The sequence below is a fragment of the Myotis lucifugus genome, unplaced genomic scaffold (assembly GCF_000147115.1).
Source record: "Myotis lucifugus unplaced genomic scaffold, Myoluc2.0 scaffold_80, whole genome shotgun sequence".
NCBI classification, from domain to species: Eukaryota; Metazoa; Chordata; class Mammalia; order Chiroptera; family Vespertilionidae; genus Myotis; species Myotis lucifugus.
Window position 1 is genome coordinate 2,982,043 of NW_005871128.1, and position 64,014 is coordinate 3,046,056.

The window sequence follows — 64,014 nt, forward strand, 5'->3', positions numbered from 1 at the left end:
GATAAGGACACAGATGTTATATCTTAATCAATAAAAAATATATTAAAAAAAAGAATAGCCTGATGATGTATAGAACAAGGGGAAAGGGCTCTGACTTTCTATGCCCATTCAGAGCAGTAATACTGGAGAGACCCAAGTGGGAGTGAGGCTCTTATGATATCTTCAGAAAATTAATTTTCTAAATCTTGCACAGGAGGATGCAATGTGGAAGAAGGCTTTATTGGCATGGAATTACATTTCTCGGGTTCCAAAGTCCCTTGACTCTTAAGCCAGTCCTGGAAAAGGGGCAGCTGGGAGTTTAGTAAAATCAGATTAGTGTACAGATTTTTCGTTCCATGTTGCAGCTGGGTGAAGTTCAGCGTTCAGGCCAGATTGAAGTCCATTAGTCCATGTGTGGAGCCCAACATGGCCTCGCACCATGTGGGCACTGGGGAGAGCATCCCCCTGCAGCAGGATTCCCAACAGGGCCCGTGTGTGTGTGTGTGTGTGTGTGTGTGTGTGTGTGTGTGTGAGAGAGAGAGAGAGAGAGAGAGAGAGACTTTGTTTGACGTTCATATATTTAGATTTTGAGAGGTTTCAGTGGCCACGCCCATCCTAGCCACTAACTTTCTCCCAGGTTTGATTGATGGGCAAGTACCTTCCCTACCATCACTCAGACCTGACTGGGCATGTGTCCATACTGCCTTTGTCCAGTCCCTTCCCCCATCGTTGAGCGGGACAGATTTGGACAGTGTTAAATGCAGCTTTTTGGCAAAGCTATATAAATGGCATGCCTATATCTAGTTTTCCCTTTTACACTTTTCCTGTTAGATAATAACCAGAATATTACAATGGTATCACCAGCACCTCCATGTGTTCACCAACCCAGAAGCTCTCCAGGCCAGTCCTTTGGAGTTTTTTGTTGTTGTTTTTTAAATATATTTTATTGATTTTTTTACAGAGAGGAAGGGAGAGGGATAGAGAGTTAGAAACATTGATGAGAGAGAAGCATTGATCAGCTGCCTCCCGCACACCTCCTACTGGGGATGTGCAACTAAGGTACATGCCCTTGACCCGCATCAAACCTGGGACCCCTCAGTCCGCAGGCCGACACTCTATCCACTGAGCCAAACTGGTCAGGGCGGTACTTTGGAGTTTTATGGGCCTTCATTAGGTGGGCATGCTAGATTAAGTCATTGGTGATTGAACTCAATTTCTAGCCCCCCCCCCCCCTTTGAGGTCAGGGGATGGGACTGAAAGTTCCAACCCTGTAATCACATGATTGATTCCATTGGCAACCAGCCCTCACCCTTAGGTGATTTAGGGGCTTTCCAAAAGTCATCTCATTCACATAACAAAAGACATCTTTATGGCTTTCACCATTTAGATAATACCAAAGGTTTTAGGAGCTCTGTTTAATGTAGAAACAAGGGACAAAGACCAAATTTATATTTATTAATATAAATCACAATATCATACTACTTTGCTGATAGGGTCCCAATGGAGCTAGTTATACGTCCTAGCCAGAGTGAGTCAGGAAATAGTCAGTTAATTCTAGATTCCTTTTGGCGTTGTCACTGATCTTGTCTCACATGGGCTAGTCCAGGGGTCCTCAAACTTTTTAAACAGGGGGCCAGTTCACTGTCCCTCAGACCGTTGGAGGGCCGGACTAGAGTTTAAAAAAAAACTATGAACAAATTCCTATGCACACTGCACATATCTTATTTTGAAGTAAAAAAACAAAACAGGAACAAATACAATCTTGTATTTGCATGTGGCCCGCGGGCCGTAGTTTGAGGACCCCTGGGCTAGTCTGTACCATCATAGACACATCTGGATTTAGGGAACTTATCAATAAAGGAATTCTTAGAACATAACAATCTTTCTGTTTTTTTCCTTCACTGCCCAAGTCTTTCTTACCAGAGGCCCAGGGCCCAAAATTCATCCCCGGGGGGGGGGGGGGGGGGAGGGTTGGTCCTCAGCCTGGCCTGCTCCCTCACGCAGTCTGGGAGCCCTCAGGGGATGTCCAACTGACGGCTTAGGCCAGGGGTGGGCAACCCCTGTCACACGTGCCAAACATGGCACACCAGTAACTTGCTGGCACACGAAACCCTCTCTTATAATCTTCCATTTACAGTTTTTTTCTTAACATCGACTTTTTTATTTTTCAGATAAATTCAGTGTAGGTGCATCTTAGATAAATAAATAATTTTACGTAACATGTATACATTAAAAAATAAATGTATTTTTCATCATCATATACTGTGTTTTTGTTGCTCAAATGAATATTATTTCTTCAAGTTTCTTCACATACATACACCTTAAGGGATATCAAGTAGGCGTAACATGTTCTCAAAAATTAGGGTTGGCACGCAGAAGAATTTTGAGTCAGAGATTTTGCTGGTTTTGGCACGCACTCACAAAAAGGTTGCCCATCCCTGGCTTAGGGCCTTAGTGCTGCCATGGAGGCAGGAGAGGCTCCTGTCACTGCCGCTGCGCTCATCAGCCATGAGCCTGGCTTCTGACTGAGTGGCTCTCCCACTGTGGGAGCACACTGACCACCAGGGGACAGCTCCTGCATTGAGCATCTGCCCCCTGGTGGTCAGTGCACGTCATAGCGACTGGTTGTTCTGCCGTTTGGTCGATTTGCATATTAACCTTTTATTGTGTAGGATTTGCTCTTTATGGAATAGTTTTGGTGTGCTGAGAGATCTCTCTGAAAGGTCTGGCCTGTTTGTGCAACTGTGATTTTTAAGGACTTCTCTGATGGCACATAAGAGTGCATCTGTGGCCTGGCCAGAGTGGCTCAGTTGGTTGAGCATTGCCCGGTGCACTGAAAGGTTGCTGTCTGGGGCATATACAGAAGGCAACTGATTGATGTTTCTCGCTCACATCAATGTTTCTCTCCCCTCCCCTCCCCTCCCCTCCCCTCCCCTCCCCTCCCCTCCCCTCCCCTCCCCTCCCCTCCCCTCTCCTCTCCTCTCCTCTCCTCTCCTCTCCTCTCCTCTCCTCCCCCCCTTCCTCTCTCTAAGCATGTCCTCGGGTGAGGATTAAAAAAAGAGAAGAGTGCATCTGTGTGACATTTTTTCTTTTACATCTATTGAACATTGGTTTATGTATCACTCCAAAGATCTAGCATTTAATGCTTTTTCAAAAGCATATTCACAATCACCGTTTTGTCAGCCACACCTTAATTTAAATTCCTCTCAGTGCTCTCATAAAATAAGTAGAAGAATATATGATTAACCCTATTTTTAGATGCAAATGAAGTAAAAGGTCACATGCAGGTAAATTAGATACAAGAATCCAATTCTCTTGATGGCCAGGTATAAATCTAAATTCATTCGGTTATCCATTACCTGCACTTGTAATTATATATTGCCAGCATACAGTGATGGGAAAATATTTTACTTATGCTAGCAATCTAATACTTGATGCCCACAACAGAATTTTTTTTCTCACACACAGTCCTTTGCACATTAATCAGTGAGGTTTCATTCCTGAAGCATTTATTTATTTAAGCAAACATTTAAAATTAAATTATTTGATACTTATTGCTTGAGAGAAATTAAAGAAGACTTAAGTAAATGGAGATATATATTATCTACATGATCATAACACTCAATATTATTTGTTATCAGTTTTCTCCAAAGGATCTATAGATTCATGTAATTTCAATAAAAATCCCAGCAGGCTTTTTTTGTAAAAATTTCAAGCTGATCTAAAAGTTATGCAAAAGCCCAAGATAGCCAAAACAATTTTGAAAAACAACAAAGTTGAAGAAACAAAACTCTCTGATTATAAACTTTTAATAAAGGTACAATAAACAAGACACATAGATCATTGAAACAGAATTCAGAAACAGACCCACATAAATATGGTCAATTGATTTTTCAACAAAGACTCCAAAACAATTCAATGCAGAAAGGGAAAAAATATGATGGAATAACTGGATATCTAAATTAAAAGTATATGTATCAGGTCTAACTTTCATGATATGAATTATAATTTAATTAACAATTATTTGGGACTACTTCTCAGAAGGGTTATGGCTTAAACTATGACATTTGGACATCTTTTATGGAAACTGATCAAAATGACCAATGGAATAAAAAATCAAGGAACAACCCAAGTAGTAAATAATCTCCAAAGATGGTCCCCAAATAATTCTGCCCCTCCCTGTACATGCATGCAGCTCCTTCCCTCAGGACAGAGATCTATGTTTTCTCTTCTTGAACCTGATCTGGGCCTGTCACTGCTTTGTCCAGTTGACTGCAGAGAGGTGACATTCTGGGTTTCTGAGCACAGGCATTCCTCCTTCTGAATCCCAGTAGCCATGCTCTGAGGAAACTGATGCAGTCAAATGGAAAGGCCCATTAAAGGCCTCCAGCAAACAGGCCCCACTGAGCTCCCATGTGACTGCCAGCACCAAGCTGGAGCCATCTTGGAAGTGGATCTCCCACCCCCAGCCCCAGCCTCAGTCAAACCAACCTGGCTAGTGTCATGGGGAGCAGAGATGAACTGCCCCATTGAACCCTGTGCAAATGCAAAATCACAAGCAAACAAATGATTACTGTTTTAAGTTAGTAAGTATTGGAGTTGTGTATTATATAGCAATGGATAATTAAAACAACTTGCATTAGTACTGGGATATGAAGAAAACTGCCATCTACATGCCACAGATTTCAAGGAGTTTCTCTCAGATAGTATATATAGGACCAGATCAAAGGCAGACATGTAGGCCTTGCTCATATTTACCTGAGGAAAAAGTACTGGGCTTTGGAGAATGAGTAGAGGAAATTCTGGTGAAATTCTCCATACCATCCCTTCAGGATTTTGGTTGGGATTGCATAAACATTAGAGATTAATTTGGGGCAAATTGTCATCTTTGTCATATTGAGTCTTTCTATTCAGAAACATAACCTCACTTTATTTACTCAAGTCTTTGCAGTGTATGTGTGTATGTGTGTGTGTGTAAACTTTCTGAAAATTGTTTTTCTGTTTGTTCATTTTAACAGAGTATCTGCATGGGTCCAGTATTGGAATTTGAGATGAGTTGTGTTGGAGATTAGGCCCTTGGGCAATTCTTTTGGTCCCAAAGAAAAAGAGGTAAGAGTTTATATTTTCTGTGGCAATTTTACAAGATTTAGAATGTTGATAGCTTGTTTGAGGTAGGGAGGAAGCTATCTCAGAGAAATTCACTGATGTGTCAATTTGGTTGTTTCTCAAGGTTTGTTCCTTGACAATGCCCCTGTCCCACCTTCCTACACTCACCCTGGCAACAGGCAGCAATCCTAGTTTTATAAGTCACCTTCCAGCCATAGTTCCTTTCAGCCCCACTTCACAGGGGTAGTCTTGATGAGGTTGTTCTGGTGGCATCTCCTGTTGACAGCCCTGCAGCACTGCTACTTCCATTCACAGCGTGGGGCTCTGGTTCTGTATGAGATACCATGTACTGATCTCTTAAGCAGGTTTTTCCTCTTTTCATTTATTGAATTGCAGGCTGCTCGATTTTCCCCCAATCTGGTCCTTTTTGCACTTTGTCTTATAGCAGTTTCTTGGTCCTATACTTTCTTTTTCTGTCCCTGAAACAGAATTATTCCTATGTTTATATTACACTAGAGGCCCGGTGCATGGATTTGTGCACCAGTGGGGTCCCTTGGCCTGGCCTGCGCGCTCTTGCAATCCGGGACCCCTTGGGGGATGTTGGATAGCTGGTTTGGCCCAATCCAGACAGGGAGCCTGATCCTGTGTGCTGAGCGTCAGTCCCCTGGTGGTCAGTGGGCATCATAGCGACCAGCCAACCGGTTGTTTGGTTGCTTAGGCTTTTATATATGTAGACTAGAGGCCCAGTGCACAAAACTCGTGCACGGGTAGGGTCCCTAGGCCTGGCCGGCGATCAGGGCAGATCAGGGCCTTCCGGCCAGGGGCTCCCTTCCCCGGCTGCCGGCTGGGGCCTTCCTTCGTTCTGTACCACCCCTCTGTGGTCAGTGCATGTTATACCAAGCAATAGAACTCCCGGTCTCCTGGTGGTCTCCTGGTCAAACTCCCGTGGGGACACTTTGCATATTAGCCTTTTATATATATAGATTAAGTATATAGATTGGTCATTTCAATGGTATTTGAAAGGATGAAAATACTTTCCCCCTGAAATGGGAAGTTACAGAACTATCTTTCTTAGGCAGATATCTGATCATAAACAAATCTTAATGGCTCTCTGTAAAAGCCAAATTTCTCAGCTTAGCAGTCAGAATTCCCAAAAGTTTCACTCCAGCTCACCTTCTCACTATGTGCTTTTTATGTATCTGATATTTAGACTATTGCTATTTTTAGAACATATGCATAGTTTGCCATGTTGGGCATTTTGTTTTGATTTCCTGACCTGAAAAGTTCATTTATCATATAGTTATTGAATGCCTTCTATATACCAAACACTGTAAATAGTAACATTGTTGTTTTTTTAAAAAAATTTATTTCAGAGAGGAAGAAAGAGTGAGATTGAGATAGAAACATCAATTATGAGAGAGAATCATTGATTGGCTGCCTCCTGCATGCCCCCCCCCTCCCCGGTGATTTGAGCTGTAAACCCGGGCATGTGCCCTGACCGGGAATTGATCCATGACCTCCTGGTTGATAGGTCAATGCTCAACCACTGAGCCATATTGGCCAGGCAACATTGTTTTTTAAGCCAATCATGCTTAAAATTTTGGAGGAGAATTTTTTCTTTCATCAAAATTATATTTTAAGCCCTGGCTGGGTAGCTTAGTTGGTTAGAGAGTCATGCCGATACACCAAGGTTGAGGGTTCAATCCCCAGTCAGGGCACATACAAGAAGCAACTAGTAAATGTAAAAATAAGTGGAACAACAAATCAATGTTTTTTTCTTTCTCTCCCCCTAAATACAATTTAAAACACACACACATACAAACTATATTTTATTTATCTAGATGTTTAAAGTATGGAATTTTACACTGTGACAAAGTAATATGCAGAGTCTATGTATTGACACATGAGCTGAGTTAATGTCATTGGTTCACCCTGAACCAGATCATAATGCACTAGGGGAGATGAAGACACAAGCGGTGTTAGCTGATGGTAGGTTAGAGTCAGAGCATTAACACTGGTGGTGTCTGTAGGTTTATAATGAAGAATAATTCCATAAATAACTGGAAACAGCATGGCAAGAAATATGGTAGGTTCTATCACTGAGCAATTATAGATGCAAGGTGCTATAGACTGTGTTTCCCCCCTCACCCCTAAATTCATACGTTGAAATTCTAACCTCCAATATGATGGTATTAGGAGGTGGGGCCTTTTGCAGGGCCCTCATGGATGAGATTAGTGCCTTATAAAGGAGACCTCAGAGAGCTTACTTGCCCTTTCTGCCATGTGAGGACACTGTGAGAAGATGACCATCCATGAATCAGGGAGTGGGCTCTTGCCAGACACTAAATCTACCAGTACCTTGATCTTGGACTTTCCAGCCCCCAGAACTGTGAGAAAATAAATTATGTTTTTTATAAGCCACCTGGTCTTGGTACTTTGTAATAGCAGCTCAAATGGTCTATGAGAGAAAATTAGTACTAAGAAGTGGGGTCCTGCTGTAACAAATGAGGGAACAACTTTGGCATTGAATACGGGGTAGAGGCTGGAAAAGTTTTGAGGTACATGCTGGAAGAAGCCTACATTGCCGTAAATAGGCCATTCAGGGTGTTAGTGGCGAGAGCTCAGAAAGAAAAGATGAGGGCTGTAGAGCAAGCCTGCATCTTTTTATAGAACACAAGTAATTCTGCAGAGAATGGTGGAAACATTGACAGTAGAGACCAGTCTGGTGGGTCTCAGAGAGAAATGAGGAACTTGTTACTGGACACTGAAGGAAAAGCAATCCTTGCTATAAAGTGGCAAAGAAGTTGGCTGAATGGTGTTCATGTCTAGTGTTTTGTTCTGCCATTCACATTTTCTTTTTCTTTTTAAATATATTTTATTGTTTTTTTACAGAGAGGAAGGGAGAGGGATAGAGAGCTAGAAACATCCATGAGAGAGAAACATCGATCAGTTGCCTCCTGCACACCCCCTACTGGGGATGTGCCCGCAACCAAGGTACAAGCCCTTGACTGGAATTGAACCTGGGACTCTTCAGTCCACAGGCCGATGCTCTAGCCACTGAGCCAAACTGGTCAGGGCTGCCATTCACATTTTCAACTGGTCTCCTTGCCTCTGGCCTCCCCACCTCTCATCCATCCTACACACTGCTGCCAGAATGAGCTTTCCTTTTTTTAAAACATTTTTTAAAAATATTTTTTATTGATTTCAGAGAGGAAGGGAGAGGAGAGAGAGATAGAAACATCAATGATGAGAGAGAATCATTGATTGGCTGCCTCCTGCACGCCCCCGACTGGGGACCGAGCCCGCAACCCAGGCATGTGCCCTTGACTGGAATCAAACCTGGGACCCTTCAACCGCAGGCTGATGCTCTATCCCCCCGAGCCACACCCACTAGGGCCAGAATGAGCTTTCTTAATTAAATTGGAAGACCTTCTGCGTAAGAGTCTGGAAGAACTCTTCATTGCCACATTATTGTCAAACTTTGTAGTATGACCATGTCCTTCTCTTGCTCTCTAGTCTTCTCTCTTTCCATATTTCTCAATATGTGCCCTGTAATCCTGCCATATTAAATAAGTTGCCAGATTGCATCATGTTATTTAATGTCTTTATGACTTTGATCATGCTGTTTCCTCTCTTAGGATTCTCTTCCCTTCCTTCCTTGCCTTACTAACTCCTTCATGTTCTTTAAGAATTATACAAAATAATATTGAATGTAAACTGTAATTGAAAAATTTTAAAAAATAAAGAATTTTTGTATATGCCACCACCCTGAGAAAGTCCTCGTTATCATTCCAGGCTGAATTCCATGTTTTCACTTAATTCTGTTTCTTTTAGACTTCTTTTCTAGTGCCATGATTACATAGTATATTTACATCATGCTATTTCTGAATCTGCTATGTAAATTTTGGTTTGCTTAAGAGCACCTATAATGTATCAGGCACCACTGCTGAATCTAAGTGGTAAAGTGGTGATCAATAAAGATACAGTTCTTGCCCTTATGGAGCTCAGAGACTAAAGAGAAGACAGACATCGAGCAAGTAATTGTAAGTGCTCTGAAAAAGAAATATAAATGCTATGGGTAGTATAACAGGCAGACCTAGGGGATCAGAAATCTTTAGGCTCAGATTTCTGTCTTCTCCAGCGATTTTCAACCTTTTTCATCTCATGGCACACATAAACTAATTACTAAAATTCTGTGGCATGCCAAAAATATATATTTTTTGCCGATCTGACAAAAAAATGAGTATAATTTTGATTCATTCATAGCGGGCAGCTATTGTTGTATTGACTGTTTCATTTTTGTAATTTGAAAATCTAAGGGAAAAGAGGTCAGTCAGGCATTGCATGTTTTAAAAATTCTCGCAGAAACCAGTATACCTCTTGCAGCACACCGGTTGAAAATCGCCGATCTACTCCATTAGCTCCTGAGCAGCTTTGGATCAGGAAGGAAACTATTTTAGTTCTACTGGCCACTTGGTAAGGGTTTGTGAATGAATACATGCATTTCATGATGGAAAGCTTTTTCTTTCATGAGGCAACGAATTAAGATTTTAAACTGCTATAATATTTTTTGCTTTATTAAGTCCAAAGAAACTTTTTTCTAAAATTTCTACTCATTATTCCTAGCTTTGGTCCCTGGAAGAGTTCAGGATAAGTTTGTTCTTTCTTTCATAAAGTAGCCCTTCAGATATTTTAAGATAGGTTATGTGGCCCTGTGTATACCCTGTTTCTAGTAGAAGTGGAGTGGGGTGGTTAAGTATTTCCATTCCTTCAAAGTCAGAAGAAAAAGTACTTGTACTTACTTTGTGACTACCTGTGGAAGATGGTGGATTGAACACAAGCATTCACCTTGGCTATTTCTCCAAACCCCACTAAAATGACTTAAAGGATTTTTAAAAAGGCATAAATGTCTCATATTCAAAGAAAATAAATGGGAGTGAGGACATTAGCAAAAGATTTTGGAAGCTGGAGAGTAGATGGATGGGTGATAAGTTTTCACTTGTCATAATCATATTATATCCAACCCCAGAAGTGAGGCACCTTGCACCATAGACCTCCCAGAGGCTAAGAAATGTCAATGCCAAGTGTATTAAGCATACCTTTTTATTCTGACGATTTGACATCTGAGGCCTTACTGATAGTGGGGAGACTGCACCTTCCAGGGCTAGCCAATTCCCCCTGATTATAATGAGTCCCTTCCTTGCATCTTCTATATGCAAGCCAACCAATCCAGAACTCACACCACCTCCCACCTCTTCTGTCAGGCTCTTACATTCTGGGCCAATGTTGTGCTGTCCTAATCATCCCAGAGCCAGGTATAAGGTCCCTGGGGACAGTTCCCAGGCCCCAGTGCCTGCTGAAATCATTGGAACTAGCCAGTCCTAAGTCTGCTTACCCCACCTCTCCCATTCCTCTCATGAAAACGACAATAAAGGCTCTTGCGCATATTTCTCCCTCACTCCCTCTGCCTTCTGACCACCCTGGTGCTTCTCTCTGTGCTCTGTGTGGCATGGCAGGCCTCCATCTCTTGGCAACTGTGAATAACAAACCCATCTTTTCAATGGGAAGTTGCTTCCTGATCTGAATAATAATCAAATTAATAATGAAATAATAAATTCTAAAACACCAGGAATCTCTGAAAAAGAAGGGTAAAACAGGAGGGTTGCTTGAAAGTTTGTATAAGAAGCAGTTAGATTCTCCAGATCTCCCTTGCTATCCACCGCCCACCCCCTTGCCTATCACCATGCATAGCTGCCCAACTGCCCTTCTCCCACTACAGCAGTGACTTTATTTACTTTCTGAATAAAAGTGAGCCAGAGGGAGTGAGGGTACCACACTGAAAACAGAAGTGGCAAGTGCAAGTCCACATACTGAAGGGAGAAACTCTAGATCTGTTCAGCTCCAAGATCAGTAGCAATCTGGCTTAGAGCCTCATGTAGAACATTGGACATGTTTTTGTTGTTTCCTGGAAATCTAAGAAGCCCCAAAGAAAAGCCTAAAGATACAGATGATTGGGGCTTTCCTCAAGAATAACCTCAGCCAGATCACTCTATAGTAAAGTTCACCAGTTTACAATCCCTGCCTTGGTCCACACAGTTTCGAGTTCAGGTTTGAATGCCCGCTCTTAAATTATGAGTGAATAGATAGTCCATGATCCCCATGCATTTTAGCAGGGCCTCCAACATCAACAACAGAGGCAAAATTCAAGTGTAAGCTAGAACTTATAGAAAACAATTAAAACTAAGAGGGAAAAGAAAAAGTTAAAGAAAAAAACCTAGCTCATTAAAATCTGCAGAGAGATAAGAAAAAGTAACATATCGATAAAACAAATATGAGTAAAAAAACAAGAAAAATTATGAGAACAAAAAACCCCACTCTTGGAAATTTAGAATATGATAATAGAAAATAAAAATATCAATAGATGGGTTGAAGTCTCCCAGAAAGTAGAATAAAAGTGGATAGAGATATAAAATGATGGAAATCATCCAAGAAATAAGAAAAATTTCCAGCATGGAGGGACTGACATTATAGATTGAAAGGTCCCACCACTTTCCCAGCACAATAGATGAGAAATCACCTAACTCAAAGTACATTATCATGTAATTACAGTACACTTAGGACAAAAAGATCTTCTAGGGCTAGGCATTCAGAGAGAAAAACTGTCACACACAAAGGGTCAGGGATGAGAATGGCCGCAGGCTTCACAATGGAGTAGGATCTTCAAATTTCTGAAGGTAAATGATTCCTGACCCAACTACACTGGGTCCAGGAAATGAGGGAACCAGCACAGGTGAGAGGGAGAAAGCCCCAGACCAGTAGCTGTGTGGGGCAGAGGGAACAGCAGGTCCTGATTGGCAGAAGAGGGAGAGACTCCAGAATGGCTATGTCCAAGGAGAGAGACGTGATAGGACACCTAATGAAAGGTTAACATGTGGTATACAGGCAGGCTAAGGAGCCATCTCAGAAGGTAGATAAAGAAAAATTGAATTTATTTAAGGAAAGGGGAAGGGGGACGGGATACCCAAAGGGAAGGGCTGTACAGCACCGAGCCAAGGTCAGTGTTAATAGCACCCAGGAGCTGGAGTTTCATCCTTATATGCAGTCACTGGGGGGAAACTTGTCAGGGGGTTTGGGGGGCTGAGCTAGTGAGCTTGGAAAGCGGATGGAATGCAGGTGTGCGATCAGGTGTCTTCAGGACAGTTTCCATTCCTTGTATGGTCTGACTCGGGTGTCCAGCAAGTTTTTCCTGGTCTTTTGTTCTCCTGTGGTGGGAAGCTTACAAATGGCTAAGTATCATATTGCCCTATAGTCCTAACACCTAATATCTTTGAAAAACATGTTGAGAGAAGATTTACATTTCTAGAAAAGAGTTTAGGGTAAATTAATATAAGATACATAGAGAACTAAACAAGTGACAAAACAAATTCCAGGAAAACAAAAAGTTGTACAAAAGAGGAAATACAATCATCCTATACTACATGGCTCAGCAATGAAAAATATCTCATGGTCGTAACAACATAAATGATATGTAAATACTGACTGTTGATCTAATCAAAGGCTGAGACAATAATGCATTATGGGAAGGAGGAGATATGTGAGAGTATGTGTGGGTGTGGTATAGATGTGGGGGGGGGCAGTAAGTGTGTAACAGAACCATATTTTTATCTTCCATAAAAGGAAGTTGATAGATATATAAAACTGAAAAAATTTTAGAAAAGCAGTATTAAGAATAGAAATATGGCTCTAAATACTAAAAGAGACAGAAAAAAAGGATTGGAAACTAGTCCCTTGGACATAAGATTTGGGAGGGAAGCACATGAAACTCTTGGATTTTGTTTTTCATCAACTTGGTGGAACTATTTAATTTTGTAAACTATGAATATATAAACCGATTAAAAATAAAATTACGTTAAAATTTACTTGTAAATTATAAAATAATGGATAAAGACCATCTTATTGATAGTATTGACAATAAACTATTTTTTTAGTTGCTCTGGTTCAATGTTTATGCTAGACAAATGAGAGCTTACAAATTAGTGTCCAGAACATTGGCATATAGCAAATTCTCAACAAATAATAATTTCCTTCTAAATGAAAGTACCTAATGAAACTTTCTTCATGTCAAAACAAATAGAAAAAAGTGAGATGTTTTGATTTTTTTTGTCTAGCAACAAATATTATTCTATTATAAACTAGGCTACTTTTAAAAATCATAATTTAATATTAGAAAAAGTTATAGTTCTGTAGCTACAATGTGGAAATCAAATAGCTTACAATTGATTTAAATTGTTTCATGTTTCCCCAAACCAATATGATGGTTAACAAATCAAAAGGAAAAATATGCTAGTTAATCATAGCATAAGCTTTTTTCCTAATATGGTATAAGCAATTTCACATTCTTACTGTATGACATCTTAGGGTGTGTATTTTCTTAACTCTCAGAGGAAGATTAGTAACGTATCATGTGCTTTTTTTAAAAACCACATTGCTACCCGACTTTAGAGCTCTGAAAAGCCCATGCTCCTTACATTATAATTAAGCAGTGATGTAATCTGATCTGGATTTGTGTCTGAAATAATCACAGGCAATTTCACAGTGACGTTTGCCTTGAATTTTTGTTTTATGAATGAATTCTCCTGGAAAATAAAAACTTTCTAGAAATTCTGTTTTAAAGGTCTTCTGTGAACTTCACAGATATTCTCAAACAGTATAGTATTATTTGTTCCAAAACCCATGTTCCCCAATTTGGTATCAACTATCAGTACCATTTACCAAGGCTATCTCTCATATATGAGATTTCAGAAGGTTCCTTATGTTCAGTCTGCTCTCATCTGCAGTCTACAGTTCTGCAATTCATCATTTTACATTTTTTACACTTTCCACATGTCAATTACACATCCTTTTAAAATGCAAATGGTGAAATAAAAATCCAAATGGTGATGGCCATTCACTACCTAATATTTTCCCCCTTAATAACCGGGATCAAAAAAAGGAAGCTGTAAAGAGAGAGAGAGAGAGAGAGAGAGAGAGAGAGAGAGAGAGAGAGAGAATGAATTGTATTCCTTAGAATAGGGTCACCGCCTCATTAGAACAGAGTTATCCAACCAGCAGCAAAAGCTAGGGCTCCAATGGTCCCTGCTGTATCTGTACTGCAGATGCCCACAGCCTACACAGCTCACACCTGCAGAATGCCTGGAAACGCTTTGATGGATGGGAGCAATTTTCAGTAACATAGGGAATGATGCTGCTTTGTGCAAAACTGTTCCCTTTTTCTTTCAACACAAAGTCAAGTTCTATTTGCCCAATGACACAGCATTTCATTAACAGTGTGCTTTTCTAGCCAGGAGGGTGGTACTAAGGCATGATCTTTGAACAGCATGGCAGGCTTCTGAGGAAAAATGACATACTATATAGATGGACATTTATCTTGTTTAATTAGAAAAGGTCATGAGGCTTTTTGTCTTGTTTTATTTTGTAGACAACAATCACTGATATACGGGTCAAAGGAGCCACATTTATAATAAGAAGAGAATGAGGAAAAAGAAAAAGAATTAATTCAATTAATACTGATTAAAAGTAATATAATTAATAAACCACTAAAATCTATATTTTTGGCTTTTTCCCCCCACTATGAATGGCCCACCCATTGAGTAAACATTTAGCTGACAAGGAGGGTTTCTCAAAGTTTTTGTGTTGGTTAATGGTTCAAAATTTATATATCTCCTTTTATAGGATAGAAGCAGTTTTATTGAAGTTATTTGAAATACCAGACACATTTGAAATAACATCCTGCAGAGGCTGGAGGTAGTACAGACACTCTGATGATAATAATAATAATAAAAAAAAGACTGGAAAATTAATATGTAGCACATGTAAATTGAAAAGTAAATTTGCATAAGGACTCCTTTTCAAGTTTTATAATTTACATGATTTATTCTTTTATTTGGTCATTTCCTTACTTGTCTCACAAAGAATTAGAAGTAGTCCTGAAATAAATATGAAAATATAAATAATTTTAAAATCTGTATTAGCTAAAATGTAAATAGGAGTAAGCCAAGATCTTGAAAAAATGTACAGAATTCAGAAATGAAGACAAAAAGGATAAAAGAAGTTGTATTAGCTAAGCTAAATAAATGTTTGGAAATCGAATTCATTTTTGTTGACTATTACATTTTCTCTAAGCTATTGAAAACCATAGCCATTGCCCTGACTGGTTTGGCTCAGTGGATAGAGCATCGGCCTGCGGACTGAAAGGTCCCAGGTTCGATTCCGGTCAAGGGCATGTACCATGGTTGCAGGCACATTCCCAGTGGGGGCTGTGCAGGAGGCAGCTGATCAATGTTTCTCTCTCATTGATGTTTCTAACTCTCTATCCCTCTCCCTTCCTCTCTGTGGAAAATCAATAAAATATATTTTAAAAAAAGAAAAGAAAACCATAGCCATAAAGTTTGGAGAGTGTGAGGCAAGTCCCTCAGCAGACTTATTTAAGTGCTTTGCACTTTGTAGACATTTAATAAATTCCTGTTGAACTGAGAAAATTTTTCAAGCTTTACACCTTTAGTAGTTAGAACATGAGACCAATCAATTATTAAGTCTTGATGCTATTATTATAACAGATTTTTTTGTTGTATTTGTTTTTATTTTTCTAATTTTAAATGTAGTGTATGTTCATTGTATATAATTATGTACTTAGATATTAAAAATTTAAATCTCACATACCATCAGATCTCTGTGAGGGAGGAGGAAGAAGATGATGACATACCATAAAGATACTGAAGTAGGGATCAGAAAACCTGCATCCAGTCAGGGCACTGCTACTAGCTGGGCTAGTCCATGGGAGGTAAATAGATTTCATCTTTAAGCCAGATCTCTGACTGATAGAAGCTGCCTAGAGTGCTCCTTGGCCTTTGGTCACATCTGGATTCAGCAGGAAAACATGCCATCATGTGAACATAATTTTGCCAGTGGCCACCCTGGAGTCTATTATTAAATTTATCAGTGATATGGCTTGAACTGTGGTAGGCAATTAGACACACATGAGCTGAGCAAGGACGATGGACCAGGTACAGAAGGTCAGCAGGGCAGAAAGCCCTGGGTGGCTAGCGATGTGCAACTGGACAAACAAGGACTTTGACCCCAGGGTGACCTTTCCTCCCCTAATATATGGTTGGTCATGCGGTTCAGACCCTCACCTGACCTTTCCTCCCTTGGCATGTTGCTAGTCATGCAGGTTAGACCCCCTTAGAGGAGGAACAGAAAAGGGGGCCAGAAAATAGCCCTTAAATATTAAGTAACCAGGACAACGAGGTTCTGACAGAATCAAATATATCTAGGCCTGTTATGTTTCAGCTCTAGGCCCAGGAAAGCATCAAAACCAGACAAGCGACACTGGCTGACATCAGGACCAGCTGTGTTGATTAATGACCCCCTGCCCTGGCACCGACCAGTCAGTGGAGACCATGACCCTGAGAGAACACACCTGGAAAGCTGATGAATAATCTATTGGGATAATCCCCTGAGACCTACAGATAAATTACCCTTAAGACAGAGAACCCAGTACCAAGCTCTCCCTGGTGCACACCGGCGCCTTTCCTCACCCTCTTCCGCTGGAAGCATTGTCCTTGCCTCTCTTGCTTCTAAGTTTGCCTCTGTAACTTGTTCTCTAAGCCCATGCCGCTCAGCTGGCTCACTTCTTCCATCACTCAGCTCTTCCACCTCTGTGACTTCCTAAATAAACTTTTGCTTGTATTTGAGTCTTAGCTCTGAATTCTTCCTTAGCCAGAACTCTGGGGACTGAGGTTGCTGAACAGAGGTCCATTTGCTGGTAACATTTTGGTGCCATTTTCACCACCAACAGAATTACATTATTTATATAGTGTCTTTCAACTCTAATATATCATTATTAGGTAAAGAAAAATCACAGTTGAAGTTTTCAGGAATATTTAAACATACAGTTTTCATTGTTATTTAGGTATGGCAAGGCCAATAAATCAGGAGATGACTGCCATGAAAACGGAAATTTATTATACTCACAGATCCCGAGAGGAAAGGGCACACCCCATCATGAGGATCACACAAGGAAGCATGGGGTAAGTCAGAGGCAGAGGGAATAGAGGGAAATGTTGGCAAGAGCCTTGACTGTGGTTTCTACAAAAAGAAACCGGTGAGGAAGGGTAAACAGGTTTAGGATTCTCTAATTCAAATAATTCCAGTGGGGTCTGGAGCACAGGGGCTGTCAGGGAGGAGGTGGTTGGGGGTGTGGGCTCTGGATTGGTTGGTTTCCAGTCCCTCTGGAGTCATCAAGGCCCCAATTTCAAAGCATTAAGATACAGAAAATAAAAAGACATGGTTAACACAAGGCACTTCTTAGAATATCAGGGTTTTTTTTTTGCATTTCATTTAATTCAATACAGTGTCTCTTACTGCTATGAATTCCTTTGATTATGGGGAGAAAATGTAAGCAACAAGTAATAATCTGTTCTTTTCCAAATGGGAGAGTGCTCAGACATCTGAAAGAGATATCCCCTAAACACTCCTATATTGTTTTGGTTGTACTAACAGCAGTTTGGGTCTAGTTGTCCACTGTTAACAACAAGTTCATGATCTGTTATTGAATATTTTCAGAATATTACTCACAGTTTATTGTTGAGACTGCCAAATCCAACCAATCAGTTTATGACTGCCCATCTGGTGGCTAGACATCACGATAATCTTACCTAAAGAGAAAGACAGTCAATATCATAGATTATTATATCTTACTAGAGGCCCGGTGCACAAATTCATGCACAGGTGGGGTCCCTCGGCCTGGACAGCGATCGAGGCCTATCAGGGGGCCGGCCGGCTGGGGGGAGGGACCCCAGGAGGTTGGCTGGCCAGGGGAAGGGGCTGTGGGAGGTTGACTGGCACAGGGGTTGGGGCCATGGGAGGTTGGCCAGCTGGCCCCCAGATCAGGGCCTATTAGGGGGCTGGCCAGGGGGAAGAGCCATGGGAGGTTGGCTGTGGAAGCTCACTGACCACCAGGGGGCAGCTCCTGAATTGAGTGTCTGCCCCCTGATGGTCAGTGCGCATCATAACGACTGGTCGACCGGTCATTCTGGTCGTTCTGCTATTCGGTTGCTGGGCTTTTATATATATAGACTAGAGGCCTGGAGCAAAAATTTGGGCACTTGGTGGCGGGGTGGGGGGGGGGTCCCTCCACCCAGCCTGCACCCTCTCGCAGTCCTGGAGCCCTTGGGGGATGTCCGACTGATGGGCCTCCACCACCGCCACTGCGCTTGCCAGCTGTGATCCCAGCTTCTGGCTGAGCGGCACTCTCCCTGTGGGAGCACACTGACCACCAGGGGGCAGCTCCTGTGTTGAGTGGGATCAGGCCAAAACTGGCTCTCCAACATCCCCCGAGGGGTCCTGGATTGTGAGAGGGTGCAGGCCAGGCCGAGGGACCCCACTGGTGCACGATTGGGGCCAGGGAGGGACGCGGGAGGTTGGCCAGCTGGGGAGAGACTATGGGAAGGCTCCAGGGCATGTCTGGCCCATCTCGCTAAGTCCCAATCGGCCGGACCCCAGCAGCAAGCTAACCTACCAGTCACCTGTCTGCCCCTGGAGGTCAGTGCACGTCATAGCGAGCAGTTGAGCATCCTTAGCATATCATTAGCATATTATGCTTTGATTGGTTGAACGGACGACCAGACACTTAACATATTAGGCTTTTATTGTATGGGATTGCTAGCTCTTTTATGACTTTAAAAAAAAAGAGATTCTTTGCAGAGAAAACGCCATCGTTGTTTAACATGGCACTTCCCTCCTTGTTTTTTCTTTTTTTAATCCTCACCTGAGGATTTTTTTAATTGATTTTAGAGAGAGAGGAAAGGAGAGAGGGAGAGAAACATTGATGTGAGAGAGAAACTTGATCAGTTGCATCACATACGTGCCCTGGAGAGCAGCAAGTGTCAGACTAATATGGTTACTTTAATTAAGCACTGAGATTTTTAGGATCTAACAAAAGAAAGGAAAAAGAACAATTTAAAAAGATTGGGGGGGGGTCAAAAGAAAATTATTGACCTTTTTTTAATGTTATGGTAGATAATTAGTTTTAAATTTGTAGTAGCAAAAAGTAATTGACACTGAATAATTGTTCCTCAGGGTGTTCTATTACAGTACTTGATTATAAATGGTAGGGCATGAATATTCCCGAAATACAGAACACAATGGAACAGAACATTGAATATTTTATTGAAAATTACAATTTTTAAATTATTGAGAAAGATGAAATGATTGTTTATAGTGTCACCTTAGTCATAAAAAACACGAATCTAATCCTGGTTTTGTGTCAGAGTACTATTATTTTAGTGGTTGCTCACCTATTGTATCACAGCTATATCTATTTATCTATGTTTTATATATCTCAACACTGTTAAAAAAATCTAATTTTCAGCCCTGACCAGTTTGGCTCAATGGATAGAGCATCGGCCTGTGGACTGAAAGGTCTCAGGTTCGATTCCGGTCAAGAGCATATATCTTGGTTGCGGGCACATCCCCAGTAGGAGGTGTGCAAGAGGCAGCTGATCGATGTTTCTAACTCTCTATCCCTCTCCCTTCCTCTCTGTAAAAAATCAATAAAATATATTTTTAAAAAATCTAATTTTCATACAAATAAATTATTTTTTATTTTCTCTTAGTCTAAGATGTCTTTTAATAACTAATTAAAGTGTTAAATTGTGTGACAAAAAGCTGTTATTTGTTCTATAGGCTATTTATGAGTGAAAGGATATTACAGGCTTTCTTGGTATGTGTTTTAAAAGCATCACATCTTTTGGTTCCTGTATAACTTCTTACATTTTCAAGTGGAAGACAATAGAAAGTTACTTGATTTCCTTTCTCCCAGAGGCCAATAGAAAATGGCTGTAAAACTAGAAATAATGCTATTCTACCTAAGCTGGTTTCTGGGTTTCCTAAGATGTTCATGAGCTATAGCTGAAGAGATGCTTCACTTGAAAAGAAAAAGGAACTGGCTCAGTCCTCTTCTGGTCCAACTCCTATCAACAACTTCCCCCCTCCAATCTCTGCTCATCCATCTGACCCTTTGTTTTGGTGGTGGGAGAGGAGCAGGAATTAAAGGTAAGATCGTGCTGTACCACCACCTCAGAAATGGGGAGCACAGTTACCCCTAATGTATTGGTACTATGATTTACTCAGCCTGTTTAATAAACCCATACCTGTGCCCAGGTAGATGGGAAATGGTGAGAGGAGAGGCAGCCCTTGCCAAAACCACCAGGCTGGAACAGGGAGCTCACTATTGCCAGGAGAGTGAGGCAGATGCATTCTGAGGTAACCATTCCTGCTGATTCTCTCACCTGCTAGCTTCTGCATCTGTCCTTATATGGTCCTCATGTGCTCCTTCCTATCCAGTTGATATCCCTGGACATGATTTCTTGATTGCCTACCAGTGGTTCTCAACCTTCCTAATGCCACAACCCTTTAATACAGTTCCTCATGTTGTGGTGATCCCCAACCATAAAATTATTTTCGTTGCTACTTCATAACTGTAATTTTGCTACTGTTATGAATCATAAGGTAAATATCTGATATGCAGGATGTATTTTCATTGTTCGCGACCCACAGGTTGAGAACCGCTGGAGGGTATCAATCTTCTCTCCCATTTTGTTGGAGAACTAGCCTTATCCCTTTCAGGCTAGACTTCCTTCATTGCCATTACATCCTGGGGTGACATTGATTGAGTTGTATAAAATAATTCAACACTCCTCCGGCCTGGATAGATTGTAATGAGTTTTAGGGGTTGTCAAATTTCAAGGCTCTGTTTCATACCACACATATTGCAAAGTGCTTAATAATTATCCATGAATGAGTAAGCTTTGAAAGAAGATAGAAACCATTATGAAATAAATGACAGTTATAAGTGAGGCTTATTCAGAGAAACATTATTTTTAGTATATTTTGAACACCAGATAAATGTCAAAGAAACCAATAAAAAAATAGTAAGACCTGCTGAAATAGCATAAATTCACATTGATAGCTGCTGCAGACAAAATGGAAATGTTCTTTACATGGTTGTGTGAGAAAATGTTTCACAAGGCTACCAAAATTCTATCTTAGGATGTCATTTTGGATACTAACAATTTTCAAGGTTTTTTGGTGGATTCTTTAGGGTTTTCTATATATAGTATGTTATCTGTAAATAATGACAGTTTTACTTCTTTCTTTCCAATTTGGACGCCTTTTATTTGTATTGTTTTATTGCTGTGTCTAGGACTTCCAATACTATACGAATAATAGTGGTAAGAGTGAGCATCCTTGTCTTGTTCCTGATCTTAGAAGAAAAGCTTTCAGCTTTTTACCATTGTGTATGTTAGCCATGGTCTTGTCATATACAGCCATTGTCAAGTTCAAGTAAGTTCCTTCTATACCCACTTTGTTGAGAGGTTTTTTGTTTTTTGGTTTTTTTTTTTTTTTTACTATAAATGGATATTGAATTTTGTCAAAGTGTCTGCATCTATTGAGATGGTCATATGATTTTTATCCTTGGTATTGTTGACGTGTTGAATCATATCAATTGTTTTGTGGATATTGAACCACCCTTACATCCCTGGTATAAATCCCACTTGATCATGGTGTATATCCTTTTTAAAACAATATTTCTTTAAAATTGATTTCAGAGAGGAAGGGAGAGGAAGAGAGATAGAAACATCAATGAGAGAGAATCATTGATCAGCTGCCTCCTGCATGCTCCCTACTGGGGATCAAGTGCACAACCCAGGCATGTGCCCTGACCGGGAATTGAACCGTGACCTCCTGGTTCATAGGTCTACACTCAACCACTGAGCCACTCCTGCTGGGTGGGATGGGCTATCCTTTTAATGTATTGTTGAACTCAGTCTGCTAGTATTTTGCTGAGAATTTTTACATCTATGTTCATTAGGGATATTGATCTGTAATTCTCTTTTGTTTATGTTGTCATTGTCTGATTTTGGTATCAGGGTAATGCTGGTCTTGTAGAATGAGTTTGGAAGCATTCTTTCCTTTGCAATTTTTTGGAATAGTTTGAGAAGGATAGGTATTAATTTTTCTTTAAATGTTGGGTAGAATTGACCTGTGAAGCCATCTGGGCCTGGGCTTTTGTTTGTTGGGAGTTTTTTTTTATTACTGCTTTAGTTTCATTGCTAGTAGTCAGTCTGTTCAAATTCTCATTTTCTTCCTGGTCTAGCTTTGGAAGGTTATATGTTTCTAGAAATTTATCCATTTGTTGGCATATAATTGTCCATAGCATTCTTTTTTTAAATTTTTTAAAAATATATATTTTATTGATTTTTTACAGAGAGGAAAAGAGAGGGACAGAGAGTTAGAAACATCGATGAGAGAGAAGCATCGATCAGCTGCCTCCTGCACACTCCCCACTGGGGATGTGCCTGAAACCAAGGTACATGCCCTTGACCAGAATAGAACCTGGGACCCTTCAGTCCCCAGGTCGACGCTCTATCCAGTGAGCCAAACTGGCCAGGGCCATAGCATTCTTTAATGATCCTTTGTACTTGTATGGTATTGGTTGTGATTATTTCTTTCATTTCTGATTTCATTTATTGGGCTCTCTATCTTATTTCTCTTGATGAGCCTTGCCACTGGTTTGTCAATTTAATTTATCCTTTCACAGAATCAGCTCCTAGCTTCATTGATAATTTCTATTGTTTTTCAAGTCTTTATTTTGTTTATTTCCACTATGATTTTTATTATTTCTTTCCTTCTACTTACTTTGGGTTTTGTTTGTTCTTCCTTTTCTGTTGCCTTTGTGTGTAAAGTTAGATTGTTTATTTGGAATTTTTCCTACTTCTTGAGGTAGGCCTATATAGCTATGAACTTACCTCTTATAACTGCTTTTACTGCGTGCCATAAATGTTTTTAAAGCTGTGTTTTCATTTGTCTCAAGGTAGTTTTTTTATTTCTTCATTGATCCATTAAGTGTTTATTAGCATGTTGTTTAATCTCTGTTTAATTGTGTTTTTTTTCCAGTTTCTTCCTGTATTTTCTAGTTTCATGTCATTTTGGTAAAAAAAAATATGCTTAATATATCTACTTGAATTTATTGAGGCTTGTTTTTGGCCTATCCTGGAAATCTTCCATGTGCACTTGAGAAAAATGTGTAACCTGTAGTGTTTGGATGAAATGTTCTAAAAATATCTATTAAGACAGTTTGGTCTAACATGGCATTTAAGGCCAGTATGAGATTATTTTGAAATACTTACAGAATAGTGAGGTTAAAGAAAAAGCAAGACACTAGTTAAAATAGTATCTAATTCAATCTATCCTTGGGAATTTTGAGTTTAACCAAAAAAAAGAATTGGACCTATTACAGGGGCCAATGGTCAGAATGAGACCAGGTAGGGAATTAAGGAATATACATAAAATGCATTACATAAATCATGCATATCATGTGGCATATAAAAATCATACGTTATAAATGTCATATGGCTTAAGAAATTATCCAAGTGTATTTACATGCGGCTTTGAATTGTAACCGCAGAGAATTGGTCAGGAAAGAGTAGTCCCCAGACAGTCAACGAATTAACACTGGAAACAGATGGTAGGAGCAGTTTGAAGCTGAGCCAAGCTCTTTAGATTACAAAGCAATCTTTAAACTCATTTTGCTATCCATGGAGTGAGATACGTACATCATACCTATTAACTTACCTAATTGTCCTTAGCTAGCAATATGAGGTTCAGCCTTGTACTCTTTTAACTTTCATTTGATAGGCCTTTGAAATGGGATATAATATTTAAAAGATGTCTTACAGTGGGTTAATGCTTTCTGTTCAATATCTTTAAATTATTAACTTCAAAATAGCAGAATTCATTGAATAGCACATATCAATTTGCTCAGCATCTTGGTCTCTGTAGGACTGATGGCTTCCACTCTCTCCTCTCTTTTCTGAAGCCACATTAATATGCTGGGTAACAGACTCAGCTTTGAACAATGATGAAAGGATATTATAAAACCTGTGAATCTAAAAGGCTAGAATATGACGCCACTGATTTAAAAAAATTGTCCTCCAAAAATGCCTGCAGCTTGGGTATAACATGCCCATTTCAGTGAACATTTTGTAAGGAGTGAAATGTAGGAAAATCTAAACTAGCATTTCCTCCCCTCCCTACAGATTTGCTGAGCAATTCTTTTTCTTTTGTTTAATAAATGTTAATTGCTGTTTAAATTATTCTATTTATAAACAATATGGGGTTTCTTGGCCTCATGATACAAAGCAATATTAAACTGTAGTCTAGTAGTGTAGGCAAGATCATGGGAACCAGAAAAAGGCCAGGCCTTTACACTAGCCAACACTTTTTAGTTGAAAATATTATTTTACACACATAGAACACTTATAAAATGTACTTGCTTGTAAACACAGTAAAATCTTGCCATTTAAAAATTCTATAAAGCTCTAAGTAGATAAAAAATAGAAAAAAATTCTAATTGATATTAATAAGGCATTTTAAAACTGCAAACAGCTTTCTTTATTCAATGTCAAAGCTAATTCTCTGCAAATACAGTACAATACAATATGACACTTTATATATATTTCTGCTTTATATATTTTTTAAAAAGAAGCCACCTATAAATACTACTTTCTTTTGCAAAATAACAAACAGAACAAAAAAATTTTAATTACAGTAAAACATAAAGTAGTTCTCAAGTGGAAAAGTTATCATCTCTAATGTGCTGAACAATTTTTCTTTATTATAAAAAACTAGTGACCCAGTGCATGGATTCATGCACATTGAAAGGAAATTAATTAGAAGGTGGCCGGTGGGGTGGGACTGGGTGAGATGGGCCAGACACGCCCTGGAGCCAACCTCCCGCAGCCCCTCCCCAGCCAGCCGCACCTGGGGTGACACGGGGGCTCAAAGAGGGTATGCGGAATGAGTGGGGTCCTTCTGGCAGGTGAGGTCCCTCGGCCTGGTCTGCAGGGTTCGGGCTGAAACCGGTTCTCCAACATCCCCCGAGGGGTCCTGAGTGTGAGAGGGCACTCTGCAAAGTTGCTGTTGTACAAGGTGTGGAACACAAACGCAAGTGTGCAGTAAACCAGATTCGGGGGCGACAGTGCCCCAGCAACAACATAACCCACGGCCAAAGGTAGAATCTCATGGCTCCACGAGGAAACGGGCTTCCTCTCTGGTTTTGGCGTGTGTCACCCAAGAACCATCGCTGCCAAGTCACTGCAGCTTGGCAGCTCCTGCATTGAGCATCTGCACCCTGGTGGTCAGTGTGCATCATAGCTACCAGTTGGATGAACATGTAGCATATTAGCCATATATATATATACTAGTGGCCTGGTGCACAAAAATTTGTGCACTCGGGGGGCATCCCTCAGCCCAGCCTGCCCCCTCTAACAGTCTGGGAGCCCTCACAGGATGTCCTACTGACGTCCCTGTGGGGAGTGGGCCTAAGCCACAGTCTGGCCTCCCTCTGTGGAAGGCAACTGGCCGATCAGGTATATAGATACTTTCTGAAGGCAGCACAGACTCCTTCCTTATTTCTTTCCTCTGTGGTTGGAGAATAGGGGACTAAAAGGTGGAGACAGAACTGTGGCCGGGCCTGGGGATCTTGTAGGCAGCAGAAAGAAGGAGAGGGCTGGGGAAAGTCTAGACATGGTTTTCTTCAATTGTCCTCCCTTCCTCCAGGCCCCTCACTCTGTTCTTTCCTTGTCATGGTGGACGCTTGGGCCTCGGACTGACAGGAGCCCAGCGATGGTGGAGTTCAGCCCTCTCACTTCTCAGCTGAACATATAACCGCCTCACATTCCAAGTGGAGCTGTTTTCAAGTGACTAAAGTGCTGGCAATTCATGCCTCCTGGCCTTTTCCCTCTGGGGCTTCCACCATGGGTCAGTTGCAAACTTCACCAAGACACCGAAGCAACTCTGCCCTGGTACTTCTGCACCGGCCCCTGCACTCTTCCTTGAGGTCTCTGGGTCCACAGTCTGAGCTCAGGGAGGTCACCGAGAGCCCGTTGCCCCGGACAGGTGGGGCAGGGGGGCTAGCTTGAAGAGCTGGAGGAAGATGGCAGAGTAAGAATTGGTATGAACCAGCGCCTGCTTAGCCAGACTTCCTAAGCTCCCCACTGGGCCCAGGCCGGGCCCCTTCCCCACACCAGGAGGATCCCAGTTGAGGTCCCCTCCCTGCACCCAGTGCTCTCCTCCCTGTTCTACCACTGGGGGAAGGGAGCAGCTCACCTGCTCTGGACCCTGCCAACCTGGCAGGCTGAGGCACAGGAGGTGCAGCCTAGGGTGCTGGTGGCTGCGAGCCTTCTCCCCTACCCTGAAGCGTGGGGCGGGATTGCAGCAGCTCACAGCCACCCCTGGGCACCATGCATGGAGAAACCGCTCTCCACTCAGCCACCATCCACCTGAGACCTGTGGGGGTTGGGGTGGCCTCAATGGGCTCCCACTGGCCCCACTGAAGCCAGTCTTGGCTTGGCCGGCCACCCCCTGCACATGCCCCACGGGCCTCATCGCCCTCATGAATCGCCGTGATCCGGCCGTCCCATCCCAGGAAGTGGCCATCCTGATCACCATGGCTCACTCCCCGGTGCAGTTGGGCCTGCCCAGCAAGCATGTAGGCAGGAGCTGGACCTCTGAGGGGAAGGAGGAGGCATGCCCGGCCAGGGTAGAAGTGGGGAACTTGGTGGTGTAAACACAGCTCACCCCCACGTTGTGCCAGCCCCTCGTGCTCCATTCCCAAACCCCTGGGTGCCCCTGCCCAGCACTGCTCTCGGGTCTGGGGTGGGGGTGAGGGACGTGGAGCACCATCCTGAAGGCAGCCCTTACTGGCTTGGAATCACAGTGGTCAATCAGGGAGGGATGCGGGATGCAAAATTCCGCCTCTCTCTCCTCTCTCTCTCTCTCTCTCTCTCTCTCTCTCTGGGCCCCGTGTCTCTGGTGGGCGGGCAAGGGCTCTGGCGAGGCAATGGGCACCACTTGCCTTGCCCCAGCCCCCGCCCGCCCCCAGATCGCATTCGGATGTGTTTCCGGTGGGTGGGCAAGGGCTCTGGTGAGGCAATGGGCACCGCTTGCCTTGCCCCAGCCCCCGCCCGCCCCCCGGATCGCATTGGGACATGTCTGCAGTGGGCAGGCAGGGCTCCGGTGAGGGGATCAGCACCGCTTGCCTTCGCCCCAGCCCCCGCCGGCCCCGTGTTGTGTCTTGTCTCTGGTAGGCGGGCTAAGCGATTGGTACCACTTGTCTTGGCCCCAGCCCCCGCCCTCGGATGGCACACGGGAGTGGGCCCCTGTCTCTGGTAGGTGGGCGAAGCGATCGGCACCCGCTTGCCTTGGCCCCAGCCCCCACCCGATCCAGATCGCAACACGGGGGTGGGCCCTGGTGGGCCCCTGTCTCTGGTAGGTGGGCGAAGCGATCAGCAACCCACTTGCCTTGGCCCCAGCCCCCGGCAGCCCCCATGGCAAACGGGGGGCCTGGATGGGTGGCGTTACGCTGTCCTACCCTGCCTTCAATATGCAAATTAGCCACCATCTTTGTTGGCGGTTAACTGCCATGTTGGCTGGCAGTTAATTTGCATATCGCCCTGATTAGCAAATGGGAAGGGTAGCGGTCGTACGCTAATTACCATGTTTCTCTTTTATTAGATAGGATATATATATATGTAGAACTAGAGGCCTGGCACACGAAATTTGTGCACGGGTATGGTCCCTAGGCCTGGCCTGAGATCGGGGCCATCTTCAGCTGGCCCTGCTCCCCACTGCCACCCACCCCCGGTTCCCCGTTTGCCATCAGGCAATCGGAGCCTGCCGTCTGGGGGGAAAGGACCGAGAGGTTGGCTGACAGGCCCTGATCAGGCGATCAGGGGCTGCGGGCTGGGGGCAGCTCCTGCATTGAGCGTCTGCCCCCTGGTGGTCAGTGCGTGTCATAGTGACTGGTCGTTCTGCCGTTCGGTCCATTTGCATATTACCCTTTTATTATATAGGATATGCATAGCCCATGTACATGGGCAATAGAGTAGTGAAGACCTGAGGGTGGGTAGGGGCTAGGGGAAGGGAAGTAAGGGGGGAAATGGGAGATATCTGTAATACTATCAACAATAAAAATATATTTTTAAAAAAGATACTCATCACATTTCTAATCCCATGTTTAATGTCTCTTTCCCATTATTTAAGCTTCAAGAAGGTAGAAACACAATCTTGTTTCTTTATGTGTTCCTAGCACCAAGGACAGTGCCTCACACATAATAATTATTTGTTGAAAGAGAATGAATGAATAAGGACAACTTTCTTTTTCGGGGTAACTCTTATTCACCTATCAAGGACCAAGGCCAGATGTTATATCCTCCAGGTTGGGTTACTGTCAAATCTGATACATCTTTGGATCCCTAGGGCCTAGTTTGGAACTTGGTACATGATTCATATATCATAGATATTTGTCAAATAATAATAAACTCTTGGCCAGGAGTTGATAATTGTTGAAACTGAGTGATGGGTATATGAGTAGGGTCCATTACACTGCTCTTTCTCCTTTCATCTATATTTAAAAATTTTCCATAATAAAAATTTTATTTGGTTCCCTTTTGACTTCACCACATTCTGACTGCAAGTCACTTGACCTTTTTGAATCTCTAATGCTGCCTCTGAAAAATAAGGATAACAATCGTGGCGACTTCACGAGGATGAACGCACGCGAAGGGTTCAACACAGAGCCTGGCACAGTGTGAGCGGTTGATAAACAGGAGCTATTATTATCATCGCTAGTGCCACGTCCTCCTTGGCTCTCCACCTGGACATTGGGAGAGCTGCCGCAGGAGCGGAGCAGGCTACCCTCCGCCACGGCCGCTGGCTCCCACCCGGTGGGTGCATGGCCCCACAGGGGTGTGGGGAGGGTCCTGAGGGCGCACAGGAATGACTCCTGTCCAGTGGTGTAGGGTGGCGCCTGGCCAGGCAGGGTCAGCAGAGGTGGGGGCTGCTAGCTCGGGGGTGGGGCCGTGGGCTCACCAAGGCCAGAGGGTCCCACTTGCAGCCCTAGCTGTCTCGGCCCCTGCCACTGCGGTCGCTGGCCCTGCCTCGGGCCCCTGCCGCCCCGGCTTTATCTGGAAGGATGTCCAGAAGGACGTCCAGGAGGTCGTTTGGCTGTATGGTCTAATTACCATATTACCCTTTTATTATTATAGATAGGTCAGCTGTGAAAGAAAGAAGCTCTTTTCCAGCTGGCTAACTTGTTGAAAAGCTAGGCTCTCTTAATGATTGGGAGTCAGAATAGCACAAGTCTGCTTGGTCGGAGTAGGATCAGGTTTGCCAAGATGAGATATATGTTACTAATGAGAGATAAGGAACGCTCAGGTTAATGTGCTGGCTGAAGGCTCGGCACAGCCAAAAGGTTGGGCAGACTAGAGCTGGCACAATGAGTGTGAGAACTGAGATGAATGGGAAGGCTTTAAATGGAATATTGGTTATTGACAAGGTGGAGTGTGCCTCTTTTATGGGTTTGATGCTCCTGAAACTATTACATCCTGCCTGGAGTATTTATTGGCCTTTCTGGTATTAGGAAGACCAGTAGCTAAAGTCTATCTTTTTTGTTTCAGTGCAAGTTCCACTGTGGCAGATGGTTCATCTGGTGGTTTGGGGTGTGAGTTCTAAGAGATAATGGAATGGAACTAATATTTGTTGATTGACCTGATGTGCTGGACACTGTGCCAGACAGTTGATATTCCCTGACTGATTTGTTTTTATTCCCTAAGTCTTTAATTATTTGAGATTCTACAAATATTGCTGTTCTTCAGTATGTAAGGACTGACTCAGACAATGTGTATCATTTCTCCAGTGTTTCAGATTAGAAATCTAGAAATTCATTCATTTATTCATTCATCAAATATTTATTAGATTTTTAGTAGTATTGGTACTATGTTGGCCATTGGATATAAAAAGAGTAAAATAAAAGAAACATGGCCACTGTCCTTATGATATTTATAATCTAGGCAGACAGATTAACTTTAAATAAACACACACACACATATATATATCTATATATCTCTGTGTGTATATATATAATATACATATAAGATATGTAGACATGCATATATATATATATATATATATATATATATATATATATATATAATTACAAAATAAACAGTAATTTGTAGTAAATACTGTGAAAGGAAAATAGTAGGAAAGGAAAAATTCAGGGGCATATGAAAGACAATAATGAGGAGGGAGACATAATTTAGAATGAGGAGTCAAGGAACAAAGTGACATCTGAACAAAAACCTGAGGCTAGCCAGGAGAGAGTTAGCCACCTGAAGAGAAAGGATAAGAAAATTCTAGGCAGAAGGCAGGGCATGTGTGAATATGCTGAGGTGGGAAACAACTCAGGGTGTTCAAGGTTCTAAAAGGCCACTGAAATCTAATCGGCAGGTGGAGAGTGGTACAAGATGAGGTAGTATTTGACTCTTTCTTTCTTGCCCATCACACCCAATTAGTGTTTTCAAATGTAGGTGTTATTATTCAGGCACAGTGAGGCCAGCAGACCAGGAGACCACTGCTATGGAAAAGATAGGTTGTGAGGAGGGCACACCATGTCAAATAGGATCATACAGGGAAACACAGGGTTGGTCAGGAGGCAGCAGGAGGCAGGGGGAACATGGGCAAGAGTCTTTATTGTGGTTTTCAAGGGAAGGAATGAATGAGGCAGAGTGAACAGGCTTAGGTTTTGCTAGTTTGAGTAATTTCAGCAGGCCTGGGGCATAGGGCTGCCTCTAGTTGTCTGGTATCTGGCCCTTTGGTGATTAGGGCAAGTGGATAATGGGTCCGTGTGAGAGCCCGTGAGAGCCCTATAAAGGAGGTAGTTGCAATGTGGAATCTGGATTGGTTGGTTTGCATATAAAGTCATGCTCACAGGCTAGTCTTTACTATCACAGGGAATAAAAAGGCATGATTCATACAATCAGTTATTATTGATCTCTCTAGTCATGTTCCTCTCTGCTGTATTTTATTTTCTGTTTCTTCCCTAATCCCACATTTAGGCACCTATTATGTAGATGCTAAGTATGAGATTTAAAACTGATCTCTCTGCTTCCATTTTCTCTTTTCCATTGATCATCTTGCAGATCGCCTATAGACAAGTGTTGTTTTTTGAAGTCTTAATTTCATTAAGGAATCTATGAATTTGAAGGGATATTTAGAGGTGATATAGCCTAACTTACTATATATATATGTATATACATGTACATATATATGTAATATTTTTATTGATTTCAGAGAGGAAGGGAGAGGGAGAGATAGAAACATCAATGATGAGAGAGAATCATTGATCGGCTGCCTCCTGCACACTTCCTACTGGGGATTGAGCCCACAACCTGGGCATGTGCTCTTGACCAAAACTGAACCGGGGACCCTTCAAACCATGAAAAGACATGGGCGAGCCTTAAATGTATACATTACTAAGTGAAAGAAGCCAATCTGAAAATGCTACATACTATATGACTCCAACTATAGGAAATTCTGGAAAAGGCACAACAATGGGGAAAATAAAAGTCAATAGTTGCTGGGGTGAGAGTGGGGAGAGATGAATAGGCAGAGCATAAAGAATTTTTGGGACAGTGAAAATACTCTGTACGATATTTTAATAATAGATTCATGCCATTATACTTAAGTCAAAATCCATAGAATGTTCAACACCAAGAGTGAATTGTATAGTAAACTGTACACTTTGGGTAACTATCAATATAGGCTCATCCTTGGTAGAAAATGTACCCTTCTGGTGAGTGATGTTGAAAATGGGGGAGGCTATGCATGCGTGGTAGCAGGGAATATATGGGAAATCTCTATGCATACCCTCAATTCCTCTGAGACCTAATTCCTCTGAAAAATAAAGTCTTAAAAAAATTCCATGTCTTGATCCATTGAGGATGAAGACCATGTTTTCTCCCTTTGGATTCATTACAACATAGTTGTGACTAATTCCTTCCTGAATCCTATTCCTCGGGAATATTTTTATATTTATAGAAGGCAATAAAAACTCAGTTATCACTTAAATCTGTATTGTGCATTGTCTTTTAATTGGTAAGGGATGGTGTAGTTTATTCATAAGAAATGGAAACTCCAAGTTACTATTTATTGAGGTTCACCATGTACTGGGAATTCTGCTGTGCACTTTTATGTGCGTCATCATTTAATCTTCAACACAAGCCAAAGAACACACACACAAATCTTCATAAGCCTATGAACCTACTATTATTATTTCCAAGATCACACAGCTAAGAACTAGCTTATCTAATTTTGGAACCCAAGTCTGTCTAATTTTCCAAGCTCTTGCCTCAATCAAAACTCTATACTGACACACATTAGTAAATTGGCTAACTTGGCATTCCCATTGCAGCTCTCTACTGTCTCAATCCTCACCCTTTTCATTATGGATGCCTCATCTCATTTTCTTGCCTGGCCCACTCTGGGTTGCATTGATCAGAAAGGAGATCTATTTTATTGAAGGAAAGAAATGTGTTTGGTTTAGGAGTTATTAGAAATAAGATATGTTAGGCCAGTAAATTCATGGAGACATTGGAAATAAGAGACAAGACAAAGAGGTTGAGGTTTCCCAGTGTTTACATTCCTGTGACTCAAGAGTGCTGAGAACCAAGAGCAAAGCTGAAGTGTAGCCAGGAGGATCAGTTGTCTGAGTTTCAGGATCCCCTCCTCATTTTCCTAAGAAAAACAACATACAAATGAAGTAAACAGTAGTAAGAGTGAAATAACCTGTGTAATTAGGGCTGAAGTCACCTATAGTATAGTTACTCCATTTGGAGAATGATTTTAGTGGTGGTTTGGGAGGGGGTTGCATCACAGCAAGGAGGAGACCATGAGTACAAACTTGTGTATAGCCCTAGCCTGTTTGGCTCGGTGGATAGAGCGTCGGCCTGCGGGCTGGAGGGTCCCGGGTTCAATTCCGGTCAAGGGCACATGCCTGGGTGGTGGGCTCTATCCCCAGTAGGGGCATGCAGGAGGCAGCCAACCAATGATTCTCTCTCATCATTGATGTTTCTATCTTTCTCTCCTTCTCCCTTCCTCTCTGAAATCAATAAAAATATATTTTTAAAAAACTTGGTGTATAAATCAGAAAGTTTATACTACCTCTGTGAGCGTAAGTGCTTCTTAGGTTCTGTGGGTTTAATATGCTACTGGACTGATTTGGTTAGTCTGAGAATAAATTGAAAAACTGTTAGTTCGTAGGGTCCTACCTGTTCCATCTGATACTGGAGTTGTGCAAACGGATGCTCCACCCATCAGCACTGGGAGACCATGGAGCTTGTCCTGCTGATTTTAGAATTGAAAATGGATTAATAGGTATTTATTATATAGTTATTAATAGTATAATTATGGTAATTTTAAAATGGTAATATCATAATTATTAACCCAGATATCTCCCTGTATACACCTATCACTAGTTTCTACAAGGATGGCTGAGCCCACACAATCGCTTAGGATAGGATGGAATAGAGTAAACATCCAGGGCTGTCTCTGGAACCCTTGTTCCATTGTAAACACTCTCTTCTATCCCCCAGCCTTTCTCCATAACGCTTCCTCCAGGTCTTGGTTTTGATGAAATCTAAATCTCAAAGTAGACTAACAAAAAATTGGTTGTGATGGTAAATGGGTGGGTGCTGACGTGTTCAGTTTTTTCCATGGCAACTTCTGAACAAGTGGCTCTCAGGCTTTAGCAAGCATCGCATCAATGGGAAGGCTTATTAAAGCACTGATTTCTGAGCCCTCCCTCCAGTTTCTGATTCAGTAGATCTGGAGTGGAGCCTAGAACAGTGAGGGCGAACCTTTTGAGCTCGGCGTGTCAGCATTTTGAAAAACCCTAACTTAACTCTGATGCCGTGTCACATATAGAAATTTTTTGATATTTGCAACCATAGGAAAACAAAGACTTATATTTTTGATATTTATTTTATATATTTAATGCCATTTAACAAAGAAAAATCAACCAAAAAAATGAGTTCGCGTGTCACCTCTGACACGCGTGACATAGGTTTGCCATCACTGGCCTAGAATTTGCATTTCTAACAAGTTCCTAGATGATGCTAATACCGCTGGTCTGGGAACCACAGTAAGCAATAGTGTCCCATGAAAATTATAAGCATAATATAGAAACCCTTGAACTTGTAAAGGTGGGGAAGACTACATCTAGTTAAGATGATCAGAAAAAGTGTCAAGTTTATTATGGGCGACACAGATATGAATCAAACACTACTAGTTCTAATGCTCTTAAGTATAGGAATGCTGGAATTTATATTCATTTCACTGACAGTACCTTACACCTTTAAAAAAGAATTAATAAATTGTGTCCCTTCTAATGTGTTTCTTTATTCATTACACAGTGCAAAAAACTGTAAGAGTGCTCACATAAGTACATTTAAAAGTGTTTTTGAAGAGATTTATCACTTTATATATATGTGCAGACTCTCACACACATATATTTGTTCTAAAAGCATAGAAAAATCTGGGGAGAGTGAATACTGTCTTGCTTTATCCATTGGCATGTTGTTTTCATTTGTGATGAGGTGAATGCCCCTTTTTGTGATCTAAACTTTTGCAGTAAAAATTAAAATATTATTTTGGGGAAGAAGGATATTAACTTGCTTTTGGCAAGAAGAGGTGGAAATAATACTTTTTCTGTTTCCTGTGGACCTACCATATGTTAGGCACATGTTACCTCATTTATCCCTCATCAGTACTCTGCAGGGCTGTATTATGTATTATCTTCATTTTGCAAGTGGGATTCAGACAAATTATTGCATTTCATCAGTTCTAAGATCAAATTAAAAAAACATTTTAAATATTTGAAATTTAAATGAATCTTATAATTGATGGTATATTAGATTTGATGAAAACACATAAATTTTACTATTATTCGTGAAAATTGAAAGGCAATTAATTAGAAGGTGGCCGTGGGGTGGGACTGGGCGAGAGGGGCCTGACATGCCCAGGAGCCAACCTCCTGCAGTCCCTCCCTGGCTGGCTGCACCTGGGGCGGCACCGGGGTCTGCAGAGTGAGCAGGATCCCTCCCTCAGGTGAGGTCCTTCGGCCTGGCCTGTGGGGATGGGGCCAAAACTGGCAGTCTGACATCCCCTGAGGGATCCCAGATTGTGAGAGAGTGGTTCTTGGGTGACGCACCCGGGAATTGGGCTCCCTCCTCTTTGGTTCCGGGGTGTGTCACCCGAGAAACGCGGCTACCAAGTCACTGCAGTTTGGCAGCTCCTATGTTGAGCGTCTGCCCCCTAGTGGTCATTGTGTGTCATAGCTACTAGTTGGACGGTTGGTGGGTCAGACAGTCGCTTAGCCTTTTATATATATAGATATATAGAGATTACATATAATATTCTCATTCATGGTTGAATTGGGTCTAAATCCTGTACTTTCCCCCCCAGTAAATTGCTTTACCTTATGTTATAAAAACAGACTTTTTGTTCCTTCTCCAAATGTTCTCTCTCCCTCTTACACACACACACACACATATTCTCTTTCTTCCTCTCTCATTCTCTCTCACATGGTCTTAAATTTCAGTACAAACTACAAATATCCTGATTATAAGATGCTCTGCCTTATGTCAAGTCTTATACTTATTTTGAGTTGGTAAACTTCATCTATCTAATGTGTTAGTCTCCTCTCTCCTTCTAAATTACTCACTTCATCTATTTTGCTCAATTCCTTTTTATCCACAATCCTTTAGAATCAGTTGCTTTGACACTGGGGAAGAAACTAAGCTTCTTTCTTAAATATTTGGTTAATTGGACACATTAATTCTGACTGAAACAATAAAGATATTTTAACTTTTATTGAGCAGCTTAGCTCTCCTAGGCCAATACTCATCAAATTGAGCACACCACCTCAAATACTTAACATCAGTTTTACTTGAAGAAGTAGGGCATTTAGCTTTTTCCTCCCTGGCTGCTTGAAGATCAAACTTCATCATGAATGACGCGGTAACTATCCGGACCAGGAAGTTCATGATCAACAGACTACTTCAGCGGAAGCAAATGGTCATTGATGTCTTTCACCCTGGGAAGGCAACAGTACCCAAGACAGAAATCCGGGAAAAACTAGCCAAAATGTATAAGACCACACCTGATGTCATCTTTGTGTTTGGATTCAGAACCCACTTTGGTGGTAGCAAGACCACTGGCTTTGGCATGATTTATGATTCCTTGGATTATGCAAAGAAAAATGAACCCGAACACAGACTTGCAAGACATGGCCTATATGAGAAAAAGAAGACCTCAAGAAAACAGAGAAAGAAACGCAAGAACAGAATGAAGAAAGTCAGGGGGACTGCAAAGGCCAGTGTTGGTGCTGGCAAAAAGAAGGAGTAAAGATTCTTCGGTGACTTTATCTGTGAAGGTTGTGCAGATTTTTCATGAGAGGATTAATAAACTATAAACTTAAAAAAAGCAGTAGAGCATTTAAAAATGTAGATTAAAGTCCTTGAAAAAAGTATTTTTTATATTAAAACAAATGTGAAAAGATTATGGAATAGGATGAGATATTCATTTGTATTTTTAAGGTAAAGTTTTATGAAGTTTGGAGCTGGTGGTAGACCACTTATAGCACTTGTGGTTGAAACCGTAGACTTTGGAGCAAGACTTTGAATCCTAGCTCCGTTTTTCTCTAACTGTGTGTCCTTGGGCAAGTGGCTTAACCTCTTTGTGTCTTAGTTTCTCAGTCTCCTCATTTATAGAATGGAAATCATAATATCATCTGCCTTATAGGGTTATGAGCATAAATCACAAGTATAAGTTAAATGTTGGAACAGTGGCTGGTACATGGTGAGCTCTTGTTAATGTTACCTATTTTCATTTTGATTTATACTTCCTGATGTCCCAGGGGCAAATTTTTTTGGTTCTCCTTTTTTGTTAAGGTATCTTGGCATAAAAGTTTGAGAAGCCCTTACCCAGGATCCTCTCCAATATGTTGCACTTGCCTCTCTCTGTTGGTCTTTTGTAATGTTTCAGGAATGTATTGTTTTCTTTTCTTTTTTTGCAACACGATTAAAAACAAAGAGTAGCTGTTATAAGAATTTGGAAAGGGAAAGGGAATGTCCCTCAGTTTCATTCATATTTAAAATAAAATAACCTAATAATTGGGAGCAGTGTGCCATGGTGAAGATTTCGGAGGTAGGGAAGTGAAAATTTTCAAAGTCTCAACTCTCCTTGGGACCAATATTTGGACACACTGGTCATAAAATATGAAGTCTGTAATTGAAACTTTCTCTTGTAAGACTTGGGATATGTGTAGTCTCATCTGGTTATGGCTCATTAGGGAATAAATTTTCTGACGCAAATGAGGTTTAAAAAAAAGCATAGTGTCTCTTTATTTGGTTAACATTATTTCTGCAGTTTGTTTTCCTTGTCAGCTTTAAAAGGAAGAGAGATAAAGCAAAGCACCCTGCCACACTGCCAAAACTTGGCAGAAGAATTTCAGTGAGCAAAAATTTTCCACCTTCAGCAATGTTTGAAGTAGCTGCACAGTGGGGGCCCCACAGGCTATTTTTGGTGCTTCAAAACATCATATCATGTAAAGTTTAGAAGCCTCAGGTGCCTGAAAGCCAAAGGAAAAGACCAGTGTAGAACTGGAGGCGCCTGTCCCCTGTTCTTTCTTGCCTCTTCCATCTGACATTATCTTTGGCTCAGTGATTCAGGAATCAGAGAATCAGAGGCCAGATCCTCCATTTACCATGGACATTGCTGGACCCTACTCTGCCATCACCACCACCTAGGACAGGAGCAGCCTAAGAAATTGGAGAGCAGTGGGAGCTACCCTTCCTTTGCTACCCTCCTTTACTTACCAATATTTTCTAGGCTTGTGATTTTTGCAACTAGAAATAAATATCTTCTAAGTTCATGATTTTTGCCACTAGAAATGAAAGCACATGAATATTGACCATAACTCATAGTAAATGAGTGCCTGTGAGTTGCCATGTTCGATACTAAACTCACACCATTATAGAGTAGACATCATTCATTCTTTCTATATCAAGAGTGAACTTGAGGCTTATTCAAGGTCACAAGTAAGTTGTTGTATTAGTCAACTTTAAAAAAAAACAGGACTAATAGGAAATATATATTTATTATGAAGAATTGGATCAGACATTTATAGAAGCAGAGAATTCCCATAAGAAGAAGTCCTCTATCTGCAAGCGGGAGAACCAAGAAAGTCAGTGGTGTAATTCAGTCCAAGTCCAATGGCCTGTGAACCAGAGAAGCTGATATATAAGTCCCAGTCCAAGGTGGAGAAGATGTCATGAGATGCCCCAAGTCAAGTAGAGAGGCAGGAAATAAAAGGGATGACTTCCTTCTTCTTCTGGCTTTTGTTCTATTCAGGCCCACCCACACCGGGGTTCTATTCAGGCCCACCCACACCGGGGAGGGCAATTTACTGTGTCTGCTGATTCAAATACTAATCTTATCAGGAAACACCCTCACAGACACACCCAGAAGTAATGTTTAATCTGGGTACCCTGAAGCCAGTCCAGTTGACACATAAAGTTAACCATCACTAGCCAGAGGTTCCGGATGTTGGAAAATATTTGACCATTGCATTGAGCCTGTTCACATCATACAAAGGGCACATTTGTTTCTGAAGTGTCTGTGGGTCATCTTGAGGGTTGAGAATCTAGACTGGCTGATGTAGGTTAGGTGGCTGGCTGGGGTAGCTCTGCTCTGTGGGCCTCTCACGTTCTGCCTGAGATCAGCAGGTTAGCCTGGACATGAATAAGATGGAAACTGGAAATACACAAGGTTTCTTAAGGCCTATGCTTGGAACTGGCATACTCACTTCTGCCACATTCCATTGATCAATGCAAGTCACAAGGCCAAGCCCAATGTCAAGTAGCAAAGAGATAATATTCCACCTCTATGGGTTGTAGTGGATGCTGTGCTGCACCTCCTCATCCTCTTTCAGAACCACTTATTCCCTCAGCTGCCAGGAATGTTTGTTGATGATAACTCACAGATATCTCCACCCCTGACTCTCATCCTCCCACTTCAACCCTCAATTCAGGTTCCCCATCCCCACTGTCTACCAGGAACTGCCCTCAGCTGAAGGATACTTCTTTGCCCAAAGGTGCCCCTTTGAACAACTCACATGCAATGACTGGTCACATGTGAGGGCACAAAGACTGGACCCCTTGCCTCAATTCAAAACATCTATGAAGGGCTCTCCCAACTCCAGGGCTTCCCATTGGGTTGGATGAAGCCTCAGTCCCATTTTTCTCTCTGTCTAATCTTGCTTCCCTCACTCTGTTAAAAGTGCTGTTCCTAAGAGCACTCCTCAATAATTATCACCTGCAAATCTAACCTTCCACCTGGGAGGAATTCCAAAGACAATGGCCAAGGGCATGGATAGAGTATAGGATAGAATCATACCCAATCCATAATAATAAAAGCATAGTATGCTAATTAGACCAGACAGCTGAATGTCCTTCTGGACAAAGCCGTGGCAGCTTCGAGGGCCAAGGGCAGGCAGCTGTGGCAGCCGGCAGCGGCGGCGGGGTGATGGCGGCACCTTCCCCTGATCGGCCCGGTCGCCTCCTGCAGAGGGAGGTCAAACTGTGGCTTAGGCCTGCTCCCATCAGTAGGACATCCCCTGAGGGCTCCTGGACTGTGAGAGCGGGCAGGCCAGGCTGAGGGACTCCCCCTCCCCAGTGCATGAATTTTCATGCACCGGGCCTCTAGTAATACAATATTACCATACCTTTGCAGTTAACAACTAGGCTAAACTGCATGCCAGCTTAAAAAAAAAAGCATGAATTAGAGAGAACACTGAATCTCTGTCTGAAATGCCCTAATATGTATTTAAATCATTGATATTATACCTCAAAGTATATTTGAGATGAAACTCAGTTTGTAAAGGTAGGCAGTCCTGAAGAGTTGTGGGCAAATGGAAACTTCATAAATTGAATTATATTCTAAGTGTTGGTAGGAGTTTGCTATTCTAAAGTGAAAAATGCAGTGAATTATTTTGTGGAAAATCACTTTAATAACATTGATTTTTCTGTGTCAGGTTGTATATATCAGCACTTCATTTCATTTTTATAAATCCATTTCAGATTTTTATGATTCCATGTGTGAAATTATAGCATGTTGTCACAAATTTATTTTGGGGCTCTGATTCTTAGTGGATTTCCTTTGCATTAATTTTAAACTGATATGAACCTTAGCAGATTCAAGGGACTCCGGAAAGATCTGGGGGCAGGATGGTTGGAAATGGGTACTGTGGAAATAATGAGTAGAGCAGATGAACAGCCCAGGAGAAGAAACTTTGGGCCAAGCAGTGCTTCTACAGTAAACAAGCAGGAACACAGAAAGTAGATACTTGCCCTATTTAGGGACGGGTATTAAGAAAACAGCTACAGCAGAAGAACAAGTCAGTAGGAAAATCAAGTGTTGCAATCGAATATTGCCTACACTCTCTTTGTGATCTGCAGGTTGAGAAGAACAAGCTGGGCCAGAAAGCATGTCAGAACACTGGTGGCTGGGAGCTGGAGGCCCCCATGTCAGGAAGCAGCAAGCTCAGAAGAGTGATAGATCCAGCAAACATTTATTCAGTACTTATGGTATGCAAGTCATGTTTACATTCATTGTCCTCCTACTTTCCTGGGAAGGTTGTGGCTCTCTGATATGTTTACTATATCAGCCAGGGTCCAGAACATATTCTTGATATTTTAAACAGAGAGAATTTCGTTCAAGGAATTGGTTACACAGGAGATGACAGAGCTAAGAAGCCTCAAGTGGACCATGTGAAATCCTTGAGATTAAGAGCAGGAAGGTGCTACCACTGCCTAAAGCTTAAAAATCAAAAAGATCCCGGCTCACCAGGCAGAAGCTGGGGTGATAGCAGGCCTTGCAGTAAGAGTAGGTTTATAGAAGAGACAGTCACTGCCACAGATAAGGCCTGAAGCACAAAGACAGGGGGAGAAATTCCCTGGCTTCTCCTTTTCTTGCCTCTGAAGTGGGGATAATGGTGGTTTTTAGTTGGATTAAATGGGAAAATCTGTGTCTAACCTGTATGTTCTAGGCCTCATCACAGAACAAGATCTCACATTCTTTTTTGGGTGTGTTTTTTTGTTGTTAATCCTCACCTGAGGATATTTTTTCCCCATTGATTTTTAGAGAGTAGAATGGCGGGGGAGATACAGAGAGAAACATCGATGTGAGAGAGACACACCGATCGGTTACCTCACAGATGCACCCCTACCTGGGAGGGGATAGAGCCTGCAACGGAGGTACGTGCCCTTGACTGGAATTGAACCTGATGCCCATCAGTCCTCAGGCTAATGCTCTATCCATTGACTGAAACCAGCTAGGGCTCACATTATTTTTATATTTCAATTTTTATGGCATGAATTTTCATCATACTTGACTTCAGGAGATTAACTCCCTTCAAAGTATTTCCAGTTGTTTCTAGACATCCTCAAAGAAGTTCCCTTGCCAACTTGTTTCTTTTGCAGTTGCTGTGGGCTTCTGTCCTGTTATTTTTTTCTGCCCTAGCTCCCACATGTCTAGCATCTGCTTGCAAGGCCACTTGCTGAGGTTTCGCCAAGGCTGAAGTTTATCCAGGGTCACTGTCCATCAGGATAACATAGCCCATGCCAAGGGCGTTGACTCTTAATGCTCCCAGAGAGCCTGGTTCTTGGGAAGCCTCCATGTGGCTTGTTTCTGTGGCGAGGAGGGGAGAATGGCCTGCTCTGGCTCTAAGCTGTCTCAGTCCCAAATATGCAGAGCCTCTCAGAGTCGCTCTAACTAGTTCCTCACCTGGTGTCACATAAAAACAAAACAACTCACAGAGGTTCTGGAACTTGCTTCCACCCTCTCCGCTGAAGGGATATCTCGGCCAGGGCTTGGAATGGGAACAGATGCCTTGCCACAGCTCTCCCCCAAACCCCACACCCTCCTGCTTCTCCCATTTTCCACACTGAAGCTCCTATAGACATCAACCACTGTGGGACGGAACAGGGAGAGTCAAGCAGGGAGGAGAGGTCTAGATGTCCTTGGTCTATGAATCATTCCTGGAACAATAGTTGGAATATGATATATTCTCAATGAATAAGAACGCCCATTTCCTACCTTTCAGATGCTACAAGTCCTTCCAGTTTCAGTTTAGATGTCAGTTCTTACAAGAACCCTGGCTGTAATCTCTTCAGTATGAAGTGGCTCTCCCTCTGTGTGAGATTCCTAGGGCTGCAGTACAAAGTACCAAACGCTGGGTTGCTCAAAACAACAGAACCGTATTCTGCCACAGCTCTGAAGGCTGCAGGTCTGAAATTAGTGTGTTGGCGGGGCCATCTTATCGCTATCTGCTCTAGGGGACATTGCTTCTTTGCCTCCTCCTGGCTTCTGTGGTTCTCTGCAAACGTGTTGTTTCTTGGTTGGTAGCTGCATCACCCAAACTGTCTTTGTTGTTTCATGGATGTCTTCTCCCTGTTTGTCTTCATCTTCACAGGATGTTCTCCTCTCTTATCAGGACACCAGTCAGAGTGGATTAGGGCCCACATCAAGGACCTCATTTTAACGTAATTATGTTTGCAAAGACCCTATTTCCAAATAAGGACACATTCCGAGGTATTAGGGGTTAGGTCTTCAAAATACCTTTTTGAGGGACATAATTCAGCTCCTAGTACCTTCCAATAATCTAAAATCTAATAGCAACAACCTTATTTCTCTTTTGACATCTATCACATTCTAGCTTCATTTTTAGCAATTTATCTGTTATTTCCCCTTACAACACTGAACACTCCTAGGGCAGAATCTCTTTTTGTGCCCTGACAATACCTGCCTGACCATAATAGGTTTGGTAGTTAATAAATGCCTGGGCTCTCTTCCTGACTCACAACCAATCCATTAGACTGGGGTAGGCTGCCACCTTGCTTGGTATGTGCATTTCTGAGTTTCTTGTGTTTTTGGCTCTTTGGTTGATTTCTTTTCTGGAAAGAATATAGATTAGGAGGATGGGCTTGGCTAGCTGAGATAGCCAGTTACAGCCTGCCTCAGGTGGTTAAATATTTATGTTTTCTGGGAGTGAACAGCAGACTTCACTCTACCAGGGGAATTAATCTTATTTGTCTCCAGTTTATGTCTCTTTTTCTTCTTTTTCATTTTCAGCATCCTGATGATATCCTTAGTTACAGTTGCTATGGAAGTACTGTAGAGTTTCCTGCAGTGCTGGGTGGGGTGGTGCCTAGAGTCCTCTTCAGTGCAGATTTATGATGATGCCCAAGCCATGGGTTTCAATCGCTAGTTTTATAGCTTAGTAGTTGCTTGTCATCAGGGGAGTGATATACATTTATTTTGGTCCCCTGATTTATCATACTGATTTTTTTCTTTTTCATTGGTTCTGGAGTACTCGTCTTCTTCTTAAATACTCAACCCATGATATCACAGAATATAAAGGCAGGGCCAGCCCCATCTTCTTGTCCTGAATCAGTGAACAGATGCAGTCCCTCCATATCAATGGTGAGGGGCTATGCCAGCTTATCAAAGCACTTGAAATCTTTTAAAGATGTACAGTTTCAGAATTGAGACTAAGAGGAGGAAAGAAAACCGTACTATCTGGAGACTTGGACTCCAGTTGCTTCTATAAAATGGAAATAGTAATAGTAATAGTAATAGTAATAGTAATAATAGTATTAGTAATAGTAATACATGTCCCACCCACATAATAGGATTGTTATAAAGGCCACATGATTAATGTATGTGAAAACAATTTATAAGCTATACAGTGCTATAAATGCTCCCAAATGTCATTGTGAATCACAACTAAAATCTTTTTTTAAAATATATTTTCATTGATTTCAGAGAGGAAGGGAGAGGAAGAGAGAGATAGAAACATCAATGATGATAGAGAATCATTGATCAGCTGCCTCCGCATACCCACTACTGGTGATCAAGTCCACTGCCCGCACATGTGCCCTTGACTGGAATCAAACCTCGGATCCTTGAGTCCACAGGCTGACGCTCTATCCACTGAGCCAAACCAGCTAGGGCTCAACTAGAATCTTAATAGTCTTGGCTCTGCCTTTGACCTGGGTGACCATGGGAAGTAACAATCTCCCGTGAAACAATGAGATATCATCTCACAACTGTCAGAATGGCTATCATCAATAAATCAACAAACAGCAAGTGTTGGTGAGAATGTGGAAAAAAGGGAACCCTCATGAAATGTTGGTTAGAATGCAGATTGGTGTGGCCCCTGTAGGAAACAGTATGGAATTAATTTAAAAAATAAAAATTGGAACTACCTTATGACCCAGCGATTCCACTTCTAGAAATACATCTGAAGAAACCGAAACACCAATTCAAAAGAATATATGCACCCCTATGTTCACTGCAGCGTATTTACAATAGCCAAGATTTGGAAGTGGCCCAAGTGTCCATTAGTAGGTGAATAAATAAAGAAAGCTGTGGTACATTTACATAATGGAATATTATTTGGCCATAAAAAAGAAGAAAATCTTAACTTTTTCATCAGCATGAATGAACCTGGAGAATATTATGCTAAGTGAAATAAGCCAGGCAGAGAAAGACAAGTACCATATGATTTCACTTATATGTGGAATCTAATGAACAAAAAAATCCTGTAACAAACAAAATAGAAACAGACTCATAGAGACAGAGAACCAACTGACAGCTGTCAGAGGGGAGGGGGATTAGGGGGTTGGATAAAAAAAGGTGAAGAGATTAAGCAAAAAAGAAAACACCTCATAGACACAAACAACAGTATGGTGATTATTAGAGGGAAAGGGGAGCGGGGGCAGGTAGAAGAGGGTAAAGAGGGGGCATAAACGATGATCAAAAGATACTTGACTTGGGGTGGTGAACACACAATACAAAATACAGATGATGTATGAAAGAATCATACATCAGAAACCTATATAATTTTATCAAGCAGTATCACCCCATTAATTCAATTACCACCACCCCCACACACACACATCTCTGATGAAGACCTGAGTTGACCTCTTTACTAAATAATCTGAACAAATGCTCAGGTCATTTTGCAGCATTTTCAAAGTCATCTTTTTAGGAAGGAAGGGATAATATGACCTTAATTATCAGGTTGAAGAGAAGGAAAAATCTTGATTTTTTTGGATATCTTTTTCAAGTTAGTTCTTTAATATCAAGTCTTTCTGATGCATCTATACTTGTTTGGCATATTGGCATGTGCTATTGTAATTTTGCTCCTTTGCATAGTTATGTTTTTTTTTTGTTTTGTTTTGTTTTGTTTTTGTATGTGCTTTGGTTTAGGGTAGACACTCAGCCACCTATTAGAACACATTTAGGCATGAAGACTGACAATTCTAGGGAGAAGTTCTGAATACACTTAGTGATTTGATTCATGTATCTTAGTTTAAAAAATCTGTTAATTTATTCTGGAGATGCTCTAAAATTGATGTCATTATAATTAAACAATTCTTAATAAAGAATATTCTGCCTGACAACTCTAGATACATTTATTATGCAGCTTTTCTGGAAGCACTTTTTCTTTTCTATTGGATATATTGGGGTGGCATTGGTTATGGAAGCATTTTCAATTTGCTCATTTGGAACAAATTTTGTGTGTTGAATGCAGTTGGTTTCTAGAACTGCCGCATTTTCCAAATACAAGTATAATCTGCCCCCGCTGCCCCCGTTGACTTTCTTCTGCCAGCATGTTGTCCACCTCTTCTTCAAAGTGCTGTCAGAACATGGTCCACTCATCATTAACAGGAAACGGGCTTCTTGCCCACTCTTAAAAAAGTAGAAAGATAATTTGATTTTTAAATTATAAGAAAAGAAGAAACCGAACTAATTTCTACTCCTAAGACTATTATTATGAGACATTTAAATAAATGAGATACCCAGAAACGAAAGGAAAAGCTGCAATTTTCATGGTTTTGAGTAAAATGCAGCAGAATTTCCATTTCACTTGAAACATCAAGTAACTATCTTGTGAGTCAGTATAAATACAGCAAGAAACCAAGGCTCCCTGGAAGACAAGAGTAGTTTCATGTGGGCGGACAAGTATTTAGGCAACTCAGCATGAAAACTGGGCCATATGCTCAGGCCTATTTCTCTGTATTTAGATTTTTGATGCAAATTCTATCTCTGTCTCTAGAAAATAAATCCAGAAGACCTTCAAAGCCAACAATGAAGAACTCATTTTACTAAAGTGCCAATACTGCCAGCTCTAAAAAAGAACAGAATTTTCAGTTCTATCTAATCAAATAATCATCTTGACAATTTTTGCAGCCATAGTTGTTTATGGAACTGACAAAAGTGACCATTCGTTTAAGATAAAGTCCAGCGTTAGTTAAACATACACTATATAGTGCACGTTTGATTTAACCACATGGATGGTTTACCCCAAAAATGTTCTTCATAAATTGCTGAGGAAAGAAATAATTTGTTGCTGTTGAATGATCTGGTTGCCTGCCTCGATCTTCTACTTCACTATGGATGTTTATGCAGACTTTATTAGAATAACATTTTGTAGGGTAAAAATAGTTTATCCTGCCACAGCTTTCTCCATTTGCCAGTTTCAAACTTTCTCTTTCATTTTTGATTGGTACCACTTTGGAACTATCTCTTTATGATTCAACTTTTGCATTTGTGGAGAAGATAAAATAACACCTCTAAAATAATATAAGGTTATTGCAATGATTAGTGGAATAGTGCAGAAAACTTCACACAGGGCCTGACATATAGTAAGTGCCCAGTAAATCTTAACCTGTCTTGCCCTAGCTGGTTTGGCTCAGTGGATGGAGCATCGGCCTGTGGACTGAAGGGTCCCAGTTTTGATTCCGATCATGGGCACTTACCTGGGTTGCACACTTGATCGTTGGGGGCATGCAGGAGGCAGCCAATCAGTGATTCTTTCTCATCATTGATGTTTCTCTCTCTCCCTCTCCCTTCCTCTCTGAAATCAATAAAAATATATTTAAACAAATAAATCTTACCTGTCTTTACTTTTACTATTAAAGATGTGAACTTGGAAGTCAATAAACATTTGTTAATTCTTTAGTTATGAAAGACAATGTCTTGATATAAGTCTGCAAATGCTCTTATAATGAATGGATATAGTGCCTCTACATGCAAAGTGAAATATAGATTTTAAACAATTACCCTCATTAATTATTCTAGATTTTCTTTACCTTCCTGATTTATATATGCTTTGCAGCAGAGCTTGACGCACAAAGATTCACTTAGCTTGGTTATTATTTTTATGGCCATTTTTTTCTCTTTTTTTGGTACTCATTGTCTATGATGATAAGATAAGAATTTGGGTGCAAATAGTTTGTTTGGGAGGTGATCTCAGCAAGCATGATCAGGAATGGGAAGGTAAGACTGGCAAGAGAAGAATGCCATTAAGGTACCTTGATAAACAGGTTACTGTAGTGGGCTAGTGGGCTCCATCCTCCTGGGGTCCCTCTGAGAGTCTACATAAACCTGTTGACTTAGAGCCACCTCATCCATTTAGCTCAGTACCATACAAATCCTATCACTTTCTAAGAGTGTTACCACATGAAAAGTTTGGGAAGCATTGCTATAAAGAATCATGGAGAGAAATGTAACCTGGAGAAAGGAAAATTTAAGTTAAGCAGTATGGTCAGAGGGTGTGAGGTCAGACATTGGAGACATAGGGTTTTTGTATACTTGAAAAAATGTCCAAGAAAGAGAAATTCAGGTAAAAGCAGTGTGAATCGTTGGAAAACACAGGGAGGCAAATAAAAGCGCTGTCTGAGTAAACAGAACTGCTTGTGAGGGGCAGCACGTTATCTCATTTAATTCTTAGAAGAATCATGTGAATTGGAATCTTTACTTTTCCACTCAACCCACAACTAAACTATTTTGCAGATGATAAAATGGACATTGCAGAGGTTTTGCTATTCACCCAGGGTCGCAAAGCTAGTTACTGCCAAGTGCAAAGAATAGGACTTGGATTTGTTTGATGTTGGAGCCCATTCTCCTTCCTTCATTTCAGACTAAATTATTCTCTCTCACAGGAAGTGTTCAAGCAGAGATTGGTTTCCTACTTGGAAATTAGGAGGGATTCCTATCGCGTGGTACAGAACCAGATGACTCTCAAGCTTTTTGCAGTTAATGACTTAATAGTACTGTGAATTAAGTGTCATATGCTAGACCCTCAATTTAAAATTGTTTATTTCTCAAATTAGGAATTTAAGTTCTGGTTTATTTAAATGGCCATTACATGTTTTTATTTTTTATTTATGTTTTTTTAAAAATTTGTTTCAGAGAGGAAGGGAGAGAGAGAGAGAGAGAGAGAGAGAGAGAGAGAGAGAGAGAGAGGGGGAGGAATAGAAACATGCCTCCTGCATGCCCCCCACTGGGGATTGAGCCTGAAACCCTGGCATGTGCCCTGACCGGGAATCAAACCGTGACCTTCTGGTCGATGCTCAATCACTGAGCCACCTCAGCTGGATCATTAAATGTTTTTGTTTTTTTAAATATTTTTTGTTTTTTAAAAAAATATATTTTTATTTATTTCAGAGAGGAAGGGAGAGGGAGAGAGATATAGAAACATCAATGGTGAGAGAGAATCATTGATTGGCTGCCTCCTGCACCCTCCTCCCCCTACTGGGGATCAAGCCCACAACCTGGACATGTGCCCTTGACCAGAATCTAACCTGGGACCCTTCAGTCCACAGGTCAATGCTCTATCCACTGAACCAAACTGGCTAGGGCGCATTAAATGTTTTTAAATTACCTTTGATTTGATACTAATACAAACTGTTTTGTTAATTGTTTAAAGCATTTCTTATTAGCATTGGAATATGCTGCTTGAATCAATAATAGTTTAGGGAACCAGAGGTCATTAAAAAAATGAAGCAAGAAAAGGTTGTAAATTAATAAAGGCTAGAAATGGAAAGATAAATGAAGTCCAGACACAGAAAACGAAGGACAGATTATGCTTAACTGTGTCCAGAAAAGATGTGAGAGATGCACAAAATGAAGCCTGTTATTTAAAGAGGGGTTGCTGAGCTATAGGAGTTGAGTGTATGGGAGCAGAAGCACAGTCCTTTTATTTTTATGTATGTATGTATGCATGTATGTATGTATGCATGTATTTATTTATTTTTGTTAATCCTCACATGAGGATATTTTTCCATTGCTTTCAGAGAGAGTGGAAGGGAGGGAAGGGTGAAGAGAGAGAGAGAGAGGAGAGAGAAAGCAATATCGATGTCAGAGAGACATACACACACATCAACTGGTTGTCTCCTGCACATGCCCCTACTGGGGGTGGGGATTGAACCCACAACACAGGTACATGCAGTTGACTCGGAATGGAACCGGGGACCCTATGGTGTGTGGGCCTATACTAACCACTTAGCAATGCCAGCCAGGGCAGAAGCACAATTCTTTTAGTGTGCCCAACATTGTTTGGGCTTTAAAAGAATAATGGCTTGCCCTAACTGGCTTGGCTCAGTGGATGGAGCATCGGCCTGTGGACTGAAGGGTCCCGGGTTCGATTCCGGCCGAGGGCACATGCCTGGGTTGCGGGCTCCTTCCCCACTGCGGGGTGTGCAGGAGGCGGCCAATCAGTGATTCTCTCTCATCATTAATGTTTCTATCTCTCTCTCCTTCTCCCTTCCTCTCTGAAATCAATAAAGAAATACATATTTTAAAAAAAGAATAATGGCTTTTGTTTCTGGCTTTACATTTGAAGTAGGATGGATTTAGAAGAAGCCTGTGATCATAATTAAAATGTTGGGGGTGGGTAAAAGGTTCTATGAATTTCTATGAATTATGTAAGTTGTTACTTCTGTCTCCAGTAGGGAGGGGAGGCATCTGGCCAGTCACATTCCTTCTTTATTACTCTTTCCTTCAAGTCAGGAATGTAGTCAGAATGCCCACTAGGTGGTGCTGAAATAATTGTATAGAATCCTGTGACCTCTAGTAGGATATAAGGATAGGAACTGTTAGAACTGAAAGGCATTCTGCCTAGGATTTCAGCCTCAAGACATGAAGATTTCATACATCGAGCGGACCAGCAATGCTTTTTAAAATATCATGTGATATCAAAATGCCTGTCCAAAAAAGGTGAAAAAAAATAGTATCTCAGAGTCAAGGTTAATATTGTTGGTAGGAACATGGATTTCATTCAGTATCTTTTCTACTAGTAGTAAGCTTTAAGAAGAAATCTAATTCACTAGATTTGGGAGCATTTATGAGAATTTCAATTTATATTATATGTTTTGGCTACCATATACTGTTAAAAAGTTGTTTTTTCCACATTTATATCTCATCCTTAAATGTCACCTCCAAAGTATATAAGATGTGGATCAATACTTATGTCAAAAGCAGTGATTTGGAGGAATAAAAATAAAAGGCAGGCAGAATGAAATACTAATTGCTGAGGCAAAAAAGCAAGACTTTAATTGAAAAGTAGATGCTGTTACGACTGAATGGTTTTAGATTTCCTAAGGCACAATTTTAAAATAGTTTTTTTTTTCCCTTCCAAACCCAGTCCTGGATCAATCCAAAAATTTGCTTTCTCCAGTCCTGCACTTGAACTGCCAGGATGCTAAAGAAATATCCCATAACAGGGCAGTTTGGTGCTATTACAAAGTCAAGGTTTTGTACAGAGGGCTGGAGGTTCTGAAAAGATGGCAACTTGAATGAATGCATTCCTCCTCACTGCCACTGTCAAACCAACACAGCACCCACTCTGAGCCCCTGAGGTCCTGGGTCTGAGAGGGCTGGAGGGTGCTGGCTCTGTCTGAGTCCTCATGAAAAAGCCAACTGGACTTTCTGTCCAAGGGCCAACTGGAACCCACCTTTATTCCTGCCTAGAGGATAACAGAAATGTCCATAGCAATAGTGTTTGTAATAGCAGAAAATGAAAACCACCTACCCATCAATTAGTACAATATAAAGTAATCAGCTGTGATATATGTGTACAATGAATATTATATTGTACAGCACTGACAAAGAAGGAACCATGGTTCCATGTTGCCACATGAAAACAAGCACGCATTGTGCATATAATAATAAGATATACATGTATATATGTATATATATGGATGGTGGCTACTTTTAGGAAGTGAAAAGCTACAGGGGCTTCAATTATAACTATAATAGCTTAATTTGTGAACTGAATGGTGGGTCGAGATGTGATCATTGAGGTATAATTTATATTTTTGGCATGTCCCAAATAATTAAAAGGAGAATGGGGGAGAAGAAGGAGGAGAGGAGAGGATGAGGACAAAAGGAAGGGAGAAGAGGAGAGGAAAGGAAGAGGGAGAAGACCAATTCAGAAGGACCTGGAATGGGAACTAGCAGGCCACTGAGTTCTAGGATGTGTGTGGTTTTTGGCAAGAAGTCACCATCCTGGAGACTCAGTATAAAAAGAAGGGATGAATCTGAGGCCAGAGTATACGACTACTAGGAACATCAGATGAAACAGCAAGGATAGGAAGGTACCCTTTCAAATGGAGCAGATTCATTCATTCAAAATCTGTTGGTAACTGTATGTGCTCTGCACTGTTCCAGGGTACAGCAGTGGACAAAACAGCCAAAGATTGGCCTTAAGGAGCTGAGGTGTCTGATGGGTAAATTCTTTCTGTGTCTAACCTATTTGTGTGTGGACTTCCCAGCTAGGCACCTGGGGAGGGAGAGAGATTGATTCATTCTACACATATGTATTGAACACTTCATAGGTGGCCAACTTTGCTGGGTGCTGGGGTTATGGGATGAATCCTTGCCTTTGAAGAGCTCATAATCCATGGGGGAAAGCCACACCTGCACTTGGGGAATGCACAGGCACCTTTGGAACCCAGAGGAAGTGACAGAGAGTGTTGGGAGTCTGCTTTTGCTTGGAAACAGAGAGGCTGATCTTTGAGGACCACGATGGGAATTCAGAGTTAGTGTCAGCTCATGAGCATGGATTACAGCTTCTGCGGGTCCCAAATCACCTCCCTTTACCCTTGTGTCTGCTCTCCTCACACCAGCCTGTCATTGTTAGAAATTCATTCCATTGCCTCAATACATTTTCATTATTTTTGAATACTATGCTATTGTATTGAAAGTTTATAAAGAAATTCTTCATAATCTAATTTGGAACTGTAATGTTTTGACAAGAGCTATGCCCCAAAATGTCTTGTTGGCAAAAACACATAAAATGCTGTGACATTCTGAGAGGCACAATTTAATACAAAATATGGACTTAATGTGTGTATGTCATTTTCTTCTTCGAATCTTCTAAGGTTTGAAGAGTACCACAGAGGAAAGAGGAGCTGTGGATGTGGGTGTGGCTTCAGGAGAGGCCCCATGAAGGAGGTGGGAAAGGGCGCCCAGCAGCTGGGGAGGGAATAGGGGGCCTGGTTATGAATCAAGATACATACTAGGAGGCCTCTTCCATCAACATTGTTCTGGAACTCTAAAATATTCCCCTCTCCAAGTGATAATTGTATTGATACAATGAAGGAAGTAAAAAAAAGAGAGAGACTATGTATTCACTCAATTATTATTTTTTGTACTTACTACCTGCCAACTATGCACCAGGCTCTGTGAAAGCCACAGGGGCACGGCCTGAAGCACCCATTAAAGGCAGTGGGTTGTGACTGCTTAGAGCAGTCTGCTCCCAAAAGGAGGGAAATTATGGCCTGTGAAACCCTACACCCAGTGCATTGAAGGCATGGTACTTGAGATTTGGCTTCTAACATGGTTTAAAATCCTGTCTCCTAGTCCTGTCTTAAGAAGGACTTGAGCTTGTAAAGGTTTTATGTGAGGGAAACTATACATTAGAGCTGGAAAATCTGACTGCTTACTTTTCTGGCTTCCTTTTACTTAAAACAATTTTTTTTAAATGTTAACTTCTGGAAACTGCATTTGCTAGGTCTGGGAGGAAAAGGAAACCCCTGATTCACCCCTTTTCAGTTCCCAAGTGGGGTAGCATGCTGTTAAGCTATAGGGAAATAGCAGGAAAAAATTCGGGCGGCATTTTGAACACACAAACCTTTTGTGGGTCAGTAACTGCTGTGCCCTTGAGAGACTTCCAGGAATTCAAGACCTCAGGGTCAGTCTCCCCCAGGCAGGAGAGAGCCACCCCCTTTTTGGAGAACTGACTAGATTGAGGCAGGTTTCTCTTTGCATATAGAGACTAAGGGGAAGGTGGGATGGGGTGGGCTAGAGGGGGGATAATGAATATATTGAATAAAATTAGTGTCCTTCAGGTGCCAGCACTGTGCTATGCTCCAAAGTGGGAAATAACACAGAGCTCTGTCTTCAAGGAGCTCCCAGACAAGTGGGTGAGACAGATCAATGGGCAGTAAATGCTAGAATCAGCCCAAGCATGGTACTGTGGTAGGATGGGTTGAGTGGATGTCAAGGGAGGCCTGGGCTGAACCCTGAGGGAGCAGCCCTTAACCAGGAGATGATTGGGGGAAAGGGCTTTCCGCACTGAGGCCCGAGGCAGCTGGGAGGTCGGCAAGTGCTTCAGGATGATAAGGGAAGAAGGCAAGAGATGAGGCTGAAGAGGGAGGTCCTCTTCCACCATGAAGCCCTCCTTGGACACGCTAAGAAACCTGGGCAGCCTCCTCAACATTCCACAGAGACACAGAGGGATCATTAAGGCCGAGAGCATTTAGAAAGAGGTTGTTATTTTATTTTGTTTCTTTAATCTTTATTTTTTTCATGTGTAAAGTTTAAAAGCTCTCACTGAAGAAAATTTGAAGGCTTTATAGTAAGGTGTAAAGAGAAAATAGAAAATCAACTTTTATTCTATCACACAGAGACCATTGCTAATAGTTTGGCATATTTGGTATATAACTATACAAATTTGTGAGCAGTTTATATATAAAACTATATATTTTTCATTAACACTATTTCCTGGACATTTTCTTATTTTATATTCTTTTTTATTTATAAGCTAGAGGCCCGATGCACAAAATTTGTGCACAGGAGGGATATCCCTCAGCCCAGCCTGCACCCTCTCCAATCTGGGACCCCTCAGAGGATGTCTGACCCGCTGTGGGATCAGGCCTAAACGGGCAACCGGACATCCTTCTCACAATCCAGGACTGCTGGCTCCTAACCACTCGCCTGCCTGCCTGCCAGATCGCCCCCTATCTGCTCCCCTGCCAGCCTGATCACCCCCAACTCCCCTCCCCTGCTGGCCCAATCTCCCCCAACTGAACTCCCCTGTTGGCCTGATGGCCCCCAACTGCCCTCCCCTGCTGGCCTGATCTTGCCCCTAACTGCCCTCCCCTGCCTACCTGATGGCCCCCAACTGCCCTCCCCTGCTGGCCTGTTCACCCCTAACTGCCTTCCCCTGCCGGCCTGATCACCCACAACTGCCCTCCCCTTCCGGCCATCTTGTGGTGGCCATCTTGTGATGACGCGAGGGCATTGTGCGAGGGCACAAGGACCACCTAGGCTTTTAGTATAGATTTCTAATTTTGAAATTTAGAGAAGAATTTTGAGATTTACAGAAGAATTCCAAAGAGCGTGCAAGAGTTCCCGCAGGCCCTTCCCGCAGCTTTCCCTAAGGTTTACATTTTACCTTCTGTCTCTCTGTCAGAATGCACTTACCTCTATTCTATTTCCACTGAGTTTTCTAAAGTGACTACTAAAGAAACTGGAAAACCGGCCATAGAACTATGAGTCAATGGACATTCTCAGCCTGAAACAGAACTGTGCTTGAACAGGAGCTCCTGGAGTCACAGTGCCTTAAGCTGGAGGAGTGGGAATTCTGGGCAGAAGCGGTGTTCTGGGTGGGGAGGGGCTCTTGGGTAGGTGGGATTTTCAGGACCCTAAAGCTTAGCCTGCCTGTGGGAGCAGTTGTGAGCCCTACTTCCAATGAATCCTGACTCACTAAGATATTAATAAGTGATCTGCAGATGTTTCTTTTTATATTTAAAAAAATAATAAAACTGAGTTTCTGCGTTGTTATCTTGACTACTTTAAACCCGGAGTCTGATCCAACATTCACTTGCATTGCTCAAGCCAGTGCTGAATGATTTATGATCTGGGTTAAATCACTTGGTCTTCACAGATTATCTAAGGAAAACATCAAATGTGGGCAAAGGTCACCACTAATGATAGAAAAAAACTATCCCTAAGCCTTAGTCCTATACCCGATGCTTGTTCCTTTTCAACATTGATATTTCTTTCTTTCTTTTTAAGACATCCTTGCCCTAGCTGGTTTGGCTTAGCGGATAGAGCATCGGCCTGCAGACCAAAGGGTCCCAAGTTCAAATCCAGTCAAGCGCACATACCTGGGTTGTGAGCTCGATCCCCAGTGGGGGGCATTCAGGAGGGAGCCAATCAGTGATTCTCTCTCCTCATTGATGTTTCTGTCTTTCCCTCTCCCTTCCTCTCTGAAATCAATAAAAATATATTTTAAAAAAATCCTCAATACTCATTTGTCTCCTTTTAGGGCCATTTTCATACTACGCCATTCACATGTGCATAAATTGTGTTTATTGCTTATTATAGTGTACATTTCTTGAGAGTAATGCTGTATCTTCATTTTTACGTACTGCATTAGTTCTTAGCACAGTGCCTTGTTTTTATTACATGCTAAATAAATATTTTAAAATTTAAATTTATTAATTCTCTACACTTTTTCCCTTGTAGAAATCATGAAGTCTCACAGCTTCAAGTAATATATTTTAGTATGTAAATTTTGTTGGGTATCTCAAAATGCTTCCTAAATGGTTCTATTTCAATAACCTAATTTCATTGCAAATTCCAGAAAGCTAATAGTGAAGAAATTCTTCCTCTCAGTCTCTTCCTGTGATGGGCTGAATTGTGTGTCTTCCCCCCTCCCCCCAATTCTAATGTTGAAGTCCCTAGGTACCCCAGAATGTGATTATATTTGGAGATAGGGTCTTTCAAAAAGGTGATTTAAGGTAAAATGAGGTTACATGGGTGGGCCCTAATTTACTATGACTGTTCTAATAAGAAGAGGAGGTTAGGACACAGGCCTGGAGGTAAGATGATGTGAAGACATCGACAAGCCAAGGAGAGAGGCCTCAGAAGAAACCAACTCAGCCGACACCTTGGTCTTGGGTTTCTAGCCTGCAGAACGGTGAGGAAACAAAAGCCACCCACTCTGTGGTAGTGGTTGTGGTATCCCAAGCAAACGAATATACTTCCTTTACCTGAATTACAAACTGGCTTTTCCAGTGTACCTCCACGTTTTTGTCACTTTCTCTCAGGCATAAATACTCTCAACTCCTTTTATCATCACAAAAGATTGTTGTGATGATAGAAAGAAAGAAAACAAAGTACAGTAGTGCACCTCAATTTTTATTCTTTTTTAATAGCCTCAACACAATTCTCTTTCTGCACAGATCTCAGTATCTGATTTCTCTATTATGATACTCTCCCATATGAACTCTGAGTGGAGCATATACTGAATGATTGACAATCTGAGCACTTCTGTGCCCATATTGTTGCCTCTTTTGAGAGTGACCTTTTTTTCTCTTCCCTAAGGCCTAGTGATTTGTGGATCTGGACATACTGTATAACTACATACCTTCTTGCTAACCTCCTATCTGAACTATATTTCTGACGTCGGCATGTCTCAATCAATCTCCTGTCTCTCTGCTCTGTTCCTACACCAGCTATAGTTTAAAATATTAAATTAACATTGAGTAACCCCTGCAATCAAAGAGGTGCTTCTCCATATAGTAAGTCACATATACAGGTAGCAGGTACTGAAGATTAACATAGGGTTATGTTAGAATTTTTGGTTTAGTCTCAGTTAAACTAGCTTTGGGACTTTGGGAGAATCTTATAACTTTTTTCAGCCTCAACTCTAAAATGAAGATAATATTTAATTTCACTTGTGTATTATGAAGAAAAGTAGATTAAATGTCTGAAAGATTTGTAAGGTCCTAAGAAAGCAATATTTGGTGTTTGTTGTTGTTGGCCTTCTTGACATTTGCCAGAGTGCCTTTTATTGCCACTGTCCTGTATCCCTAAGTGCCTGTTAACTTTCTTGAAAGGCTAACTCATGGGTCATATATTATTTCTGACTCCTACAGCACCTAGTTGTTGTTTAATAAATATTGAAATTTAAAAAATCTAATCCCCAAAATCACAGTAGTTAAAAATACTTATAAGTAGGGTGCTTATACAATCTACTTTGTATGTGATGTTTCTGGTTTACTCTTGTTACACCAGCATAATTATTATAGCACATCTTCTCACTCCCCAAAGTCTGCTTATTTGGACAATAAAATATGTATGGTCACACACGGGAGAGTGACAGAATCTTAATAGTTTGTTTCATGAAAATATAAGGAGCACAGGGCAAACTTTCTCTGAAGGAAGAAAAACCGGAAGATAAAGAGAGTTGAATCTAAAGTAAAAGTTCTACTTGGGAGACTATTTCAGCTAATAGCCATTATAAAGCCTGTGGGTAAATTTATTTTCCTTAAATGTTTGGATGTCAGATAAGATAAACCAGCTGCACTTCACTGCAATATTGCCAAGTTTAGTCTTTGATTTAACTTTTGGCAGATACACTTGGATGCCATGCAGCTCAAAAAGCTATTACTCATACTGTTTAAATGTGTGTTGTCAAAAGTTAAAGATGTAGTTTATGTTCTGATTTTAATAGTGTATGTTTTTAATTAACCAAGTAATACATTAAATTATAGAGAGTAAAAATGTCTCTCCCTCAGTCACCTCTCATCCACCCAATATCACTTTTCCATATGTAAACCAATTTTAATAAAACACAACACAAAATAAAGACTGAGTATAAATAAATTATAGATATTAAAACATTTTATAGATGCAACAAATTAGTAACTTTAATAAGTTAGTCCAACCTTTTAGAATGAGAATTTGGCAAAAACATTAAAATGTCAAACATATTCTTTGACTCAGCAATTTCAGTTCAAAGAGATAATCATACAAAGATGTATACACAAGGATATTCATTGCAATGTAGTTTGTAATAGTGATAGTCTAGACATGACTTAATGTGTTATTAATAGAAAATTAATGAAATATATTACAGTACAGTCATGCAATGGAGTAATATGGAGTTGTTAAAGATGACAATATTAGTGCTACATTTATTGATAAGAGGGAGAGAGATCCATAATATGTCACTAAATGAACAAAAGCAGATTCAAACAGTTTTATAGTGTAATCACATTCATATACATTTATATATGCAGGTAATATATTATACATATACATATATAATAAACTTTTACTATTTATGTATATCTGATAAAAATACATGAAGGGAATTACAAAAAAGTTAAAGTTATTTCTAAATGGTAGAGTCTTAGAAATTTTTTACTTTGTCATATTTTCTATATCAATTTAATTTTTTATAATAAAGATATATTACTTTTATAATCAGAAAAAAGAAAACTTTTTTGTTTTACAAAAATTGGTAGAATTCCAGTTTCCAAATGTTATTTATAAGCCATCCATTTAAGAGTTGTTTGCTTCTTTTCCCCCAGCTGGTGTGAGGAAATGCTGCCAACAGTTTTGGTGCCAATAATTACATCTTCATATCAAATACATCTGCATTCTGAAACAAGATTTTCTTATCAGTAAGAATTGGGCTTTATATTAATAGCAGTTTAGATATAGAATATCTGATCTAGTACTTAGAGGTTTAACCAGTAGTAAATCACTATTTTACTTTGAACCTAATTAGTCTACGTTAATTCTATAGAAAAAGAGTCCTAAATGTTTCTTCTGCCAAAGGAAATATTTGGCATGAGAAAAGCCTGGTTATATGTTTGGTTGATAGCATATTGTAGTTTAATGAGATAGAATTATAATCTTTAGCTTTGTTCTTAATGAGCTGACTGATTTTAGGGAAATAAAAAGAAAGTAAAAGGAGGGGATAAAAGAAAATACAAATTTTCCAGGAACTTAAAAGAAGGACTTGTTTCTCTCCTTGTTTTAAATCTCTTCTGAGTGGCACACTTAATTGCCAAATCCTGATGCTCACTTCCATGTGAACAGGTCCACAGGCACCTGAACCTCTCGTTTACAAGAGTGAGGGCTTACCTTCTTCCCACATATATGCCATCTATCCTTGTTTCCCCAGCATACCTAAAAGCAAAACCGTCATCACCAACACCCAGGTTCAAATAACGTGTATTGGATGAAAGGAATGGAGGAACGGGCACATCATCTTTCCTGGAAGGGCATTCTCCTATCAGAATTGTACACCCTGAGTTTGATCAGGAGGAAACATGGGCCATGTACACAAGAACTAGCTCGTCCTCTTCAAAAGTGTCAAGGATGTGAAGGACAAAAAAGTCTCAGGAACTGTCCTATATAAAGGAGGCTAAGGAACATGACAACTAAATGTGATGTGGGATTTTGGATGAGAAAAAAAAGACATCAGTGGGACAAGGTTGTTGGAGTCAGCTGAGGAAGGCTGACAGGTACTTTTTGGTGCTATTTTGTACTTTTTTATAAGCCTGAACTATTTCAAAGTGAAAAGTCTAAAAATTTAAACACCAGCTTAAAAAAAAATCAATTTGCAGACTGGCACTGTGGGCTGACAGGATGACGAGAGCAGAGAGGAAGAGTGGAAGCGCATAACTGCTGGGGATGCTGGGCGCAGGCAGCGCCCTGGGGAGGTGTCCTGGAAAGCAGGGCGAGAGTCACATGTGAGGGGGGTCAAATGTCACCACGGAGAGCACAGTTTTAACAGCTACAAAGTCGGGCCTTTGTGCAAAGCCCTGGATTCCCCTTCATTCTCCTCCCTCTCCAAATCATGAAAAGCATTTGCTTCCTTTAAATAGTAAAAGTAGTCCTTTCATTGATATTTTCATGGGGGAAAAATGACTGTCCAAGTCGCCCAAACCTTGTGTATTGCTCCCAGAAGTTAAAAATCATGTACAGAAAAATGCCATCTCAGAATAGTAAACAACAAAAAACAAAACAGCCCAGCTGGTGTGGCTCAGTGGTTGAGCGTCGACCTATGAACCCTCAGGAGGTCATGGTTCCATTCCTGGTTAGGGCACATGCCCAGGTTGTGAGCTCGACCCCTAATAGGGGGTGTGCAGGAGGCAGCTGATCAATGCTTCACTGTCATCATTGATGTTTCTATCTCTTCCTCTCCCTTCCTTTCTGAAATCAATTAAAAACAAAACAAAAGAGAAAACACACACACCAAAATCTGAATCACTCTGATTCTGCATTCTCCTCTGCCTCCCCTATCCTCTTCTCCCATGTCCCTAGGCCCTGTCAATTCCATCTTCACACTGTTTCTTACAGTAGGATTGGAATCAGATGCTCTGGGTTCTCATCCTTACTTGTATTTACTAGTCCTGTGACTGTGGACATTTCCTTCTGTGCCTGCGTTTCTGTGTGTGCGTGTGTGTATTTAGGGAGGAGGGTGCGTAGGATTCCAATGAAATAATGCACATGAAAGCTCTTTATAAACTGTAAGGTACTGTAAAAATGCTAGGTTTTATTCAGGGCGATATATGTATTATCTTCAACAGTTCCCAAATTTTATGATTTTATGAAACTTAAAACATTGACAGAATTTCTCATGTTTTAAAAAATATATTTTTATTGATTTTTTTACAGAGAGGAAAGGAGATGGAGAGTTAGAAACATCAATGAGAGATAAACACAGATCAACTGCCTCCTGCATGCCCCCTACTGGGGATCAGCCGGAAACCAAGGTACATGCCCTTGACCGGAATTGAACCCAGGACCCTTCAGTCCAAGGGCCGACACTCTACCCCCTGGCCGACACTCACACAGGTTAGGGCGAGAATTTCCCATTTGATAAAATAAATAAATACATTTTAACAGAAAGGTGCTGGAAGGACATACTCTCAGAATGAAAAACAATCCCTCCCAACCATGTACTGACTTTCAATTCCCTTAGTTTACTCATTTTGCTGCAGATCGGCCCCAAACAATCCGTGGTTCCAGGACCAGCATTTGGAAATCAATGTCCTGGACTAAAATATCCAAAGCAATAATTTTCTGAGCTCCTTGTGTCTCATCTTACCTTCTTTCTCAGTCCACCCATGCTTGGCATCCAACAAACTTTTGTTAAGTGAATCAATACACTAATAGATAGATACACATTTCTTCTTGAATCCAATGAAGAACTGCACCTAATTCCTTTGCAGTTAATTAAAGGAGGAGATATTGGAAGCCAAAGATGAGCCAGGATACTCATGTTTTGGTATAGAGAGGAGATCTGAGAATCTGTTTTCCACTTCTCTTCTCCCATATTATCAGATGTGCTGTCCCGTTACCTTACCTAAGCCAGAGGTGTGTCCTTAAAGTAGCAGAACCTTGCTCGAGAGATGCTCCTCAGGTCTGCAGGGGTTTAGTTTATGCTACAGTATGTGGGTCTCTTTGTAAAGCACCAGTTGGCAAATCCACAGAGGGTTAATGTCCTTTCTCTACTAAGGCCCAGGAGGGAGTGAGGTGGGGTAGAAACCCACACACACACACACACACACACACACACACACACACACACACACACTTAGCACTGAACCCTATACATCTATACATGAAGTCCTTTACTGAAGGGTTAGGGTAATTTCCAAAGGACCTGACAATATAGGAAGGAGAAGTGTTAAGTTTTTAGCTAACTTGGACTTTCTCTTGCATCAGGAGCCAAGTCCTGGCGATGCTTCCTCCACTTCGGACTTGGGTTTTAGGCTCTTACATTTGCACCTGCACCCTGTACTCCCTCCATCCTCACTAGCATCTCTGGCTTCCTGTGTCTTGGTCCAGCAACTTCAATTCCTCTGGGAAAAATTGAGCCTCTCTGCAAAAGAGGAGATCTAGATTAGAACAACACCCTGGGCATCAGATCTGGGTGTGTATGAATATACTAGTTGTACATTACTGTCTGGTGTGTGTGTGTGTGTGTGTGTGTGTGTGTGTGTGTGTGTGTGAGAGAGAGAGAGAGAGAGAGAGAGAGAGAGAGAGAGAGAGAGCTCTGGGGTCTGGGTAGTGAATGAGCTCCAGTCCTTTGATTGTGCTTTAATGTGCATCTTCTAGTTGGAGTTCAATCTTCCCTGCAGTAAGAATAACAAAGCGGTTGGTTTCTTGATTAGTTGACAACAAATGAGTAACATTGCTCAAAGACAGACCTTAATTTTCTGGATAAATCTTAGGTTAAACTTGTATTGCTATTTTCCCTGCCAGCATAGTTGTGGTTCTACCTTCAGAGACAGTAGTCCTGGTCACTATGCTGAGATGTGAAGTTGGACTTCTTTCCAATTGTGTCCCATGGGAAGCAGCACCTTAAATGCTCTCTGCCTCTCCTTCGAAAGCATCCTGATGCGAAGAGCTTTCCTCGTATCAAAAGAGGATAGGGAGGAGGGAGGGTTTGCCTTTTCTGTCCTGCTGTTGCTATTGGTGTGAGGGAAGCTGATTTTGGAAAATAGGTAGTTGATTTCAAATACATGATGTTTTAGGTCTTTTTTGCATAAATATATATTTTTTGCAAGAAACAGAAGGAATATCTGACTACCTTAAGCACAGGATAGCAATTGTTTTAGCACCTGGTGTGGGTAAGACCTCCTTCTGAGCTTTATTATCCTTCCACCTCTCCTTTTGAAGACTGCTGCCAGAGCTGAAACTCGTGTTGGCCCCGAGTTCGGATCGTTGTCAGGCCTGGTGGTCTTAAGAATGGAAGAAACAGACCTGGAAGTTTCATACCTGATGATTTGAAATGATTAGTCTTAAGGATAAAGTGGAGAAAGTTTGCCAGCCCGACTCTGATTTCCTCCACATGTGCACTAACATAAAAAGATATAAAGATGTTTGTGGATTATTGATTATATGTGTCGAAATCAAGAATGAGTTAAGACTGAATCCTAAGGCAACTCTGGTTCTATTTTCTTTTGCTATCCATGGCACCCACTATAGAAAGATACTTCAGAAGACATTCCTAGTGACTGGCTGGGAGGTCAAAAGCTGAGATAAACGTGCAGTCTCTACCCTTAGGGGGGCAGGGTGCCACAAAATTCTCACTTCCAAATTTGAACTCATTTTACTTCCAAATTGAAACCACCAACTATGATGCATTACCTCATCTGGGCCTTTTATGATAATATAAAATTATTTAGGGGAAAACTCACTTTAAATATAAATCTCTGCCAAGTAACTTAGTTATTATTTAGTTTATTTTTTTGAGCAGAGTCACATTTGAAAATATATGAATGTGGAATATATATTCATTTGAGGTTATTTAACTCTCGAGTTTTTAAGTATCCCATTTAAGTACATACTTGAATCATTAGCAAACATTTTTGGCATTAAAATTTTCCTCCAGCACTTTTCCATATGTTTCATTGAGTTTGAGGTGGCTGTTGAATTTTAAATAGTACATTAAAAAATTATGTTCCCAACAGAGATATGAAAATTGTTGCTTGGTAGCCACAATATGGCTTAGATATAAATATATCAAATGTCTTATCTCTGTCTCTCAGATATACAACTACTAAAGCACATTTTTCCCCTTAATATTTTGTAATTCTATTAGAGTTAACGGATGTTCTAAACCATTTGGAAGAGAAAACAACATTGTTTGTCTCACATAAAATAAACACTCCATCCCTAGCCACAGCATTTTGGAAATGACTTAGTCATAAAAGTCCATGCTCTCTAATTCAAATAAAATAATTATTGAAAGAGAAAGCAATAATTGGTTTTTAAATTTCTAAAATCTAAGTTGATTTTTAGTTTGTAAATTTGTCAAAAACCATATTAAGTTCCTGTCGGTAGCATTTATCCTGAGACGCATTATAAATCAAAAGGTTTACTGTTAATCTAATCTAGAAGTACTAATCCAATTTATGATTAGATTAGTAGTTCTCAAACTGAATAATGTAAAAAAGCCCTTAAGAAAATTATCAAGGATATTTGGAGTTGGTGTGTATAATTTTGAGAATTATG

General features: G+C 41.1%; 1 pseudogene; it reads left to right on the plus strand.

Annotated features, from left to right (window-relative positions):
- Nucleotides 1-36,054: 36,054 nt before the first annotated feature.
- Nucleotides 36,055-36,524, plus strand: LOC102417502 (annotated as a pseudogene).
- The last annotated feature ends 27,490 nt before the right edge of the window (nt 36,525-64,014 follow it).